Source organism: Rattus rattus, chromosome 3 (assembly GCF_011064425.1).
Source record: "Rattus rattus isolate New Zealand chromosome 3, Rrattus_CSIRO_v1, whole genome shotgun sequence".
Taxonomy (NCBI): domain Eukaryota; kingdom Metazoa; phylum Chordata; class Mammalia; order Rodentia; family Muridae; genus Rattus; species Rattus rattus.
In genome coordinates this window covers 15,995,551-16,067,207 of record NC_046156.1, presented here as the reverse complement: position 1 = coordinate 16,067,207, position 71,657 = coordinate 15,995,551, and the positions used below count along the sequence as shown (strand labels likewise).

Below are 71,657 nucleotides of genomic sequence, written 5' to 3'. Positions count from 1 at the left end.
GAATGAGAAAACAGATCCAAGAGCGCGTCTTCTGAACTTCTGTGGCCCCTTTTGGTCTCTGTGAAAGTTGATGAAGTCACCCAGGGGCTTACTGTAGAAATGCCCAGTAGCTAATTTTACTTCTCATTATTTTTAAAAGTCTCATATTAGTGTAATTAGTCTCATTTTAGCAAGAGCTATCTCATACGGCCTTTTCTCTATTTTCATAGATTTTAGAAGGAAGAATGTGATGCTTCACAGAAAGGATAAATCTTAAACGTAGATGAACTGATGGCCAAGCCTCAGTTAGCTTTGACAGTTGGTTTCTGCAGTAGCCTTTGTTCTCTCAGTTAATCCCGGAGATTGGAGGCGGCAGGCCTGGTGAAATGATAAAGTGTGGACTCAAGCGTTAGTCCCGTGAAGTGTCACAGTCAGTGTGTGACCTAGCAACCTTCCAGGCACCTCTTCCGCTCCTTTCCTCAGCCTGAGGTGTAGGGTTGCTCTCTGCGTTTTGAGCAGTTGTGGATTTCTGTGATGGTCTCCATCTCTGCAGAAGGAGCGTCTTTGATGAAGGGTAGAAGCTATACTTATTGGCTATGAAGATGGATATTTAGAATGAAGTTGGGAATAGGTTCCCCCCTAGGGCCCATGACCTTACAGCCATGGGCAGTTGACTATGTTTATAGTGATAGATGGGGACTCTCTCCCATTGAACGGGCCCCAAGGCTTTTTAGTTGTTGTTGTCACCAAGGTTTAAGTGCCACTGTTGCATCTTGGGTGGGGGTTGGTCATTCATCTTGCCACACTGGTTATTATTGTGATTTGTAAGCTTTATGGCAGGGGAGGACCACTGAATGCTTTTCTCTCTCCGTAACTTACACAATACCTTCAGGTACTACAAGAGTTAGTCCTCAGGAAGGCGGCTTCCAGGTCAGTTCCAGCTCAAGTCTTCCAAGTCCTGTGTCCCAAGAGAGTAGTGTCTTTAGTAATAGGTTCTTCAGGGTCCGAGAGGAAGGCAAGGAAACAATAGGCATTTACCCATCTGCCTCAGTCAAACCGACACCTAACTATATCCCTCAAACCATAATGTTCAACCCAGGCTCTGAGAATCCGTGGTCCGTCTCATAATGCAAACTGCATTCTGTCTGTCTCTAAGAATTCCCACAGTCTTAACAATGTCAGCATTATTCAAGGGTTCAAGTTAAAAAAAACTTTTCTGAGTCTAGAGGCAATCCTTTGTCTATAAGCCCCTTAGAATTAAGAACCACTTGCATACTTTCAGTAATATAGAGCAAATATGCCCACTCAAAAGGCAGCAATGAAGGAATAGAAATGAGGGTGGGGGCTAACATAAGACTGAAACCAGGCAGGGAGAACAGGAGACCCTAGAGCATTGTGTCTGCCATCCAAGACCTGTGTTGGGATGGGTGCTCCAAACACTTAGACAATTGCCTTGCTACCTACAACCCACCTGGCCTTATTTGATGGCAGATAATCTGTGATTCTGACGTCACCAATTTCCTAGGGTCTCTGTCATACCCTTGAACCCACAAAGCCAATTCACTTACCCTCTCAGGAGCTGTCTGTAGGAAATCTCATCCTGGTACATGTTGCCTGGCATTCTAGACTTTCCGGAAACATCTGTGGGCAAACCTCCATGGCCCTATCATTTTTTGGACTCAGCAAGCCTTCGAAGCCAGACAAGGTCTGTGGCTAATGGAAACAATAGCCCGCCTTCACTGGGCCATCTCTGCAATGACCACTGAGTGCCTGGATGGTTGAGTGAGGGAGGCAGTTTATTAGATGCCAAAAGGCTGTCCTAGCAGTGTTTTCTTCTCAAAGCAAAATCTTCAAATGAGTCTTATTGAATAAGTTTATTTCTTCATAATCTTGAGCTTGCCATAGTCTCTCTGTCTCTGTCTTTGTCTCTCTCTCTCTCTCTCTCTCTCTCTCTCTCTGTGTATATATGTGTGTGTGTGTGTGTGTGTGTGTGTGTGTGTGTGTGTGTGTATGCTCATGTGTGAGTATATATACACAGATAATTCCTAAGATGTCTTCAAGTTATTTTTCCTGTTGCCTTAACATACGTTTTGTGGTTCTTTTTGGTAGGACTTTTCTTTTCGGAAGCCATTGTCCTGGCTCTAGATAATCTTGTTACAGTGTGAGTGTCATGTGAGCCTCTTTGCATTCATTGTCATGAAATGTTTGAGCATTTGAGCATCTTGGATATACAGCTCCATTTTTTTTCCTAAGATTTGGAAGGGTTAGAAATTACATTTTCAAATACACCCTGTTCCTTTCTATTCTACTTCTGGGTCTTCCATAAGCATATGTTAGTGCACTTAATGATATTGCTGAAGTTGTTGGACATTTTTTTATTTATTAAAAGAAAATAGTTATTTTGAGACTGGGTCTCATATTACCAAGGATGTTCTTGAACTCACTTATATAGCTAAGAGTAACCTCAAACTCTTGGTCTTTCTGCTTCTATGTCTTGGCGTCTTGGTATTGTCTCACTATTTTTGGCTTTGTCTAGCCTTCTCCTCTCTCTCCCTTCCCCAACTCCACTAGCTCTGTTAACCTCTGATTTGTCAGGCGAATTAGAAAAAGGAAAGGATGGAGGTGGAGGTATTGGCTTGCTATTTCTTACAGCTGGAGGCAGGTAAGAATCGAACTGTAAATTAATCCAATGCTAAAACATTTGCTCTTGGATTCAAAAGAGAAGAAGAGGAGGACGAAGAGGAAGAAGAAGAGGAAGAGAAGGAGGAGGAGGAAGAGGAGGAGGAAGAGGAGGAAGAGGAAGAGGAGGGGGAGGGGGAGGGGAAAGAAGAAGAGGAAGTGTTTTCTTCTCAAAGCAAAATCTTCAAATGAGTCTTATTGAATAAGTTTATTTCTTCATAATCTTGAGCTTGTCATAGTCTCTCTGTCTCTGTCTTGTCTCTCTCTCTGTGTATATATGTGTGTGTGTGAAGAAGAAGAAGAAGAAGAGGAGGAGGAGGAGGAGGAGGAGGAGGAGGAGGAGGAGGAGGAGGAGGAGGAGGAGGAAGAAGAAGAAGAAGAAGCCAACACTATTCTTTAGATACTGTCAGGACAAGAGGCCAGACTGAAAAGCAGATGACAGGACAAGGGGATGCTTGTTTTAATTTGCCACAGAATGACAGTTTGTGCATGATACTGTAGAAGCAGGCAAGAAGAAATAAAATAGTGGTCTTGGCTCAAGGGTAGACATTTGACTTCTCCTCATGGGTCAACTCATGTCAAGTCCTATCTGCAGGTCTTGTCCTCTTCACTACATAAATGGACACACTGGGCCTGCAGATGGCTGAATGGAAGCTTTAAACAGGACTGTGACTGTCACCAGAGTTTCAGGACCAAGGCCTGGGCTCTGGCAGGCAGCTAGTGCTTACTGTTTGAGGAGATGGCCTGCTTCTTGGGAGCTGCCTGCCCTTGCTCCATTGTGAATAATCTAGCATTGTGATCATTAGCATCATCTATGGAGGGAGTCTGCCCTACTGGACAGGGCCCCAGTGAGGTATGCAGCAGTGAGTTTGGCCTACACTGCCTTGTGCTCCCATTGGATCACACCTGCACACCCACACAGAAGCTATCTTTGGGTCCTTGAATGAAAGACACACACACACACACACACACACACACACACACACACACACACACGTTTATATTTAAAATGCCTTGGCTACCTCAAAGTGGCCAGTGACCACTCACCCGAAATCTCACGTGGCTGGTTGGCTTTATCTCCTGCCACTCCTGCATCCCATCCTTCTTCCCCAAGTCACGGCAATTCTGCCCTGTTCCTCTCCGCATCCTAGCCCAAGCAACTCTTAAGTGTCCCACCACGTGTTCAAACATTGCCAACTGGCATCTTTATTGATTGATCCAAAACCAACTGAGGACAAGGACCTTTAGCGTTTGGACATGCAGAATCCCGATTGAATCAAAGCATTAGAACCAATTTCCAAAAGGTAAACGGGATCTGTAACCTCAAGTCTGACTGTGGAATGCTGGTCTCAGCTTTTATGTTTTGAGTCAGGAAGAACTGGGACAGGGGCAAGGGGCAAGGGGCAAGGGGCAAGGGGCAGGGGGTAGAAGGAAAGAGGTGTTCATGATGAAGCCATAATGGTTAAACCACGATCCTGGTCATTGTCTCACTTCTGATTCTGCAAGGAGGTATATAGTTATCCTTATTGCTTGAGGAGATGGTCTGCTTCTCAGGACCTGCCTATCCTCACTCCAGCAGGCAATTCTGCTGTCATGAATAATTAATATCATCTGAGGAGGGAGCCTGCCGTGCCTGGCAGTGCTCTTCCTGGAATCCTACCTGACTGTTCACGGGACGCTGGCTTATCTGTTTTAGACCTTCAGCCTTGAAGGAGGAAGGAGATAAGGTAAGGTAGATACTCCTCATGTGACTAGCATGCTGAGTCAGACAGCAGAGATACCACTGTAGAACTGAAGGAGACCCTCAAGATGGAGACAGACATCCCAGACTTGTATCTGGCGAGCCCAACTGAGGATTCAGTGCTCGTCAGCAGCAACAGTTTCTAAATGCCTACTACAATGTGTGGCCTGACAAAACTTCCGGCAGAAGGGGAGTATCTAATTCACCCCAGATAAAGAATTCACGACGGACCCAAGTACAGATACCAAAGTCCAGCATGATACATCAATGAGTTTTATTGGGGTTACTTAAAGGAATATGGGCAAGGGAGTTACTTACAGGAGCAGAAATGACTCAAAGACTGCAGCATCACCAAATCCTGCCCCAGCACGAGTGACAGTTTATAAAAGCTAGGAGACCCAGACACACTGCCCAGCCTGCAGGCAACTCAGCATGATAGACAGTGCTCTTTCCAGCTGACTCTGCACTAAACCTCTTCCAGGTAGCTGGTCTGCTCTCAGAATATCTGCAGCTTTCCTCCTCTGAGAGACTTCTTAGACTCTGTTCCACTAGTCTCAGAGGGACTTTTATGGCTTACTCTGGTAGGGAGGGGCTTAGTGAATTTGGTCAGTTTCAGGGACTTCCTTAAGCTATTTTGAGTTGTTTACCTTCCAGCTTAAGGAGTTTCCAAACAGGATGGGATGTTTCAATCTTGGAAGAAACAGTTACATAATACAATGCAAAAGAATCCCTACTTAATTCAGCCACAAAATTTCAGTCTGTCAAACAGATGGGCTGCCATACTATGATCACTCCCAGTACAAAATATTTGCATCCCACTTTGTAAGGGAAGATACTGGGCTGCAGTGAAGGTGAGTGACTTACGTAAGGTCAGCATACCCAGTGTCAAATCCTCTGTGCGTACTCTTGTAGCATTCAACGTGTGTGGCCCATGAACAGTCACACACAGAGCCAGAGCAAGAACAGACGTGCATTGCATCACTCTGAGAAGAATCCATTGAGATGCCTCCATTGCAGAGATGCTCCAGTCCTGAGAAGTATGTGCTTCACCGAGACACTAATGGCCTTTTAGGACCCCAGAGTTCTGGCACCTTCTTACCTTGCTAATGCCTATGATTAGTTAATTCACCATGGTCTGACCCTGAGAGAACCTGTCCCATGTTGTCCTGCCGCATAAAACAGTCACTCTGCTGCCAAAGAAAACGTCTGTTTTCCCTCCGAATTCATCACGGGGAGGTTGTTCTTCCTAATGGGTTTAGAGTCTGAACTTTCATAAAAGGCACCTTATCTCCCTGGCTCTCTCATATGTCTTCATCTGTTCTATTGACTCTCTCTGATGGAATATACCAGCCGGCGCTGCAAAGTGCTTTTTAATACTTTAGTAAACAGTTGAGAGAGAAACCTCATTACAGATAAAGTGAGAAGTGAGGTTGGACAGCCCATTCATCTTACTCAGGATGAAATAAGGGCTATTGTTCAATTAGGCTAAAGTACATTCTCTCATGTTTCCTTCCTAACGTCTTGTTTGGGAGCAGGGGTGGGGGGAGCGGGTGGCACGGTGAGTAAGCTTCTGAGCTACTGCCCAGGAACGTGCAGCAGAGCAGGACCTGGTGAGCAGGGGCACCGGGTTCAACAGCTGCTCCCCACAGAAGCAGCTGTGAATCAGTTTCTGCCACAGGAAGCCAGGCTGGGGGTCCCTGGGAGAGAGCTTGCCCAGTCTTTCCTCCATGGGGAAGGAAAATGGAAGGAGCCCATGGTTGGTGCTGGGAGACGAGGGTGGCTTTAAGGGAAGAGTAGTTGGAAAGTCAATCTGGTCTACACCTAAAATAGATAAATTACACATCTGCCTTTGCTCTTTAGCCACTAATCATAGCAACATTTTGGTATAATTTTAATGGGGGAGGGAGGGGAGAGGTGTTGGGTCAGGTACAGAGGCTAGGAAAGGAGGAGGAGGAGGAGGAGGAGGAGGAGGAGGAGGAGGAGGAGGAGGAGGAGGAGGAGGAGGAGGAGGAGGAGGAGAAGGAGGAGAAGGAGGAGAAGGAGGAGAGAAACGGGAGTTGGCACATGGCTCTTTCTCAGCCTGCTAGGCTGGTTAAGAAAATGTTTCAATGTTTCTCCTTGGATTCACATTTGTTTTCAAGGAATAGGCAAAGCCCCATTTCTATGGTTAGGCTGAATTTGGTGGAGGGCCAATACAGTTGCTAGGAAGCACTGAGGTGGGGGTGGGAGTGGGGGATGTTTTGTTTTGTTTTATTTTGAATCGGGTATGATTTACTTTGAGATGTCTATCAAAAGTTAAACAAAAATAACCATGAGAAAAGAACCTAAAGTCCTGAGTCATTGGAGGTCAGACCTTGTGGTACAGACATGTGATATTTGTGCTCGTAAAGGCTGGTGTGTTAATCTTTGCACTGACTTTACTACTTTTAAAAACATGTGTTTGCAGTCAGCCAGATGCTCTGCCCCTGAGCTCTAGCCCCTAAAATGTGCTTTGGATGGAAATAGGAAATGGTTTATTCATCCTCCGTCCCTCTATCCCTCCCTCCTTCTTCCTCTCTCTGTCTCTCTGTCTCTCTCTGTCTCTCTGTCTCTCTCTCTCTCTCTCTGTGTCTCTGTGTGTGTGTGTGTGTGTGTGTGTGTTTACATGTGGAGGGCAGAGTTCACTCATAAAAGCCATCTTTCATGTGTTTTGGAGATAGGATCTCTTACTCTCTTACTTGGACCTGCCCCTTATGGATTAGACTAGGCAACTTGGCCAATGAGCCACATGGATCCTCCTTGTTCCCATGTCTCCAGGGATAGAATTATAAGTCTGTACCACCCGTGTCAACCTTTCATGTGAGTTCTGGGGATCAACTTGGGTCTTCGTGCTGTTGAGCTGAGGGGAGCTGAGTTGCTGATCTCAAGGGAATAGCTTAAAACTGAACCGTGTACCAGAGAGCTGGTAAGCTCGATTGTTCCCACGCCCATCTACATGTGGAGGTAGACTTTGGGTTCCCATGGACTCCACATGGGGTGTTCAGGACAAACAGAATGCTGGCTTTTTGGAGGGAAACCAATGGCTTTCTATGAATCCCTTGGTTAATTTTAAGGGAACACATTTCTAGATTCTCAGTTCTGACTGTGTCCTTACCTAATTGATATGTCAAGCCTGTGGTTATTCGATTCTTCCCACTCTCTTTTAAATCCCCCTTGATACGAACCATCTCCCTTCCATCTTAAAAGTTTATTAATGTGGATTGCTCCAAGGCAGCAAACACAGAGGCAATCATAGGATACCTTGCTCCCAAGGCAGCACAGATGCCATCAGGAAGCACAGATGGTGGCTTCTCCTTTGTCATTTCAAAGGTAAACTCTTGGCAAGGCCAAGACATGGCTCTGCACCCACCCAGCCAGCCATCTTTGAATTAGGGTTGACAAGTGAGATCGTTGTCTTCAGGGCAGACATTCAAATGCTCATCTGAATTGAAAAAAAGAAGTCAGACTTTCCGACAGAAAATAATCTGGTTTTGATGATTGGTTTACAATGAGAAACGGATTTGCCAAATGTATAGTTGATATCCTGTATAAATTGAATATCTAAGTATATATGTCTAACATTTAAAAAAAATTCTGAGCCAATAGGACTATAAAATACATAGAAAATTAAACTTAGAAGGAACATTTTTAGATGTACATTAAAGATTCTGTATAGTGCACAAAGATTAGTTTTAGAAATAGATTAAAAGAATGTACAAAATGAAATTTGAAGAAAACTGTTACAGGGCTTTTGTAAGAGCATAGGCTAGGCTGAAACAACGTGAGGAAGATTCTTGACGTAGTAGGATTGAGGCTAGAGTCAAAGACTAGCAGGATTGATTAACCATTGGAAAACAAGAGATGGAAAGACTGCCCAGCCCAATGTCAACATCATGTGCAAGAACTTTAAGGGTGTCCCAGCGTTGCCCACTGAGACAATCCAACCCACGCTATGGCCGGCTACTCTCCAGCCCTGGTGGTCTCTCTGCCCCGATGACGAACCCCATGAGGCATCTGCCCAACTTCTCTGGGAGGAACCCGCTCACATTCCCAGTCATCCTGTGGCAAGCTGTCACAATTCCCCGTAACCCAGTAAAATCAAAACTCTAGAGGCTTGTAATCTATCGGTCAGATTTATATCAGTAAATTCTCAGAAAACCCTCACACGATGAACTCAGAGCCGATTGGTATGGATACAAGCTGCCCACCTAGATTGGACAAATTGTCCTGTATTATTCTATCCCTTCTATGATATACATAGCTACCTGTGGCTATTTCAAGCCACGTGGATCTGGTTCATCTTCTTCCTCCATCTTCTCTGTCCTTCTGTCTGTCTATCCCCTGCCCTCTCTCTCTGAAACGCTCAGCCTCATCTCCTTTTTTCATTGCCCATCCACAGACTCTGGTCTTATATTTCACCTGCCATCCCACGCATGGACAGCAGTCTACATGTGCCAGCGCTGCCCACTGCGGTGGCAAAGCCATTATCAGCTCCATCTTGGGACAAGAAGAAATAGCACATCGAGGGTGTTAACTTTGGCACCTATTGGCATGGCAACAGTTAATACATTGGCGCAGAAGGCGAGGGAGGGCAAACTGAGCAGCTGAACAGGAGGTGAGGAGGCTTAGAGACATCCCAGGAAGGGATCTCTTGGTGTTTTTAAGTAGAATATGTTGCTTTTCCTCTGAATTCTCATGAAAACATTTCCATTCTTTAATTACAGAATATCTCTCATGCCACAACAACTCCTTGTTTGTATGTCAGTCTCTTCTAATCTATAAACTCTTGAAGAACGCAGGCTCTGTTTTACCCATCTTTGTAATTTCAGCCTCTAGCGCATCTTGACTCGAGTGACAAGATCTTTATAAAGTTTTGATTAATGATGAAGGGATGAACGAAAGAAACCCAAGAGGAAAACCAACAGGGATGGCAGGAGAAAAAGGAACGTCTTCTTAAATATCAGGGATATGATCACCCCAGTGGAGGGATAGTAAATATGAGTGACCTATGTCTTCAGTTCATGTGCACATGTGTGTATACACATGTATAGGTATGTATACACATGTAAAGCTGTGTATTTGATTTATATTTGTTCTGAATGAAAAGTGGATTTCTAACAAACACAGTGAAATAAATTTTGGAAACACCAGAGTCCATTTTGTTGCCTGGTAGTAACAGAGATGGCGGTGTAGCAAGCAAGGTCAGTTGATGGCTGTGGGACAGTGGGAAGCAAGAGTAAGAGAGCCTCGACGTCTGATTGGCTACCGTCAAAAGATCTCCGTGTCTCTGCACAGAAGATATTGAAGCATGTCAGTACAGATCTTGCAAACCTGAAGTCGCTGTCTGTCAACTCACACATTTCCCTCCCTTTACTAGCAGTCACTGGTGGGCTCCTCTGCCTGATGGTCTGTGCAGGTGGCCTTGCACAAAGAGCTTGGGTCAATGAACCGGAGTAGAGTGGACTTTTGTCTCCTTTAGGCTGGGGCTTGTAATGTCTGGTGTGAAACCATTTAAAATTTTCATTCTTTCTGTGTGGAATCTGGAAAGGTTTAAGTTACCAGTTTTTCTGTGAGTCTGAGCTCTGAAGTGAGGGGACTGGGGATTTGGGGAAGGGCTCCTTGGCCAACCTCTGGCAAACAGGCAGGATGATCAAGAGGAAACTGTCTTAAGCATTTGGGAGTTGGGGATCACTGATTGTCACAGCAAAGCATATCCTAGCCTAACAGAGACGGTAGTAAAATCACCAAGCTAGAACAGGGATGCACCACTCTCCTTAGGGTTTGAAGATGCTCTTGGCTAGTGGGTAAGATCTGTGGGAAGAAATGATTATGAGTTGAGAACCCAGAAAAAAAGATTCCATTATTCAAGAACATTAGACCTAGAATTGTCACAAATCTAGAGATGACCTCTGCCTCCCTCTCTATGCTTGGTCTCTCAGCTGGGGCAGTGTGAGCCATCTGCTTTTTTTTTTTTTTTTTTTTTTTTTTTTGTGTTAGGCAGGTTTTTTTCCATAATTTTCCATTTTTTTTTTTTTGGAGAACAGGGTTTTTCTGTTTTTTTTTTTGTTTTTTTTTTTTTTTTTTTTTGTTTTTTTTTTTTTTTTTTTTTTTTTTTTTTGCCGACATTGAGATGGGAAAATCATGCCAGCTTGTCCCGGGTCCAGTCTAGCCACATGGGTCTTTTGAAATGGAACTGAGATGGCATCAAGAAAAGACTTCCAGCCTCTCTTGCTGCCTGTGACGAAGGAAGAGAGGATGCAGCGATGTCAGCACAAGCTCGTGAACAGAGGCCATTGTTTGTTTCCCTATTAGGGCTTTCAGCGATCGACACAGCCCTGCTAGTCACTGTTACACGTGACAGCACGATGCATGTCAGACTTCTGACCTACCGAACTATTGGGCAGTTTGTATTTCTTTTAAGCCACCAAGTTTATGTCCACAGAGCAGGAAGAAAACTAACACATTGCTCCGCTCCCATGTAACACCCTCACTCCGGCTCCCCCGTGACCTTGTTTCTATTCCCCCCTCTTTCTGAATGCTTCCCAATCTCGCTGATAAACCTGTTTTCAAAGCTCAGCCCCAATCTCAGTGGAGTCACTCGAATACCCCTGGAGCTGGAGGGACACCGGTTCAGCAGCCAGGCTCGGCTCCGCTCACAGCTTGTCATGTTTCCCCGGCTGTGGGATCTTCCGTGGTTTCCAGCATGTCTCACCCGTGTGACTCACACACACATGGCGTGCAGGAGTGAGGATGAAGCAGCGCTTTCTGGAAACAGCAAGTCGTGTGGCGTCTTTTTATTTTCTTTAAGCCATTTGGCCGTTGCAGCTGCCGGAGGATGTCTGAGGCATCGGTCCGACAATAGAAACGTTTAATGCAGTTGTCTTCTCTCTCAGTGCCCCTGCTAGCTGTGAAGTTCTTTGCCACGCACAGATCTTATGGGTCTAAGTTAATTAAGGTGACGCCATCCCCCCTTCTAGTGAATGGTTTAGAAATGACCAGAGAAAGATGATCTAAAAGGCTCTTTACAGAATGAGATGGCAGAAGGGAAGAGATCTTTTTTTTTTCTCTTAAGGTTAAATACAATTTTATGGGAAGGGAGGGGATCTTCTTTAGGGCAGTGGTCATGCATTAGGTAAAAGCTGGGGGGAGGGGGTTGCTTGTTTTCTTTTTCTTTTCTTACACATTAAGTCGGTGATGTCAGCGAGGATCTTAATTTACTTCTCATGCTTTGCTTAGACAAGATAATGCACTTAGGCCTGCTTGGCTGGGCTCACATGCTTGGCTGCCTCTCAGAGATCCTTTGGTTTGGGGCAGGGGTAGGACAGGGCGTTCCCAGGCAGCCTTATCAGTACCAGACAGCACCCAGACTGTGGCCTCAATCATGCATGTCCTCTTTCATGACCTGTAAAAGGCCAGATCTGCTGACAGGGCTGTTAGGTCCCACAAGCCACCTTCCAGGGACGACTGGACATCCACTAGGAGCAGGAGCTTTGGGCTCAACCATTACCATCCCTGAAGTGTTTGGGGGAGGGAAAAGCGTGGGTCGGGTCGTCCAAACAGGCTGTAGAGGAGGAAGACTCTTCAACTGTCCATTTGCCCGAGAACTCAGACTTTCCTTCTCTGAATCAAAGTGCACAGACATTACTTGGAGAGACTGTGTTCTCCGTCCCCCAAGGTGCGTAGTCAGTCGTCATTCTTGATGCATAGGAGAGAAGATACTTCATATGGTGGAGGACAGGGTGCTAGGGCTTAGTTCTTCCATGAAACTCTAGTGAATTCACTCAATAAACTTACTGAGTGCCCGCTGTAGGACAGGTGCTCTGATAGGTAGGTACTGGTTATACGGTGGTACACATGTGAAGTCATGTTTTAAGGGAATTTACATTCTAATGTAGATTCAGCATGCACACACACACACACACACACACACACACACACACTGTTCTATCCACAGATATTGGAGAAAAGATGGGACCAACCTACTAGAAGGGGAAACTAACGTTTGGAAGAGTGTGACCATATGGAAACATGCAAGGGGTTGGTCTGCCGCTACTTATATTCAGATGCTGAATTGTGTGCCCCAAGGTCTGGTTGCTTCGATGAGTGGATCCTCACGTATACCACCAGCCTTTGTTGCATAAACCTTGCTCCCCAATGAAAAACCACAGGTTAAACGAAACTGCTGACAGCCAATTACTGGGGGAATAGAGAGATTTTTGAGTTACTGAGATGGGGGTCACAAGTAGGGGAGAGGGAGAGAGAGAAGGAATGCAGAGAAGATGGAGAGAACGGGAGGTCTCCATTAGTTGTGACGTCTTCCCAGGACACCAGACTGCTGAGTCAGAAATGAACCCAGAGTTTCAAACAGCAAGTATTTGGGGAGCACAGATGAGGAGATTGTCAGACAAGTGATAAAGATTTAGACTGGGGGTGATCCCCCACTAACTGTGCAGAGCTTAATAAATAAAAAACTATAGTTCGAGTCTCATTCATTTGAAGCTAAACATGCATAGGCTTAATTGTAATATTTTACAGAAGTGGACCTGGGTCCTAGCTGTTTTCTGCTCTTTCCCATATAGCAAAGCCTGAAAAAACAATGCAGGCTGTTCTCAGTTCTAACACGGAACCTCGTGATCCCTGAGCACATCCCTGTCTCCCGGGGCCATGGTCAGGAAGTGCTTTAGGATGGTCTTGAAGTCACTACCCAGGAAGATCTAGGAGTCTGGTGACAAAGCCAGTGATCTTGACCTACTGGAAGGACAGAATCACCAGGCTGTGGTCTGGGTGCTGCAACTCTCTCCTAAGAACATTTGTCACTTCACATGCTACCCACACACACACCCTCTCCCGCAGCTTAGGCTCAAGGCTTAAGTCTCCAAACTTTCTGTTCACAGAACATTTACTCTGGTCCCCATGGCCGCTCTCAGCCAAAAGGAATTTCTAACAGTTGTGCTTATTAAGTAGGTAAATCCAGATAACTTAATAGTAGTAATTTGTGCACGGTCTGACAGATGCCTCTGTGTTTCCCTTGGAATTTTAAAAATGCTCCGAAGTACTCCTGTGGGTTCACTGTCGAGTGCGTAGCGTATGCTTGGTCTCCAGGGCTTGAGGCACAGACAGTGCTATTACGGTACAAATGGTCCTTATCAGGGATAACTTATCATCAACCCCGAATGCCAGATGCATCCATCTGGTTTGCAGGAGAGTGGGCGAAGCCTAAGGACACAGAGAGTAGAGAGATTTCGTTTTGGAGGGAATGGGGGTGAGGGCAGGTGTTAGGCCAGGAGTGATGGAGACGTGTTCCAGCACGCCCATGTTCTTGAAATTCTGATGGTGTTCACCCCGGTCCTACCTCTGTCTTTGCTCTAGCAGTGTTGCTCCCTCCTCGTGCCTGCATTACAGACTGCTTTTGCTTCCCACTCTAAGAGTAAACCTTGGTCAGGCACTCTCTCTCTCTCTCTCTCTCTCTCTCTCTCTCTCTCTCTCTCTCTCTCATGAGTCCCCGACAACAAACAAAAGCTCAAGTCTACCAATGCTTACTTTTTTGAATCAGTGCACTATTCCTCATTCCCAGCAAAGTTAAAGTAGGAAAGACAAGGCGTATCTTAGATCGGGTAAAATATCTGAATCGGCGTCTACGGTGGCTGGGCGTTCAGCTCGGCGTGATTTATATGTATCGTTGATAGCCTCCCTTCTATACCTACACCCGATGAGAATTTCTGCATGACTAGGATGTATTCGGGACTTTGCCACCTCACCAATTCGTTCATCTCTTAGCTTTAAGTTTCTCCATTCAGGACATTGGATTCAAGACAAGCATTCAAGACAAGGATGTGCAGAGGGATACCGTTGTTTGTAAGGTGACCGGAAGCGTGTGGGACGGAAAAGGGAGAAGGAAGAAGCTAATCAGTGCGAACGATGGGCCACCACTTTGGACTTCCCTGCTCTAGACTGTGGGTACCACTGAGTCCTTCATGATGGCGCCGGAGCTGTCCATCCACAGGGCATCTGTCCGTGGTTCCCATTTACTGTAGATTCAGAGTTATCCCTGGAGATTTTAGCCACTCCTTTGCCTGGATGACCCTGTGTATTGTAGACATTTTCAATCCCAATTGGGGGTTCTACCCCACCTTTGACCATTTAGTTCCTGGATAAAAGACACACACAGAGCTTGGTGGATCTCTACCCTCTATGCTACTAAAATCTACTTCCCTATCGATAACCCTGAATTATTCCTTACTATGTTTCATCTGGGCTGCTCTTAACTGCAGTTAGCCAGCCCTCAGGGCCTTGTTTTAATGGCTCACCCAACCCATGGTGACTTCTCCTTCCTCCCCTACCTTCTTATCCTTCATTCTTAACCCTGAGTCTGGGAAACCTAAACCCCACCTATAACTGTTCTGTCCAGATACTGGCCGTTGGCATCTTTATTTACCAATCAGAAATAATTTGGGGGCAGGGTCATTTGGTCTGTGTGCTGGCTGTAGGTCTTGCCGTGTCCCCCGCACCTCCCTCCCCACTTATCGTTACAACAGACGGCAAGGTCAATCCTCAACAGGACTGAAGGGTAGACTGCAGTTCTACAGAAGATCACCAGATAAAAGATGAAGGGAGTGCATGATGGAAATTCCTTAATGGCCGTAACTGTGGTTAGGAGGAGGGACCTGCTCTAGCACACAGGTGACGCTGAGGCTTCTCTTGTGATGAGGTGAGATACTGAGGTACGTCTCCATCACTTGCTATGCCTAAATTTCTGCAGCTTTGAGCCTCTTAGGTACAGACACACATCGGGCTGCTGTCCCAGCTTCTCCAGTCACCATCAGCCTCCAGCCTCATAACAGACATCGGAGCCAAAAAGACCCAGCCCAGCTCTTCCCAAGTTCTTTTTTTTTTTTTCTTTTATTTTTTTTGGAGCTGGGGACCGAACCCAGGGCCTTGCATTTGCTAGGCAAGCGCTCTACCACTGAGCTAAATCCCCAACCCTCTTCCCAAGTTCTTAATACACTACACATTTTGAGAGCAAATTGCTTTTTTAAGACACTAAATTTTGTCCTACTTGGCCTGTCTCTCAGGTCAGTCCTAACCATAGACACAGCCATTACATACGTCTGACTTTGAGCAGTGGACTGAAAGTCTACCACTGTGGATGCAAATCTCCTCATGTGAAGGGCTCCAGGCCATCAGCGCAGTAATCACAGACTCATACCCCAGGAGAGGGTTTATTATCATTCATTCCACACGTGTGTGCTAAACACCCACTACGCAGTAAGGGCTACGCTAGAATTAAGCAAAGCTTACGTTCTACTCATGGATCTCAGGGAATACTGCAGGATGGGAGAGACGAACATGAGATATACAGTCAAATTCTGATGAAAAAGAGCTGGGTGCATTTAGGAAAAAAATGAACAAAGGAGCAGCCATGCATCTGACAGGAGCAGAGTCAGGGCAGGGCCCTCTGAGACAGAGACGTGTAGGCTCTCACTTAAAGACTGGGAAGGCACAGGCACTGGGAAGACGGTGGCATTGGAAGCTGCTTCAGTAGGGCCTTGAAGCCAATAGAACTTTCTAGGTGGAATAATCTTGTTCAGCCTTGCTGTGAGCGGTGGGTGTGACCCAGGTCTGTTCTACCTGTTTTGCATCTCGTTTGAGCTGTGTTTCCAGGGCCAAGTCTTTCCTCAGAGCTGTCAAAAGCCTCAAAGGCTTAGCTTACGGGACCCACACACTACACGCCCTGCTTATCATTCTTATCATCTAACCATTGCTGTGGTTAGGTTTGGGCCATGTAGCTCTCAGCCCTAAATGGGATTTCTTTATGAAACACCTCCTGCTAAGGCTCAAGGATCTACTTGGAAGAGGAGATGGATTGTTAGAGCCAGGGGTGGTGAACAAAACCAAGGAAACAGAATTCTTCAGCGACAGCAGGACCGAGGCACACATGAACTCAGAGAGACTGTGGCAGCAGGCACAGGACGTGCACAGGCTCGCATCGGACCGAATCCCAGAGCGAGGAAGGAGAAGTGGACACAAGGTCCCACCCCTAACGAAGAAGCTATTTGCAGTTGATACCTGCTGTGGGGTGGTAAATTGATTTTCTCCAGTGGAATGACCCTGGGTATTCCAGCCACACTCCAGAGCAGGCCCCATGCTCAAGAGCAGTTGGCCAGCAAGCATCAAACGGACTCCATGTTTTATGTGTGCTTTTTGTTTCGGTATTTTCTGTCTTTTTTCTTTTCAGCTTTTAGTTTTGTTGGGAGAAAGAGAGAAAGAGCGTGGGGTTGGGGGGCACGAGGCCCTCGTTGTAAGGTCTGCTGTTAGAGCAGGACAAAAGAAACAAATGCACTTAACATCCCATGTACAAAGGTCACTGGACAAGCCTACACTCACCAGGCAGAGGAGAACACTCTTCCGACACAGCTAAGGGAAGGATGCACACGTTCCCCTCGGGAGAAATCTAGTACACCAAGCGACTTCAGGATATCTATCCTCAGCTATGGTAACTCTTTCCCGAGTGCCCATGTTTTATCTGTCGATTGTCCTCTACATTGAACCTGACCTGGTGTTCCCCCACACTGCCATCTGGGTTGGGTCCCTTCACCTACCCTTCAGCCACCTGCCAGTCCTTACCAGTACTCACCTTGCGTGGTCCTCCATTTTGTCTGACTAATTGCACCGCGCTTAGCTGTCTCAGCTGTGGCATGCCGATGTGATGGAAAGTTAGGGATCTGGCAAAAAGATATTCTATGGAGAGAAAGAAAATCATTTAGGCTAATTAAAGCACTAAAGAATAATTGGATTGGAACAGGATCATAAAACTCACTTACCTTATTGGGATAGCATGAAACCTAGCTACTTGGTATTCATGGTTTGAGCGACAAAAGAAAAATTGTTATTGATTTACATATAATCTGTTTGTTGTATCTTCTAAAAGCCTCTGTAAGTTTTATATATCAGGGGAGGATGAAATCGGATGTCTGTCCCTTTTGGATCTATTATAAAAAAAAAAAAGACAATCAAAGAAAAACATCAGTGGTGGTAAAGATAGCAGCGCTTCTCTTGGCCGTGTGTGGAAAAGAGAGATCTGGCTCTGAGCTAGACATCATGAAGAACTGCCGTTTAGTCAGTAAAGCACCATCGCGTCCACAGAGCGCGGCTCATTAGATTTTTGATGAGAGCTTTGAAAGGGCATCTGTTTCAGTTCCTCTCGTTTGTTGTGGTTCCGTCCTGGCCCCTCTCCCCACCCCCATGGCCTGCTCTTAGTTCTAGTCACTCGGGGCCCGCTTGGTTGGCGGCCTGTGTTTTCCTTGGACCGACTGCTTCCTTCTATTTCGCCTGAACTTCTGAGTTTACCAAAGCGGAAACAAGAGCAGGGGCTGAGTCCGTGTGTCCTGTCTCTCACTGGTGATGCCGGCGAAAGGGTTGTCGGGAAGGGGCCTGGAATCATGCTCTTCATTAGTGGACGTGAAGAACCAGCCAGCCTCCATTTTAGGCTTAAAAGCCACCCTATAGTAAAGACAAACTCAGTTCACTCCTGTTTATGATTAAACCTGTTTCTCCAGGAATGGCGATAATTTCTTTGTCTCATTATTTCTAACCACCTTGCAACCCTACCTTTGTTTCGAAGGTTCAAAGACTCCGCCCCTCTGTGACTAACTCGCTGTGACTACCCGTTGTGGTTTCCTTGTTTTGGTCAACTGTTATATTTTGCTCCTGTAACCTGGCTTATTATCTCTTTTGGAATCCCCCTACCCCTGAGCTTTAAAAACACTTTTTGCTCACATCCAAGGTTGGCCTTTCCAACCCCACCTCAGGGGGAGGCGGGCCATGTACACACATGAAGTTTGCCATGACGATTTGGGGAGGAGGCTTTTCTCCTCTCATCTTTGGGATTAACAGAGGCAAGGGGAAGTTCTATCTCAAAGTTCAGAAGCAAAATTCATTTCCCTCTAACTCACTACGGTCATGACAGCCATGCGTGTGCTGTGCGTGCGTCCGTGCGTGCGTGCGTGCGTGCATGCGTGCGTAAGGATATGGCACAATCTAGAGATGATAATCACAGGAGGACATGCACAGGGGGAAGGTACCAAAAGGACAAAGTACCTCAGGGATCTCGTTTCATTGCCACAAGTGGTCTGGAAGTGGGAATTTGTATAATCCTTGTTCATCCAGGAGTCCTGCCAGGGGAGCAGGAGAAGCCTCATGGAGGAAGCTTACTCCCTAGTGGAAGAAGCCCCATCATCCCTTGGGGAAATCCCATTGACCCTTACTGTGCACAGACAGCTTCCTCTTCTGAAGCTCACGTGAAAAGCATCACCCTCTTCGATATCTGAAGGGAACAGAGGAATGGATAGTAAAGCCAGACTATGTTAGCCAGCATAGCACTGATAGGCTTATCTGCAGTGGGCCAAGACGGCAGACGCTAGGCACCTTGGGAGTGCACCTTGGGAGTGCACCTATAGGTGAGTGCAAGATGACTGACCTCGTGTGTCTGGAGGACCCCAAAGCAAACAGTGATGTAATCTGTTATATACCCATTCCTGCTAAAGTGCTGCTTTTGTGTGATTCCGTGTGAATACGTCCTTGAGGTCAGAAGGCTGCACCTTCGCTTTCACTTTTTGCGTTTTCTGGTCTGTGTAGGGCTGTGTGTGCTCACCTATGCGCCAGCCAGCATGAATGCCTGTGCCCACTGTGTACAGCCCGTTTATGCAGGCGTGTGCCCAGGTGTCTGCCAGCATCCGGTTTAGCAGCTTGTGTGCTATGAACAAAGACTGTCTTACTTGCCTAACTCGTATTCCTCATGACCTCCTGGGGTCCCGTGACCCGCCTTCCTTCATGAGGTGGGCTCTTGGACCTCTATGGAGCTCCCATCCAGCCCTCTCAACACCTCTCCTCACAGGGATGCCCACCTGTGTGCTCTGAGAGTTGACTACACTGCAGAGTAAGTAAAGCACCCCCTCCCCCCAGCCCCACCCCATCTTTGGGAAAATGAGGTCAGCTGACTTCTGTATGTTTCCTTTTTACTTTTTACCCCTGTGTGTGCACATGTATGCGAGTGCTCATGGGGCAAGAGGACGACGTTGGATGTCATTCCGGAGGAACTGCCCACTTATTTGATTGAGGCTCCTTCAGTGATCTTCTAGGCTTGCTGGTGACTCAGGGACTCTCTTGCTTTTGCTTCCCCAGCCCTGGGGTTACAAGCGTGCATTACCACCACACCTGGTTTCCATTTTTTTGTCTGTTTTGTTTTTCTTGGCAGTAGGGAATTGGGTCTTCATGCTTTCGAGGCAAGCCCTTTACCAGTGCAGCTGCATCTCTAGTTCTCTCTGCTTGAGCGTCATAGTGTACTGGCTGCCTGCAGCTGCTGTGAAGTTTACATATGGCGGCGTGTGGAGTGCTGTCGAGAGTTTGTTAAGTGCCCATGACAAGAGCATCTACCCCATTCACCAGGCTCTAGTGGAGAGCTCCTCACCCATGTTCTCGCAGATGGCCTTGGTTAAGCCCATGGTGTCACAGAATGACTCCAAACAGATGTGAATGTGAGAAAGGGAGTTGCAGAGGGCGGGAGGTAGGGTGAAGGGGGAGATACACAATAGAAGGTGGGGGTGACAGAAATCAGAATGAGCCACGTACAGGGGTGAAACTGTCCAAAAACCAAGTTGAATAAAAATTTCCTACTAAAATGTCATTGCATAGATCTAAGTAGCGTGAATGGATTCAGAGGAATTGAAGGGTCTCCCAGAATGCCACACGGTTCTTGTTTGGCCGCACTATCAATTTCTAGGCACATTATATATAGATTTAAAAGATTTTGGTGCACGCACCTGGGAGCCTCACCAGCATTTGGAATTTATGAATGCGCTCTGTGTTTTAAGTAATCGACTCTCAGGAGACTCTGCTCAAGCCGCTGAGCAGGGCATAGTAGAGAGAGGAGTTTCCGGTTACTATATTGAAGGTTCAGCTAGAAGGGGTCCCCCTTAACTGATGCAGGTTCCAGAGGGAACAAACACAAGGTAAGGAACAAGAGGAAAGGGGAGCTGGCTTCCTGGAAAAGCACCCTGGACAGCAGACAGCGGGCTGCGGTGAGCTGTCTGTTCAGTTGCTATTCGAGGCTGCAGAAGGGATTAGTCACTGGTCCTGTCCATTCTAAACCTCATAGCCCCTCCCCGCCCCCGCACCCCCGGGGAGCCCTCAAGAGCAAGGGCTTGGGAATGAGATGACTGTGGCCAGAGCCCAGGCTCTCCCAGGCTGTGTGAGTTAGAGCCTTCATTTCTCCTTTTGTGGAGCACAGCGAAGAGGGATACCTCCCTCGCGGGGGGTAAAGGGGATGGCGTAAATCACCCCCAGCAGAGAAGCGCTCTCAGTTCATGCTAAGTCACTGTGGTTATTCCTATTTCCTTTCCCTGAAGCTGAGACGTTCCTGCTCATGAGACTTTTGGGGAAGGGGGTAGGGAAAAGAGACAAAGGAAGCCCTAGCCAGACACGCCAACCGGTCCCGTGGTTCCTGCAAGCAAAGAGCAAATGGCGACAAACAGAAGAGGCCTCCAGCCTGCTGGTTTTCTAATGTGGACACAGGTCTGTCATGAGTTTGGCAAGTGTCTGGGATAGTACTCTTTGTTCCCTACAACACTAAAGAGTTTTTAAAGAGCTTTTGGGGACTAGGGTTGCAAGTTAATAGTAGGGTGTCTTGCCCTAAAACGCAAAGCAAAACAAAACAAACCCCACAAAACTTTGAACCTCTCTGGGAGTTAGGGAGGTGACTCCTGCTGAGCAAGGAGGAGGACTCATGTTCAAATCCCCAGAGTGCGCATAAAGAGCTGGGTGTGGTGACTTGTGTTTGTAACTCTAGCACTGTGGGAGGTGGGGGTCAGGAGGATTCTGGGGCTCACTGGCCATTAGCTATCTCCAGGTTCAGTGAGAGGCACTGTCTCAGTGGAACAAGACAGAGTATGATAGACAGGACACTAGAGGCCATCTTCTTGTCTCTACACACTTATACACACAAGTTCCCATACACACACACACACACACACACACACACACACACACACACACACACAAACCCTTCAAATAAATCAATAAAATGAAAGCCTTGGAATACCCAAGAAACAATTCATAGACCCCCATGAAGCTCAAGAAGGACGACCAAAGTGTGGATGCTTCAGTCCTTCTTAAAAGGGGAAACAAAATACTCAAGGGAGGAAATAGGAAGACAAAGTTTGGAGCAGAGAATGAAGGAAAGGCCATCCAGAGACTGCCCCACCTGGGGATCCATCCCATTTACAGCTACCAAACCCAGACAATATTGCTGATGCCAAGAAGTGCATGCTGATAGGAGCCTGATATACTGTCTCCTGAGAGGCTCTGCCAGAGCCTGACAAATACAGAGGCGGATGCTAGCAGCCAACCATTGGACTGAGAATAGGGTCCCCAGTGGAGGAGTTAGAGAAAGAACTGAAGGAGCTTAAGGAGTTTTTAACCCCATAGTAAGAACAGCAGTATTAACGAACCAGACTCCCCAGAGCTCCAGGGACTAAACCACCAACCAGAGTACACATGGAGTGACCCATGGCTCCAGCCATAGAATCATTGTAGCAGAGGATGGCCTTGTTGGACATCAGTGGGAGGAGCAGCCCTTGGTCCTGTGAAGGCTCGATGCCCCAGTGTAGTGGAATGCCAGGACAGGGAGGAGGGAGGGAGTGGGTGGGTCAGAGGGCGAGTACCCTCATAGAAGCAGGAGGAGGGGGGATGGGAGAGGGGTTTCCAGAGGGGAAATCAGGAAAGGGGATAACATTTGAAATATAAATAAATAAAAATCCGATAACAAATAAAATGGAAGGTGTTTGCATTAGAATGTGGGAATCATTTGTAGGTAGATACTCTCTGATCCAGATATCATCAATGGTCCTTCCAGCCTGGAAGCAGTGAGCAGATGATTTCTCTAAGTTCAGCAAACTCTCTAGTACAGCATTGCTGGACTAGGAGGAAGTCCCTATTCCAACAAAACAAACCAACCGCAGGGCCAGTGTGATGGCTCAGCGGGCAAAAGCACTGGCTATGCAGGACTGAGTTCAATGACCTAGGAAGGATGAGTGAGACGCAACTCCTGAAGGTTGTCCTCTAACCTCTACAAGTGCAGTGTGGCACTCATGCACACATGCCACACACATGTCTACACACACACACACACACACACACACACACACACACACACACACACATAGACAGACAATAAAATGAGGATTAAACTTTAAAAAATGATTCAAATCCACAAGGTCTGTCCAGCTCAAATTTAATAATTGAATGAGTTCTATGCTAACTGTTGTGTAGGTCGGTGGAGCAGAAACCTTAAGCTATTTGCACATCTGATCACAGGTAGCTAAAATTTCCTCTTGCCTGATCGTACCTTCCACTGTCTTCTTTTCTAGGTGTTCTGGGCTATGGTCAGTACTGCTGTTGAGCCTTTCCCATGTCTTATTAATCTCTTTCTTTCCTTCTCAGGGACATTTTTGTCCCTTAGTCCCCATGCATCCTCAAGTTTCAGCAATCTCCCTAGTTAAAGGAACAGTGAGAATAGGCCATGACGGGAGTTCTAGAGCCATGACTAGCATCTGACAACCTATGGGAGAACAAGAAGTGTTAGCCTCCAGAGGAGAGGGAGGGATAGGAGAGACAGCCCAGGACACTGTAAGCATCAGGACACTCGAGCAGAGAGGCTCTTTATTAGCTTCAGGTTCTCATCTGAGTCAGAACAGTCTCCAGCCCACAGCGCTGTTACAGGATGTGGTTAGAAAACGTGTGTGGAGCAGTCCAGCAGTGGCTGGCACCCGGTTCACGCCATGGGGCTTGACTTCCTTCTTCCTTCCTTCCTTCCTTCCTTCCTTCCTTCCTTCCTTTCCTTTCTTTCTTTTTTTTTTAAGATTTTATTTATTTTATGTATGTGAATACACTGTCACTGTCTTCAGACACCAGAAGAGGGCATCAGATTCCATTACAGATGGTTGTGAGCCACCATGTGGTTGCTGGGAATTGAACTCAGGACCTCTGGAAGAGCAGTCAGTCCTCTTAACCACTGAGCCATCTCTCCAGCCCACAACTACTTTCTTTTAAATGACATACTCCTATTCCACTGTCTTAGTCAGGGTTGTCTAGAGTCACAGAACTTACGGGTAGTCTCTATATAGTAAGGGAATTTGTTGATGACTGACAGTCTGTAGTCCAACTCCCCTACAATAGTCAGCAGCAGCTGTGAATGGAAGTCCAAGGATCTAGCGGTGGCTCAGTCCCACAAGGCAGGCAGGTGAGGGACTCTTCCTTCTTCCAATGTCCTTATGTTGTTCTCCAGCAGAAGGTGTGTTCCAGATTAAAGGTGTGAACCACCATGCCTGGGTCTGGGACTTCCTTTGTCCCAGATAACCTTGAACTCAGAGATCTCTTTGCCTTAGGCTTGTCATAGCCCCTATGCCTCAAGATCTCCATGCCAAGATCCAAGTCAGAAACTTGTATCTCCTAGCCTCAGAATCAGGATTACAGATGAGTCTTCCAATTCTGGATTGTAGTTCATTCCAGATATAGTCAAGTTGACAACTAGGAATAGCCACTACGCCCACTAAATAGGGCAGAGCAGTGCTTTACTGAATACTGGCAATGAACAAACAGAATTCCCCCAACAAACAAAATCCCAGATTTCATGTTTTCATGAGAGGCAGAGAGAACACTTTTCTATTCGGGTTGACTGTTAGAATGAACTCTTTTTCTCTCTTCTGGGGAGATTGTATTGTGTGTAATCCTGCTTGCTGCTCAAGGTGCTCATTAGAGATTGGTCTAGAGAACTGATAGAGCTGGGACAATGGTGTAGCATTTCAGTTTATGGCTGGAAGCAGTTTTACAGGAGACACAGAAAGGCAGCTTTACTTCTGTGGCCTTATTTAACTAAAATGTTCAAGTACATAAGCACATTCCAGAATTAAACATACCCTTAACCACTCATTGGCCTGTGGACTAATGATATGAACTCTGAAGTCCAGCTACACGGTAATTTGTTCTTCATGCCTTGACAGCTATGCCGAGTCACAGCATCCTAACAATGAATACCAGACATGTGACACCGAAGTTATGCTGGGCATGGGATGGTTAGGCCAATGCCACCCAGATGTCTAATTTAAGGAGACTGTATGGGTGACAACACATTTAGTGGTCCTGAAGTGAGAACCAGATGTCCAATAAAGTTTCACATTAGCTGTCCCAAGTTTAATTGGCCAGGAGTGAGAAGGGGGCATGGGTAGGCCACTGGTTGGTTTCATGGAGAACAGTAGATGAATAGACCAATAAGGGAAGGGGATACTCATAGAGATTTGATTAAAATGGTGTCTGTAAGATTATGTCTGAGTACATTCATATGTTGGCTTGTAATAGTCCTGTTGTTTATAGTATTTTGTTGAATGTAGGGTTTAGTCTAGAATATTGAATTTGTAGACATGCTTATATACTAGGGGAAGATACTCATGATCCTTTCTTTGACTTAAACCGACATTGATTGCTCTTTCAGATGTGGCAGCTAATGAGGCCAACAGGTCCCCTGTTGACTCAGTGGACTGTAGGTATTTTTAGTTTAGTTCATAGTTAAGAGCAACACATTTTCTGCCTTATAAAAAGTTCTAAGCCATCTGTATAGAAAATAAAGAGATATTGGCCATGTTTTAGGAGCATAGATAAAAACATTGTAAAAACATGATGACGGCTGGGGCTCTTGAGCCAGCGAGATGGCTCAGTGGGAGAAGATGCTTGGTACCAGCCCAATGACCTGAGTGCCATCCCAAGGAACCACCTGGTAGGAGAGAATTGGCTCCTACAAATTGTCCTCTTACGTTCGCATGCATCACAGCATGCATCTTTCTTCACCTGTGCACACATGCAAATAAGTGTAAAAAAAGAAAAAAGAGAGAGACAGGACTGTTGAGTGGGAAACAGGACTTGGCTCTGCTGCCCTCTCACAGAATGGCTCACGATTCTCCTGTCTGCAAAGCAGGGGCAGACATGCCTTCTTGTTGGGTTTAAAGAAGAGAGTGTTCTTTAACAGTAGGTCAAATGTTAGGAATACTGTGTATTATCAGTATTTTCAAAGGGAATACAGAAAGTCCTGAATATATGATGATCACTGCCACTGTTCATAAAGGCTCATTAGAACCACTACAGAGTCAGCATGGCGTGTGTCCAGTTCCTCTGAGGTGAAGTCTGGTCAGTCCTGGTTGAGAGGGATTTCCAAATGTCTACTGGTTACTTACCAGTCCAGATATTCTGACTGAACAGCTTTGAAGTTTAACATATGAGGAAAATAACTCCACCCAACAGCCAGCACTGTGCATACTGTTCAGGTGAGTAAGTTTGGTTTAGTTTAGTTATTACCAAAACCTGAAAAACTTGGGCTTTTCTCAAGTGTGTTGGGATACAAGAGCTAGAAAGATGTTAGTGATCTGAATTTTAATGTTTTCCTTTTATTGGTGAGAAATCCTAGGGCCCATGAGGTTAAGTGAATAATTTGCCTTATTAACCAGATTTAATTTCTGCTGGCCTCACTGTCCAGTGCTCTCTAAAAGAATGGGTTGTGACAAGCTGTTCTGAAGTCACCATTTAGTCTCCTGCATGTAATTGGTTTATATCCAAATACCCTGTGTTGAAGTAAATTCATTTAGTTTTCCAGGCTACATTATGAAATGAATGTTAGGCAGGTTCATGGGATACAGTTAGTCCTGGTATGCACATATAATGAGATTTCTTTAGAACACACCGTGTAATAGTGTGTGTTGTGAGCAATTCCAAACATATTGAAGCTCAAACTCTCCCACTTATTCTTCCCCTGTGGTGGAGTCAATTCTGGACTGTTTTCTGAACAAAGTCTCAACCCTCCACTAATATTTCTCGTTTATGGAGGTAGGATTGTTTTATATATAGATCTCTGTGGTGTTTTGAATAGGACTGGCCCTCAGAGGCTCATATATTCGAATATTTGGTCAAGAGGGAGTGATACTACCTGACAGGGATTAGAATGGGTGTGGCCTTGGTGGAGGAAATGTGTTATTGGGGGGTAGTCTTTGGTGTTTCAAATGCTTGAGCTAGGCCCAGTCAGTCTCCCTCCTTCCCTCCCTCCCTCCCAACCCCCCACCTCCTGCCAATTGAGATGTAGAACTCTCAGCTAACTCTCCAGCATCATGCCTGCCTAGGTGCTGTTATACTTAGTACAATAATGGACTAAACTTCTGAAAGTAAGCTAGCCCCAATTAAATGTTTCCCTTCATAAGAGTTGCCGTGGTTATGGTGTCTCTTCACAGCAATGGAACACTGACTAAGACCATCTCAATTACTAAAAATTGCCATTCTACCTATGGTGAAAGTGTAAGGATGTGTATTCCATAGGCTCATCAGAAATCTTAATCTCAAACTTTTGGCTGTCAAATTGGCAGTTATGAAAGGGACATAAAGAAATTTCCTTGTGAATGGTCCATTTCATTACTTTAGCAATTTTAGTAGTGTTATTTAGAAATTAACTATGATGTGAGAGTTGCATGAATTCTTTTAATTTGCACAACTGTGGTTCACCAGGTTCTACATGCATCATGTTCCCTGAGGGTTTGTTAAAACACACGTTGCTGTACTCCACCCTGGAGTTTCTTATTCAGCAGGGATCAGAGAGTTTGCATTTCTTATAAATTCTCAAGTGGTGCACTGCTGGCCAGCGAGTTGTTTCAGAAGTACTGCATGCTTCACATCAGGGAGGCGGTACACGTCAACCTGTGTATTACTTGTGAAAAAACAAACAAACAGGAATTAAGGTCATATAATTTGCCTAAGACATAGGGTGGTAATAGTGCTAGGTTTGAAAAAATTGCTTGATTCTATAATCTATATTGTATTCCAAAGTCTATAGTCTTAATTTCTGTGCTAAGTAGTTTTAGCACCAACCTATTCTGTCTAGACAGAATAGCAGTATGGCTGTGTTGTAGCAATAGCAGTTTGGGTGGATCCTAGTAATAAGGCAGGTCTCTACGACTCTCAGTATTATGGTCCAAATATATTAAAACATGGATGTTGTGATACGGTCCTAATCAAAGCCAGTGGAGGGGACAGTAATATACTCCCAAGAGAAACTTCCTTATGTACACAGAAGTGAACAAGGGCAGCATCCTTCCAAAGGATATGGGACAAAAGGAACCCTGGCGACATGCCTGCAGTGTCCGCTTATGACATTTATCTTTTTGTTGTTGCTTACTTTTGAGATTGTTTTAATTATATTCTTCTCTTCCTTTCCTTCCTCCAAACCCCTCCCTGCTCTTCCTCACTCATATCCTTAATTGTTATTGATGCAGTGTATATGTACACTGGCACACACACACCTCCATATATTCCTAAGTATAACATGTTGACTCCATATAATGTTACTTGTATGTTTTCAGGGCTGACCATTTGGCAGGGAACCCCCACTAATGTGCTCCTTCCCGAGGCCCAGCTCTCCCTCTCCCAGCTTTAGTTAGTTGCCTTTAGTTCTTTGCACAGGGCTGAGGCCTAATGGGCTTTCTCCTCTGGCCTGTTTGCTGGTGTCCTCTGCTCATGCCTGGGCAGACACATTGGTGAGACTTTACAGATGCAGCTTCTGAGTTCCTAGGAGACGCAGTCTCACAGCACACTTCCCAATCCTCTGGCTGCTACAGTCTTCCTGCCATCATCGGCGACGTTCCCTGGGTCTCAGGTGTTCTCCTGGAGGACTAGGTTTGTGCAAGATTTAAGAGCTTCTGTGCTAGGACTTGTGAGTACAGCAGTCTAAGGCAGTAATGAACAGGCAGTGGGTGGTGGTGGTGGTGGTGTGCAGCGGTGGTGAAGGGATGGGTCAGGCCTCAGTAAGTAGTGTGTGGGCGAAGGCTCTGTCACTATGAGATTGCTAAGGCAGGGGGCTCTCGTTAGTGCGTGTTCTTGTACGGGAGAGAGTATGAAGGAGGTGTGTCACAACGACTGGGTGGAGCTCTGCGGACTTGACACTTCAGCTCAGGACAGGGCTCCTACTTTGGTCTTGGTTGCTGCACACGGCACGTTGGCAGGCGCACTAGGTTTTGGGGAAGTCTGTCTCCATCTTCCATGTCTCTGCAAAGACACTGGGATTCCAGATGATGGCTGCCATGGTTGGCTCTGAGTGATGCTGGGGATTCAAACTCAGGTCCTCAGGCTTGCAGACATTTCACCAGCTCCTCCATTGCTCTTTCATCAGCTAGACAGAGTGTTACTAGGTACCGAGGAAAGATTCTGAGTGACAATGACAAACATCTCGATTTTCGCCAACACCAGTCATTAAAGCCACCTTCCACACCCACTTCTGTAAAACACGGAGGCCAGTAGTGCTCGGCTTTGCCCGTTCCTCAGCTTCAGTGCCAGGGGCCATGGGGAAGGACTGAGACGGATGGAGCAGCATCCCCACGAGCAGGTCGAGGGAAGCGGAGGGGAGGGGAGGATTTACTTGTGAGCCTAAGCACATATAAGGCTTCTAGCACATAAGGAAATAGGAACACAAAGAGCTAGCTGCACAGTGTTCTTCAAAGCAGTTTATTAGTGAAAAACTGGAAACCTAAAAATTCAACAGTAGTTTAACAAAACGTGGCACATATGAAGAAATATCATGCATCCATTAAAAAAGATGTAGAAATACATATGACACAGCAAGATAGGCATGGCACTGTTGAGTGAAAAAGTTACAAAACAGCATGTATAATTTGATCCCCATTAAAAAAAATCTGTAAGTGTACAGAGAATCTGGAGGCCACACCTCAGACAGCACTTCTTAGACGATGGAACTGTCGCCATGTTTTTATTTTTACCTCTAAAATTTTTTTGTCAGTTTATTATGACTTGTATTAATAAAAAAAGCATTAATAATTCTTAAAAAGTCTACTGCCGTAGAAGTGAGCTTAGGGGCTGAGGTACAGAGGTGTACATACATTAGTCTAATACGGCCTCACTGGCTTCTCAGGGTGTCTTGAGGCTAAACCCCAATTCAAAGGCACTGTGTGGAAGTATGGTGGTTAGAGCTCATCTTTGTTTAAGCTGCGGTTCTTAGCCTTCCTGGTGCTGTGGCCTCTAATCCAGTTCCTCATGTTGTGGTGACCCCAACCATAAAATTACTTTCATTGCTACTTCATAACTTATTTCGCTACTGTTATGAATCATAATGTAAATATGTGTTTTCTGATGGTTTCAGGCAAGAAAGGGGTTGAGAACCACTCACTGCTTTAGACGATGGGGCCACATTCCCAGAGACCCGTGTCACCCAGGTCCTGCCGTTCTAAGCAATACTTTCCTTACTGACACTAAATGTATCCTTCTACCTTCATACCCACTTCTTAGACTGGTCTGAAAGGACCTCAGCCAGTTAGAGTGGTGGTAAGGCTTACAGAGGCAAGGGGAAATGTTCAAGTGTTGTCAAATTGTAGGCGCCTGAGGGTGAATGTCCAGCTCTGTCAGCTCTGCAGTGCCTCTCACAACTGACTACTGCAGGATCATGCAAATGGCTTACTGTACAACTGAGGGGCCCTGCTTCCAGAATTTGGCTCAGTAGGTTTTGTGGGGGAAGATACAGGTATTAGCATTTTTCCCTTTTACCCAACAAGTATTTATTTAGCATATATAAGAGCTGTGTGCTAAGAGTAATTTATGATTAACAGAATTATAGTCTCTATCTTAGAAAGGCTACATTCCAAAGTGACAGTTACATGCTAAATAAATAAATTATAAAAATAACATAATTACAATTAATAGTTAGGACATAGTAACGAAAGTAAAATTAAGTTTTTGTCTTAAAATATTAAAAAGGGGGGTTGGGGATTTAGCTCAGTGGTGGAACGCTTGCCTAGCAAGCGCAAGGCCCTAGGTTCGGTCCCCAGCTCCGAAAAATAGAAAAAAAAATATTTAAAAGGCTGCCACAGGGGAGATTAATACTACTAATCCACAGGCCCGTGTAGACAGAAGTATAAATAAGGTAGAATATTTGAAAGCATCAATTAGCATTTTCAACAAGTTCCCAGCAGTGCCGAGACTGCTGGTTTGAAGTCTCGTACTTTGCCGACATTCCAATTAGGACAAAGTGAGGAAGGCAGGTGTGGAACTTTTTTAACATCAGAGTTTTATGGAGCACACCTGCCTGTCAGCCATGCTCCCCTCCACAGCTCTGCACTCTGGCTTGTGCAGCTAGACAATTCATTTCAAAGTTTCAGGTGTTGGAATGGTGTGTGACAAAGCACAGCTGTCTTGAGACCTCTCTGCATAAGCAAGTCTGTCCCATCCTCTCACCTTGTCCCTGCTACTTCACCTCAGAACCATCCTTCCTAACTAATGCTGGCTTCCTTTTGCTCCTGTTTGGAAGGTACCCGATTGGGAGGATGGGCTGTAGCAATCTGGGGATGCTGGCCTTAGGCTTATTTTCCTTGTCTGTCAGTGTGAGGTACATTCTCATTTTAAGAACCTCATCTCTTGCAACATGAATTTTTTTGATTAGCACCATGAAAAAATGTTTAACTATAACCTTGTAAGTTAGATTACTTTAAGGACAAAGGTGGCTAAATTTTACTTCTTTTTTAGTTTGTAGAGGGCCTATAAATATCTCCTTGTTTATTATTTCACAAATATATGCAACTTCCACTCATTACTGTGCTATTGAATTATGCTCAGGGGCCGAGGGTGATTTAAACAACTGTGAATTGCACCATGAATTAATAGGCTTTCTAAGAGTTTTCTTCTATGCTTAACAATTTCCTTAGGTCTTTACCTGAGGGGAAACTAAACCCATAACTTTAAGTCAAAACCAAATAAACAAAACATCCAACCAAACAATAAAGCTCATTAAAACAAAAATATTAAACAAAAGAACAGGCCTAAACGATAGACAACGGTACAAGTAGCCTTTGCTCCTGTGAATACTACAGTGTGAATCCTCTTGCATCTAAGGGCATCCATCTTTAGTAGCAGCACTCCTGCTGGAAACAGAGCTTATACTGTGCAGGGTGAGGGAGCTGGATCTGGTCGGGTTTAAGGAAGGTGGAGAATAGACTTCAGGGAGCAAGCACAGCACAGATGTAAGACATGTTCCTCACAGTGTATGCTGCATGGTGTCAGGGAATGAAAAGGGGCATCTGTGCTTACAAAATGTTTACTATATGCCAGGTCTTTGCCTAAATGCACAAAACACAAAGTAACACCTGTGGACTAGTCTCCTGTCAGGTGACATACTTATCCCCATTTTACTGATAAAAAAATGGCAGCTCTAAATCTGAGTTGAATTCCAGGAAGTCCAATATGTGAGGATACAAACACAGAATCAATTCAGCCCATATTTATATTTTCCCCTGTACTGCTCTAATTCCCTAAAACTTAATTTGATGAACCAAGCTGCTGTTTTAAGTCACCCACACTTTTACAGTCCCTTAAAACCTAAATATGGACAAATATAACAGATGGCATTTAGGCTGTAAGACTTCCTTTCTGAGGGAGAAAAACACCACCACCAAAACTGCATTCACTTGATTCTCTAGAACACTAGCATCCCAAGCTGTTTTTGGAGTTCCTTAAGTATGTAACAAGTGTGAGTCAGAGCTTTACAGAACTAGGAAACTGCAGAGGAATTGATCTGACAGCAAAGAAATAAAGGGGTGTTAATGCTGGGACCAAGAACTAAATTTCTCCATGTTTACCAAGCTCTTAGGCACTCTTAACACAAATAGATGCTCTAAAGTGCTATTTAAATAGTACTTCAGAGCTCAAGAGTTTACAATTCCAGAGTCTCTGAGTAAACGCACTGCACTTTTGTACTTCATTGTTAAGCTACTCTGAACGAATTGATGCTCTCTTGGTTCTGGGCCCAACACAACTTTTTCCTTCTACCTGGGTCAACTTCTGACTTCTCAGATCCAAACTAGGTAATTCCTAACACAATGCTTCTATTTCCTCCATCACAACATCAGTCCTATTAGAGGTTAATGTTTGTCTTCTTTAAGAACATCTTGTTCACAGTAGTATACTTAGTTGATCAACAAAGTACCTGGTCCTCAATAAATGTCCTTTGAGTGGATGGATGGATGATGAATGAATGAGACCTGAAGACCTAACCAAAGAATTCCTCACCTGGCAATTTATAGCAACTTGTGCTATGGATAGCACAGCCCTTACAGCACTTCTCCAGTTCCAACTGTGTCATTAGTCATCTCCAGGGAGCGCTCCGTATAACCGGAGACCCTGATGAGGACGGACTTCACCCACTGCATGCCTACTTGGCCTGTAAGGAATGCTGATGCACTACCCTGTGTTTTACACACTTCTTGTTCAACAACAAACCATTACTGTAGTGTAGTATCTTCTCAATGTTCTGATTAAGCAGCCAATTTTATCAACTGAATAACCTTAAGATTATTCTTAGTGAATGAATTTGTCCCCGGTGTTCTACAACCTTAACAAAATTATGAAATAAGGTAATACTTTTCAAGACTCAGGTTTAGAAGAAACTATCCAGTAGTGTATTAAACATCAATAAACTGAACCCAACCCAACCCAAACTCCAAAGCCAGGAGACCCTATTAAAGCCTAGCACTTAAGCCATCTGATTTCTACTGGGCAGCAAGGTGAAAAGGGGTTTTTATTCTTTGGCTATTGTACCTAATAAATGAGTCACTGGCATCATGCACAATAAATTTATTTTGCATAAAAGAAAAAGCTCGCTGTTAATGAAAAATTCAGTAGAAAAGAATCCTTTTGTTTTTAAGTTGGGGCTCAAAAGTAGAACTTGTTTGTTAGTGAAACCTCAGTAAAAAGAGAACTGTTTAAGAAAACATTCTTGTCATGAAATCGCTAACATAAATTCTGTAATGAAGGATTAACCATGCAGGTTTATTGGCAAACAGCCAGTTTCTGATGGCTTGTAATTTTTCTTTTTCAGTCTCTTGTGACTTTAACATTGAAAGTATTTAAACCTGCTTTAGAGTTATTTATATAAATATGGTGTCATGATGGGCAACCTCTCATGGTCTCCCTAAATTAATTGAGAAGCTCTAAGTAGGTAATTGGCACCTTGCCCTTCTGATTTCCTCTCTCCCCCATTAGCCAGTCGGAGTCCATTCCAACGACACTGAACACAGTGATTACCTACAAAATAGAATATTTCCAATTATTAACTATATTAAAAAATAGGCATATAGCAAATATCAGATTTGTATTAAACATTTATTCACTATTTAAAGACTTAAAATATCCATTTAGCTGAAAAATTATGGAATTTATCAGTGGCAATTCTATATATAAATAAAAGTTTTATGTATAAACATTTAAAACATTATTTCTATTAATCTATTATATAAAATAATAAGTTTGAGGTGTCAATATAACAACTGAAATTCATAAAGCCTTCATCATAAACTATTCCCATTAGCAGCGAGGGCTTTACACTTTGCTCTAATGGCAGACACGGTGTGCCTGGGGGTAACTTCCTTCCTACACAGCTCTCGCTCACCTCGTCTGCCAGGAGTGACAGCTCTGTACTGTTGGCAGCGTCATAATCGTACAGCACCCTGGCCTTCCTGGTGCTGCTGGAGTCTTTAAGGTCACTGAGGTTAGGAGGACAGGTGATTACCAGGCTACCTGTTGAAGCCACAGCAGAAGGACCAATGGTATTTGACAAAGTATACGGCACAGGTGTCCCAGAAGTCTGATTGTTGTTAGAAACATAATTGGATGGAAAACTGTTGGGAAAAAAAAGAAGAAGAAAAAAAAAAAAAAGAAAAAAAAAAAGAAACCTCACTTATCTATTTTTTTTTTTATTAATTTGAGTATTTCTTATATACATTTCGAGTGTTATTCCCTTTCCCAGTTTCCGGGCAAACATCCCCCCCCTCCCCCTCCCCTTCTTTATGGGTGTTCCCCTCCCCATCCTCCCCCCTTGCCCCCCCCCCAACAATCTAGTTCACTGGGGGCTCAGTCTTAGCTGGACCCAGGGCTTCCCCTTCCACTGGTGCTCTTACTAGGATATTCATTGCTACCTATGAGGTCAGAGTCCAGGGTCAGTCCATGTATAGTCTTTAGGTAGTAGCTTAGTCCCTGGAAGCTCTGGTTGCTTGGCATTGTTGTACATATGAGGTCTCGAGCCCCTTCAAGCTCTTCTAGTTCTTTCTCTGATTCCTTCAACGGGGGTCCTATTCTCAGTTCAGTGGTTTGCTGCTGGCATTCGCCTCTGTGTTTGCTGTATTCTGGCTGTGTCTCTCAGGAGCGATCTACATCCGGCTCCTGTCGGCCTGCACTTCTTTGCTTCATCCATCTTGTCTAATTGGATGGCTGTATATGTATGGGCCACATGTGGGGCAGGCTCTGAATGGGTGTTCCTTCTGTGTCTGTTTTACTCTTTGCCTCTCTATTCCCTGCCAAGGGTATTCTTGTTCCCCTTTTAAAGAAGGAGTGAAGCATTCACATTTTGATCATCCGTCTTGAGTTTCATTTGTTTTAGGCATCTAGGGTAATTCAAGCATTTGGGCTAATAGCCAGTGATTAGGTTCCTCACTATCACCACTTGGTGGCACCATTTACCAACCTTCCCATGGGAAAGATGCAGCTCAGTGAGGAAGGCCTGTCTTTCTCTTCCCTCTGAGGCAGCACTCACATATGAAATCCTTGAAGGTTTACTTCAAAGCTGTCTCTCTCTGTTGACTTAAATTTAAAGAACACTTTGGCCAACATTCCTCCCTGGGGTATATATGTGTGGATGTTTATTCTTAACTACTGCCAAGAATATATATGCCATTTATATTTTTGTACATACATGCACGCATGCACGCACACACGTATGTATATAAAATCAATGTCTTTTCCTCTGTGAATTGTTAAAACCAAGAAAAGCTAAACAGTAGGCAGTATTGTAAAAGTGTAGCCTCCTTATTATCATCATTATTATTACTATTGTTATCATTTAGAAATATTTGGTTGCCTAAGCTTTGTCAGGAAGCCAATACATCCCATCCCCCTACAGCTGAGTAACGAGTACGTGCTGTCTAACACCTCAGCACTGCTACCTTAAGAAGAACCAATGTCATGACTACTTTAAGGGACATACAGACTGACAGAGAAAACATTCAACTTAATTTATTATGATTGATAATTATGACGAAATATAAAACTCAATAGGAGAATATAGCATATTTTACAAGGTAATTTTTCTATTAATTTTAAAGGAAAAATACAAGTCCTACTATAAAGAAGTGACATAGTGTAGAGTTTCCAATGTCTTTAGAACTGCCTGTGCTGTACACTGAAACACGAAGCCCATGCATACTAGGCAGCATGAACTCCATGCCTCGGGAAATGACAGCGTCCTCACAGCTTTCCTATTTATCTTACGTTATGCGTGCATGCGTGTATGTGCACTACACACGCCTGTTGGATGCCCTGGACCCGAGGTTAGATGGTTCTGAGCTACCTACCATGTGCGTGTTGGGAATCAAACCCAGGTCTGATGCTCAAGAGCAAGTTCTTGTAACTACTGAGCCGTCCACAGCCTGAAGAAATTCTCCTATGACCACCATGCTGCCTAGAACCAGTCAGCCACCAGCACCAGGCCTATTACTCTTACTTCCTGCGTCTGACTGCAGAGGCCAACAGTGCTCCCCAACAGTGCTCCCCTCCTCACCCTTCCCTAACCAGCTCTCCAGACCTGTACATTAGCCATACACTGTCCACCATCTTTTGTTGCAAATATCTGATGGTAGATGACTATGTGGAATGATATAATATAATTCTTATTGATTTTAATAGCCATACAGACAATTTTCCTTAACCTTTAGCCTCTTACATGCATGGACTTCTTCTGTGTTGATTTTTGACTGGGTCCCCGCAGCTGTCTGTCCTCAGCCTCCCTCCCTCTAGACCTCACTAATCTCAGTAGACGTAAGGTGAGGAAGCAGAGCCCCTGTCTTCTTTGATCACATTTCCTCTGGTAATCCCACCGAAGCAGCCTGCCGGTTCACACTGGTGTCCCTCATGTCCACTCAGTCACCCTGGAGCAGCCTGCCGGTCCACACTCGTGTCCCTCATGTCCACTCAGTCACCCTGAAGCAGCCTGCCAGTCCACACTTGTATCCCTCATGTCCTCTCAGTCACCCTGAAGCAGCCTGCCGGTCCACACTCGTGTCCTTCCTGTCCAGTCAGTCACAGTGCCCACACTGTGCCCGCAGCCTGCACTCTTTCACATGGCACAATCTCCCCAACACTCCAACTCAGTACTAATGTAGCCACTGTGTGGGAAGAAAAAGGAAAACTCTGTGGCTTTGTCTTACATTTGTGAGCAGAGCCCCCTAAACTGGTCCACAGTGCTGCCTGGCACTGTTAATTAGATCTAGGCGATTCACTTGTTTTCCTGGTGACCATTTTGTAGCCTCTCATTTACCTTAAAAATGGTAGCCATTCTCTCCAAATCCTTGCAGCCGGCTGATGCTGACAGACTTACTCCTTTTTAATGAGGAGGAAGCCAAGGGAAGTGTGCCTAGTCTCCTACTGCCGAGGGCTGCCTGCACTTGGCGGCTGATCCTGCTCTAGGTACCCAGGACCGCGTCTTGAGGGAGAGGACTCTAGTGACCCCTCCCCTCTGTCCAATACAACTGCATGCTCTCAATCTGTTTTGTCCTTCTCCTGGGAGGCCACTGTGATTTCTGAACTTAAGGAACATACCTGTAGACGCTCTTCCCTTTGGCTGTGCTTTACGGAGAACTACCTGGAACCTTTGCTCAGTCTGCTGTCCCAATTCCTCTTCCAGCCTCTCACACAACAACGCTGACGCCATGGCTAGCCAGCTGCTCTCGTTCACTCAACTGTCTTCAATGACTGAGACTCTAGAATTCTCTCTGGCTTGCCATCACACCACAGAGCCCAGACTTACATATCTTTTATTTGTAAAAAAGTGCTGAATGGTTAAAGCCTTTTAATTACCAAAAAATTAATAAAAAACCCACTAGCTTTGTGCCTGGTGTTTGTTTCCTTATGTATGGTTTCCTAACAGTGTCCATCCTGTGTGGACCTGTAACATTTACCCTTGCCTTGTTCATCTAGATGACTCTCACTAAAATAACTCCATCTGGGAAGCTCAGCTAGAATCAGCGAGGCCATAATTAGATGTCCTCATTGCACCCCGCTCCTTCTACCATTTTACCGAGTATCCACGGCTGATACTCTTACACTCATGCACGCATTGCTAAAACGTTACCTTACACATGAGCGCCATCAAGCACCAAACACCTAGCTTATTTGCTTTTAAGTCCAGAATATATTTGGGACCCAAGGCAGGGACTCTGAATATTTGATAGATAAATGATTCAGTTATGTGCTTTATGTACCATTTTGCTTTAAGTATATTACCATACTCAAAATAATTATATAAGGGGCTTGAGGTCTTCCAAAGTTACAAACATGAATTAGCTTACCTTTAAGAATAAAGTGTTAATGTGGCCTATCTTCCTCAACAAACAGCAGGAAGTATTCAGTAGTAAAATAAAAGTTAAGCCTCAATATCTTTCTTTATATGGCATTAGAAAACTATTCTCCTAATTATCTTGTCATCTCAGGTAACATCCTTTTGTGCTAGAAGAGCTAAAAATGTTCCTCAGAAGTCTGATAATGACAGTAAGGCAACTGTAGGCAGCCTAAGAGTCCTTATCTCTTCTAAGTCTCATTCCTGCTGTTGGGTTATACATAAAATCTTAAAGTTTTTTTTTTTTTTTTGGTTCTTTTTTTCTGAGCTGGAGACCGAACCCAGGGCCTTGCGCTTCCTAGGCAAGCGCTCTACCACTGAGATAAATCCCCAACCCCTAATCTTAAAGTTTTAAGATTAAATTTCATTTATTTTCTGTGGTATGTGTGCATGTGCCATGGTGGGCATGTGGAGGTCATGTGCAGGTCAGAGGAGACCTTTCAGGCATTCTCTCCTTTCACCATGTGGGTCCTGGGAATTGAACTCAGGACATTAGGCTTGGGGCACGAGACTTTACCCAATGACAGTCACAGCTCCCATATATAAGCAATCTGAACGCCTTTCATCAGGACTGAAACAAATGGTGTCTTCTGCTGTTGTCAGTGAGCAGAGCAGATGTAGGCACAGGGCGTGTCATGCTTTGTCTCAATCATTTCTCTCCCTACTGCCCTCCCTCATGACTGGCTGGCTGGCCTGCAGAGTGGACTCTCTTGCTTTGCCTCCCCTCTTGCTGCTGCAGTGCTGGGGTAATAGACCCATGCTGTGGTGTCTGATACCCTCAGGTCACCATGCTTCTGTGCCCAGTGCTCACACACTAAGCCTGTGCTCCACCTTAATCATGACTTTCATAAGTAAAAGGGAGATGCTACCTTCCCAGTTGTTTTTGTAGGTCTAACATGTACTGGTAACATTGTGCATAGTAAGTCATCTGGGCTTCTACAAAGTCATTCAGACAGCGGAGATGATGAGCCTGCAATGGAAAAGGTACAGTCAGTTCTCGGTAGGTCAAGAGGCAGGAGCCAAGGGGAACAACGGGAGAATAAGCTGTAGTAACCTACTGTAAAGTTTAGTAATCGGAATATTCCTATCAGGCCTATTAAGACGAACTACTGGTGAACAGTATGTTGACAAACTTCATTCAGCCAATGGGAACCAGCAGGAGGATTTATGAAGTGTGCAAATGCGTGGTTGAGAGGTAAGAGAAAATGAACACAATTCCTCAGATCCTTGTAAACTGTCTTTACCTTGCCTCGAGAGGTAACTGCTACAGGAAGCCCTCCATAAACGCAGTACCTCAGGGCGCCTTCATCACATGAACTCCTCCTGAGCTGCCTGGTGCTATCTTAGCGTCTTTTGTTGGAAATGATTTAACACTCACGTGTGTACTGCTGATTCCTTCCAGCAGAAGACGGGTAATCTCTGCCTGACGATCAAATTCACTTTGAGTTATTCTTAATTCCTGTTCAGACTGAAATTAGAACATACTGTTAGGCTCTCATTAGAAGACTCAGTCCACTTTACTTATACCAAAATGAAAAAAAGAAAAGAAAGAAATTCCCCAATATACTCCAAATTAGAATCTGATGATACAAACTCTTTTGTGTGTCTTAAGTGGTTTTGAGTTTCTAGACCTACCTGTGCCACCAAACACAACTGACACAACTGATTCCTTACCAACACTCGACTCATGCCAAAGCATTACATTAAAAACCTCCAAATTATTACTGTGTGCTTTCCCTTTGTACCTAAAGTTAACAACAGTCTTCAAGTTGGAGTAGACAATTACAGAGTAGAGCCCCAGGCTTCCCACCCCGTGTCAGTTACCCAACACTGATGAGCGCAGGCTCTCAGTTCCCTTTAGGATTCTTAGCCCTAACTTTCCTTTGCAGTGTCTCCAAGCTGTGCATGATAGGCTTTACTCACTAGCATCATAAGGTCAGAGTTAAAGTCTTTCTCCAGTTATATCAAGTCTTCAGTGTTGTGCTAGTACACCAAATTTCAAAGGGAAACGGAAGTGCTCTAACATCCTGATTTGCATGATATAAATACCCTCACTGGGGCTTGTTTCAAGTTACCAAGATGAAGTCACTGACTTTGGAAATGAGAAGCAGGTACCATTATTGACTTCTGTTTAGTGCTGGAACAAAATCATTCACAGAAAAATCAACAAAATCTAAATATACTAAATACTGACATTAAACATCCCCAAACTGGTTAGAAGTAGTTCTTTAGAGTTCATCCGAATAATGACCTTAATCCCACAATCGGAAGTGATGGCAGGTGACAGACTCTCTACCATAAATAACCAGTCATATGCGGACACTCAACATCATTCCCAAGATGTCATAAAGCAAGGTCAAACACTCTCCTTCCACAGCCTTCTTTATCTCGGTGATCCTTGTGGCTCCATGAACCAGTTAACAATGAAGCACAGGATCAGTTGCTCTAGAATCCTACCTAAGAGTCCCCCTCTGTTCTCTCTCTCCGCTTCCTATGACCGATGAACATGTGACTAGCCAGCTTCCTGCCCGTTGCCCTATCATGTCCTCCCTGCTATGACCACCAACTCTCCCTCCAGAATGATAAGCCAAAGTTAACTTTCTACCTCAAGTTGCTTTTTTGCTATGGTGTTTTTATCTCTCCATCTTGATTCTATGTTCAGCTTATATTCTCTACACACTGTTCTGCTTTTTTTTCACGTTAGAGGTTCAAAGAAATGAGAAGTCAGGGTGGACCACAGCAAGTTAAGAGAGTCCACACAGGAGGATGAGTCAAGTATTTCACACATTGTGCTGACAAACCACACAGTCAATAGTTCAAGAAGCGACGACTGAAACACACGTGTAGTCAGCAGCTTTGTACATGATAGAAGTTAAGGCCCATAAAGCTATCTAAACACCTGGGGCCAAGCTCACACCTGTCCTCACTGCTAACACCTTCGTTTGGAATGCAGACTTTGTAGGCCTGAGAGTAAATGATGAGTCCACGACAAATTTCTGAAGACCTCAAATAACATTTGAAATGAATCACTAAAATTATAATTTTCTTCTTTAAATTATTGAGTTATAACTTGATTTCCCAGCTAGAGAAAGTAAAAGATAGTAACAGAGGCAGAGGGACATCCGACTACAGGTAGAGACAGCTGACCACAGGCAGAGGGACATCTGACCACAGGCAGAAGGACATCTGACCACAGGCAGAAGGACAGTTGAACACAGGCGGAGGGACAGAAAATCAAAAGATCTAATTGTCACACAGTATAATGATGGGTATCTGTAGTTATGATATTAACTATAAAGAAAACATATGCTATGCTGTGTAGTATGCAGCTTTAAATTATACATTTTGTGGCTCTTCCTACAAAATGACAGAAAAATTCATTTTGGTGCTCAAGAGAACCACCTTTAGTTTCCCCAGTTCTCTGAAGACATGGGGTCACAATATTTAGTATTCTTTACATTTAAAATCATTGAAACATAACCGTCAATAGATCAGTCAGGTATTTCTCCTGTCTTCTGGCAAGGCACTACATGAATACCACTCGCTTGACTCCTATCTAGGGCTGCTCGTGGTGCAGGACGCGTCGAGTGCCGTATGAACTGCTACTGTAACAGACTCGCTCATTTCCATACTCTTCAGAGTCTTAAAAGCTTTGTACCACAGGTCATAATGAGGAGTGGCTCCAGGCTGGGGCTCACCTAGTATTTATTAAGTGAATGACAAATTACATTTTTGTTTCCTGACCCAAGAGTTTAAGGTTTTACTTACTTTTGTCACTTCCTCTGCCCAAATCTAGCCAGCATTAAAAATTAGAGAGAAATATACAACATGAAATAAAGTTGGAATTTAACATTTTCTATGACTTAGTATAGAGAAATGTGCTTTAATTTAAATGGCATATTCTCTCCCTTACAAACTTAACACAGTAGCAATCTAAATCGGTGTAGCGGATATATTATAAAGTCTGCCGTTTACGTATATCAACACTACCAGTGTAAACATCATATAACTCTACAAAGGAGAATGGCCGCCTCCTCAGATTGAGGAGTCCGCCCTATCATAGAGAACCAGTCTCTCATGTGAAATGAAAGGTCTGAACTATATGATTTCTGACTTCTCTTTGAGGTATAAATTCTAAAATTTTAGAAAATAAAAAATACATCAAAGATATATGGACCCTGAATGCTACTGATACAACTATTTTTTTGGGAGAAACAATCCCTTTGAAATATAATCATCTAAGATTTCCATTAAATATCATTGTAGATAGATGATAAACAGCTATAAAACGAATGCTTTTAATAAATCAAGCACAGTCTTCCTAATTGTTTAGGTTATTTTTACCACGGACAAAAGGAAACTATGATTTTCATAAATTAAAAAGGACTGAAATAGTCTCAGCCTTCTCAGTTACCTACAGACAAGACAATGGGAATAAATAAGTGCATTCTCTTGCTATCCAAGGAAAGGTACAATTTTGTTAGGGCTTCAAAAAATCAATAGGCTCAAACAATAGTTAATACCAAAACATCAGGTTTTTTCCCTGCTTTCAGCTCAATGCTAAAAGAATAAAAGTAATCAATCAACGATCCATTAATTATTAAGTATACTGTTGATTTCTTGCCACTTTTAATGGAAGTGATTTAGAATATAATTTCAAAAATGTTTTTGTGTGTATTATATGCACTCATTTGTGCGTGTGTGCCTGTGTGTGTGTGTGTGTGTGGTGTTGGTACAGAGATGTAGCAGGCAGAGGTTGACTACATGTGCCTTCCTTGATGCTTTTTGCCTGATTCTCTGGTCTGTCACTGAAGCTGGAGCATCAGCCCCAGGGATCTCCACCCCTGCCTTCAGGGTTGGGGTTACTGACGGGCACTGCAATAGCTGGCTTTTACGTGGGTGCTGGGGAATCCAACCTCAGCTCCTCATGCTTGCAGGCCAGCACTGAACTGACTGAGACCTGTATCCAGCCCAAGGACTATCAATTGCTATAAGCTAACATGAATGAACTGTGTCTATATTCACACAATTTTACTTCATTAAAGCAAACAAAATCTCAAAATCTCAAAAATCTCAAAAGTGTCAATTTGAGCTCAATTTGTATGAACATTAACTATTGTAAACAATTTCATTATCTCACTCCAGGCTATCACCATGCTGAAATTTTAAGTGAGTTAGCACTGGGTATGGAACAGGCCTGGCCACTGGGATCTGTGTCACCCAGGAATGGCAGAAATAACAATTCTATGTTGAATTTCAACAGTAATACAGTAAATAATGAAGTTACTAAGCAAAACTGAAAACCCAAAAGACTTAAAAAAAAAACAACCCAATTTGTCTATTTTCGCGTTTTTCTAAGTAAGGTAAATCTTACTAATTTTCATCACTAAAAGTAACTATGAAATTTCAGTCTAAACTAACACTAAATGAACATCTTTTACTAGATGAAAAGGTGCATTACCCATGGTAACGCCTGTGTTTGGCACGGCCCACACATCTGGCTGTTGTAATGTGCTAGCTGTTCTTCCAACTGGCATTTTTGCTTGGACATAATCAGTGCTAACACCAGCTACTTAGATACGCAGCTAATAGCAAGAGAAGGCATTTTATGTAAGATGTAGAAAACACAGTAGGCCAACAAACCTTCAGCCATTTTACATGCAGGAAGTTGAGCATGTAAGAGAAATTTACCATAATGTTATCTCCTTCAGGGCGGGCGGAGTTTAGTTGCTTAAGTGCATAGGTGAGAAACAAAGAACACATTATACCCAGGAACACACTGAAAGAGTTACTTCTGCACAATAAAACACAGGCTGAACAGGCAGTAAAGCTCTTTACTTAAAAAGAAACAAACCATATTGTTTCCTGCACAGGTCATGTAATAGTGCCTACCCAGATACACACAATTTTCAAGGCAAAAACCATTGATTTCAAATCACTCATTTATGGGAAACATACTCTTTAAAAATTACAAATTAACACCATTACATTTTCATCTATGAAAGCCTATTTCATACCACCACATTTCCTTTTTAAAGCTCATTTCTATTCTGTGAACTTTTGGCATTTGCAACCATGTTCTCAGCCAGATCTTGCTTATTTATACATAATAAGCAATCCCTGTATTTCTAGACGCTGTAGCTGCAAACGTGCGCAGGTGAGGTTAAGGTTATGACGGGCATGACCTCCTGCGGTTATGGGCAAAGGTTAAGACTGCTGAGGGAATACTTAGGTCACAGACACAATCCATGCTATGGAATTATCTGAAGGGACACTTCCTCATAGAGTCCTTTACATGCTAAAAAACACTAAAGCCAAATTCTCTCCCAATTAAATAAAAGACTTTTTAAAAAGCTAGTATTATGATTAAGTCACCAAATATGGGTGTCTTATAATTTAAATGCACTAATTCAATTTTCTCCTCGATTCTCTGACATGAACGTTTACTGATGTTTTTGTTTTGTTTTGAAAGTTTCTCACTCACTCCACACTGGCCTCAACATCAGAAGGCAGCTGAGGGCTCTCACGGGCTGGGACTGCAGGCCTACCTATGTCTGCTTTTCTTTCTTTCTTTAGTGGTGATGGGAACGGAATCCGTGGCTGAGCACGGTCTCCGTGGGAAGTCTTACTGTAGCAACCCTTTCCACATCCACTGGGAGACGCTTTTAGTCTGCTGTGCTGGCACATTCTTTGAGAGATGCTTCTGATACCCTTTTCCCACTTTTCAACCCACAAACTAGTAGAGAGAAGTTACTCATGCTGGAAAGCTGGAGACAGGTGGGTTTCATTTGGCTTTTTGTTTTGTTTTTTACTGATATGGCTAAGTCTAATCTACTAATTTGTGAATTGAATGTTGCAGGAATTTTGCAGTATTAATGAAAGTAGAATACATTTAACAAAATTAGCATTCAATACAAACAGAATTTAAAGAACAAGAACAGGAGAACAGTAAATGAAATATTTTAGGAAGCAGTGCTGAGCCTCCCTACCCGCCCTCCCTCGTCCAACAGTGGGTAGTCACAAAGTAACCCATGTTACAAAAAACCAAACAAACCAAAATCCAAAAAAGCAGTGAAATTAAACAATATCTAAGCTAAAAAGACCCTCTTTACTTGCCAGCTAAAAACCAAGAAATATAGCGGGGCGGAGAGGTGCGGGGCGGTGGGGGAGGGGGAATCTAAAGTCCCAGTGGTTCCTCATTCTCATTTACCTGAAGGGCAGGGGACAGAACACAGTTTACTAGACTCCGCATGCCTCACGACGACAAGCAGTAATCAAGTAAGAGGACTTTCCCTACCTAATGGGATTCAAATTTATGGCAATGTCTGAAGAAGAATGAGTCAAGTACGGAAGAAAAATAAAAACGGAATTTTTGTTTGAACTAATATTTTCATTATTTGGCTACAGATAAATTTTGTTTATGTAATGCAGTAATTCTAGAAACCTTAAATCAAATTGCTGGGCTACTACCACCTGTATCATCTTTTAATTTTGAACATGAATTTTCATGGCTGTGATAACTGCCAACGACTCTCCAGAACTATGTTTTATTTTTCAGAAGGTGTCAATTACACTTAGTTCCTCTCCTAAGAGCAGTGCTACAGGACCTTAGCATCTGACCATCACGTCTGTGCTGCCTGGCACTTTCCTAGGTTACAAGCAGACCATCCTCATGCTTGGTAAATAAACGTTTCAGTTGGAACCTGGTGACTATTTACTCTTATCCCACAATCGTCACGCTTTCTTTTCTACTCCAGGTATTTATTTTCCCCTTATTGAGGGAATAATGATCCTTGTTAAGATTATCCTAATTATAAAGTTAGAATCTTAAAAGTCAACCCACACTAACTTACATAACAGCCAGAAACTAATAAATTTATGTAGGGTCTCTTGGCATCTACTGCATTCATTTATAAAATTTTAATTTGTTAAAATTGGTTTGTTAATGGAAATTACACTGTGGTGATGACACTGTGATAAACTGAGAAGTGAAAATGAAAGTGAATTACTGTCTTCTCAGAGCTAGCCTTTCCTAGCACTCACTAATACAAAGTATAAATTTCACTATATAGTAAATTACAACCTTCCTTTCTCCAAAGGAAACTACACAGACATCACTGGTACCGTGGCTTGGGCTTACTAAGCACCGACTGGCTGTGGTGGCGAGTCCTGACAGCATGCCTCTTAACAACACGCATCCATCCCTATGCTCAAACTAAAATATTTGTTTATATTATACTATTTTTCAAATTGTTACATTCTGGTTTAAATACTGTATGTAATGAAATAAAATTATAGACAGCTTATCAATAAAAGTTATACTTAAAAGCACTGGACTATCATATTTAATATACAGACTATTAAAAAAACTATTTTAAAGGCTGGTTTTCTGAAAAATATACCCAAGCTTATTTCTCCATATGGGTTTCTTCCTTTTCAGAAGAGCCTCCTGGGAGGCCACGCTTACACTACTGAATCTTTTGGGAACTATTCTTCTTGACCATTCCTTTGAGTTTGACATGGAAAGAAGACTCATTTACTTTTTAAGTCATAGGCAAATATTTTCAAATTTGATTCATTTTACCTTAATTAAAATCCTTTTCCGTTCCCACTGTATCTATCTCCTTTTTAAAGCATATTGGCCATGCACACTAAGACTAAGGATGCAGCACCTCCACGTTGGTGATTAAGGCCTCTTGGTAATGATTATTTTGAATTGGCTGGGATGTATTTAGTTGTGACCAATCTGCTTTATAATAGAAATATGGCCTGCTTGCAGACTCTGTAATCTGTATTTTACATGGTGCATTAGTAAAATACTTCACAGTCTTTGATGTTACTAAGCTGAAATAATAGTCTATTAGATACAAATAAATGGACACTACTTACTGAACTTTTAGTTTCTGCAGCTTTTGCCTTTTTTAGTCTTGTTTTTGCAGCATCCAAATCCAGTCTCTTATTCTGTAATAGCTTCCTTTCTTTCTATAAATAATCAAAAAGAATAAAGTAAAGCCAAGGACGCTAAAATCTGTAAGACCACCCATACACTGGGCCAGCTGTTCTTAATAGGTCACAGCAGCAAACCGAAGTCTACTACAACAGAACGATTTCCCATTACAGTCTGAATACGACAGACAGTGCACTGGTCTTAGTAGTACTTCACGTTTCTACACAATGCTTTATATAAGTGTAATGGAGTCTACTTTCTTTATTTTTATATTTCATATATCAGATTGCATCCTACTGACACATTATTAGTAACTTTTTAATGGAGGGGACTGAACCCACTTCTATCATGCTAGGCAAACACTCCATTACTGAACCATATTTTTGGCTTCTGCTAGTATCTTTTTTAGTAAAGCCCATAAGGTATGGCGAGCATACTGAAAGGTCCTTGGACACTCTGCAGTATGGGAGATGCAGTATGCACGCAATTCAGAGTTGTATGTACAATGAGGAGCTCTGAGCAAGTCTTATCGAGAAACAGTCACCTCTATTCTCTGTCGGCAATAAGACAAGCCTTCTGGACTAACAGTTTTTAAGATTAAGTTTATAAAGAAAGTGACAACATGAATGTTTATGCTTCTGCAATTAAAAATACACTTCTTGGAATATAGCTAAAGCACAGAACAAAAATACAATTTTCGATAACTAGGTTTCTAGTTAGTTTAAATTAACATGCAAGTATACTACAGTGAATATTTTTACTTTCGTAATTATTCCAGGAATTTCTCCATAGATTTATGTGTTAGTAATGCATGAAAATCAATGTGCAGGCATATCAACATCAATGTAGGCCTAAAAAATGGGGATTATATTCCTAAAAGCCCTTTCTTGAAGTTTAGTTTATGTTCTGGTGAATATGCACCTGTTTAGAATATTTAAGCATTTAAATCTGCAACATTTACCATAACTAAGAGGGTAGATTATTCATTAAAGACAAAGCAGAAATCTAAATCACACAAAAGGAAAGAGATCGAACTCACATAACAAACTGACTGCTCTCCTACTTACTGCGATTGTCTTGTAATCCCCTTCTATAAAGTTTCTTAAAGGAGTGAGGAAATTTAAGGCTGATGTTTGAATCAGCTCTCTGTCAGCTGTTCCAATTCGCTTCTGCGTTTCTCCACATTTAATAAGGGCATTACCTTCAAAGGAACAAAAAATTGTGTCTTTTTAGTGGTCTAGTAATATCAGGAAATTAAGGTAATTTTCCTGCTTGATCTGCTTAAAAGTTCACTGTCAGCCTGTTTACATCAGCAAAATCAAACATAATTTGAAAGGTGCACTTATTTAAATTTAAGGCAGTATCTAACAGAACGGACAAGAATGAACTCGGTGCCCATCATGTCCTGACTGTGCTCTCTGACAGGCACATGGGGACATAAAGCCAGCCTGGGGTGTAGCCCAGGCTAAGCACAGCTGTTTACTGGGTGGACCAAGTCAGTCGCCTTGTTTCTTCATCTACACACCTCAAACTCCCTAAGGCTTTACACCTTAAGAAAAGCTCATATTGAGGCCCCAGGGGTAGTCTGGAGCTGTTGGAAAACTGAGACCAAATGGAACTCTGTGTTGGCCCATTCCCTAGGCTAGTGTCCATGGGCAATCAATACCCATGGACCTGTGTGTTTTTGTTTTTGCTTGGTCTGAAACAGGGGTTTCTTTCTACCTTTTTGAACTTACTAGACTGTCTCATGGCTCAAAGGAAACCCTATACATCAAACCTGAAAATCATGAAGACATTTCAAAAGCTTTGTGTGAAATTCATGATAGTGTTAATTGTCAACAGGACAAAATTTAGAACTGCCTGGGAAAGGACCTCTGGGCATGCCTGGGGCTGGAGTGTTAACTTAGGTAGGACATACACCTTTTTTGTGCCTGGGACTGCAAACTTGAAAAGGAACCCTTTGAAAGCAGGTTCATCTCTGCTTCTAGTGCAGGTGCAATGATGAGCTCTCTTAGCTTCCTGCTGCTGTGACTTCCCAGCCATGACCACACTGTAATCTGGGTGCTAAAGGAACCTTTTCTCCTTGCAAAGAGAGGGGACACACAGACACACACAGACCCACACATACACACAAGGGGGGGGGTGTTATCACTCACTCACTCACTCACTCACTCACTCACTCACTCACTCACATACATCTCACCAGAGGCAAGCCCTGATATTTAAACAATAAAGTAGCTAAGCAGAGGTAGAGCGTAGGGCCACAGGAGGGGAGCCCCACAATCAGGATTCTATTTCCAGTTCTATCCCCAATAAGCTTGGGCTCTGTGGATCTTACTCCTTTTATGTTAAAATGGGATTAGACCCAGCCTGGCCAACAGTCAGAACTCTCATTTGTGGATGCAGACTTCTGCATCTGAAAGTCACCAATGTGTTCACAGACTATTTAGCCTCTTCAAACCTAAATCTGCTTTTTAAATGGAAACAATAGAACTTCTACCATTGACAGTATTACAGAGCAAGACTCTCTCAAAACTCCAAGACATTAAAAAAATGAGGATTTATAAAAATTCCAAATTAGATTATTAGAATTAGATTCTTAATGTCTAGTTCTAATTACCATATACGTTCACCAGAATTACTAGAAGTGAAAAATTGGTTAAGAAAAAGAGAAAATCTAAAATATTTTAATATTCATATTCTCCTAGAATCCCCTACCTATCTCTGATAAAGAGCCCAGCCCAGAACAAGCAAGCAGTACGTCATGAATAAAGCATGAAGTTTCTCTAAAATTTGCAGTTATTATTAGCAGTAAATTTAATTTCAAATTTAATCATTTCAGATTTCTCAAAAAAATCAAACATACTGCAAATATTTCAATGTTACATATATAAAAAACTAATTTGTTATTGGCATTATATAACATTTAAGAGTATTAGTCAGAAGTCTGAAATAGTCCTGTGTCCTAAGAGAATTAGGTCTGATAATAGAAACATGTTGAGGTCCGTATAGACAGGTAAGGGCGTTTGCTACCAAGCCTGACAGCCTGAGTTTGATCCCTGAGACTCACGGATGAAAGAGAACTAATTCCTGCCAGTTGTGCTTCGACCTGTGCATAAACACTGCAGCATGCACACATTCATACAGGCACACATATCACACGTATGCACATAGAGCAAAAAAAATAAATAAATAAAACAAAGCTGGCACAGCAACCCACAAAGCTGTGGGCTGTAAACTCACGACAGGAAACACGAGCTAGAGATGCACTGCATTCTTCCAATGACGACGATCTACTAAACACTCTGGGTGCTCACACCCAAAGGTAAACACAAGCAGGATGGTTGGGCCTTATGTATCATGTGTGAAGCACTTTTGATGTAAAATAAATAAGCCCTGGAAGTTTTAATCTAAGTCATCACTTTATAACAATTAGTCCTACAACAGAGGTCATGTCAGACCAGTAAGAACATGAAGTCACTTAAGTTTCTAAGAAAGATGTGAAGGCTGTATTTTTTCATCAAAATTTTATCATAGTAAAGTTGCTGTTACAACCGATTCAGTACTCATGTGTTGACAAGTTTAAACAGTCAGATCTAAATACAGAAGTACCTCCATTCAGAGCCTTCACTTGGGCTTACCATAAGCTGTCCCTGGGCCAAACTCAGTGCCTGCATCAATCATATACTGTCCCAAAAGTTCTGGGTTGTTTATACGACTTGGCGCTTTTCTGTCCAGTTTCTCATAAACAAATTCTTCTATCCTGGCATCTAGGAGAGAGGTTAGGAATGTCAGTGTTTCAGAAGAGCACAGGAGCCAGGCGTGCACGCTGGCACAGGGCCTACGGCTTCAGCAATGGGAGGGAGGACGGGGATGCTGCCACCCAAGGCTAGAGTTCCCTGCACAGCCAAGACCTTTACTCCCCAAACAAGAACAAGTGCAAAGAATTTAAAATAAAATAGCAAAATTATTTTAAAAGTTTGTTCCCCTTCCAGCCTCTTACTATTTTTGTAAAAATACAAAATTAGCATTTATTCGAGTCTATGTCTTTAAGTCTAATTAGATGTTGGCTATTGTATAATCTCTAAAACTTTATAGTTCAGAAACCTGGCAATATAGATCTCTGCACAAAAGCAATTATTCTAAAGTTAAACTTGTTATTTGGGTATTTTTTTTAGATTTTATCTTTAGAAGAGAAATTTATAAATTTAATATATAGTGAAGTTGCCTTTAACCTACTCTGAAATTACATTTATGACTTTAAAATCAGGGATATGTAGCTAGGGAAATATGGATACAGAGTATTTAAGGTCTAAGAGTGATACTTGACAACCTTTGGCATGAACATGTAATTCTCTCTTACAGAGTCTAAACATAGACACAGAGCTTAAGGCCTTGGAACAGTCTGCAGACTGACTGGCAGTGTTGTCCACAGCAGCTAACATCTTTTCCTTCCAGTGGGCTGGGGTACACACATGTGCAGATGCATGCAGTAACCAGAGCTCATGTTTGGGTTCTTCCTAATTACAGTGGACAGGTTTGGGTTTTTGTTTTCTTTTTTTTTCGGTTTTTGTTTGTTTCTTTGTTTTGTTTTTTGAAAGATCCAAAGGTGGTAATGGAAATACTTCAGAAGTTGGCTAAAATGTTAACTGTAATACATAACAGGGTTGGTTTGTAATATAAAATATATAAGTTAGAGATTGTCAAAATAATACTGCTTTTTTGGCAGTCTCCTGCAAACCCCCAAGAACTGCAAAGCAGAACTTAAAACCTTTTAGTTGGCCAAGAGCATGCCTTTATCTCAGAACTTGGGAGGCAGAGGCAGAAAAGTATCTGTGAGTGTGAGGCAAGCCTGATCTACTTAGTCAGTTCCAAGTAGCCAGAGCTAGACAGAGCCTACCTCAAAACAAAACCAAAACTAAAACCTTTACTAAAAGCTAATTGAGTCATTTTGAATTATCTGTCCATGAAACACTGACCAGGTTCCTAATTGTGATTTTCAGCTCTAATTTCTTTTTACCTAATATGTCAAGAGTTCAAAGGTGATAATCCTGCGTTGTTTTAATTCAGTAAATAAATACGTAGTATATTAGCAAACATTGCTTTATTTCATTAAGTTATTCATGAGCTCTGAAATTATGCAGGCATTTCTGCTATGATATTATATATTTATGCAAAGTTTTTTTAAAAATATCTAAATTGTAGGACTTTGAGGAAAGATTAAAGGTTACTTTATCCATGCAATTTTATAACTAGAGCACAAAACAACCACCCTGACTTACTTCCTGGAAAACAATGGAGAAAAGGCTCGAGCGGATACTGTGCCATACGCCTCCACTCGCCCGCCCACCACTCACTGAGCTCACTTGTCATTCAGAAAAACAACTGCAGACCGACTCTTCTACACGTGTGTGGCCGGGGTAGAAAAAGATTCAGTAGTAGTGTTAAAGTATAGTTGTGCATAATTTAAATGTTAGTGAATAATCAAGAAATGCTGCCCTGCGTGTGTGGTGTCCAAAGACAAGAAGCCTTCCTCAAGGCTTGCATACTTAATTTTTAAAGGTTATAACAATTTAACTACAATGGCACACACAGGATTATTAGTATTTTTATAATACTTGAAGTTTAAGACAATGAAAGTTTACAGTGTGCTCACAATAGCACTGGGGAAAGGAAAACACACACTGTTGCCTTTGCCTTTTGGTTTTGATATTTATAGAGCTCCTTAACCCAACTACGAGAAGGGAACAGTCAACTAATGGACTGGGGGCTCCCAGAGACTGAGCCACCAACCAAAGAGCACACGTGGGCTGGACATAGGCCCCACCCTATATGTAGCAGCTGTGCAGCTTGGTCTTTGCGTGGGTCCCCCAACAACTAAGGGGGTGGGGTGTGGCACTGTCCCTGAGTCTGCTGCCTGCCTGTGGATCCTGTTTCCCTAACTGAGCTGCCTTGTCTAGCCTCACTGGAAGAGGATACACTTGGCCCTGCAGTGACTTGATGTGCCAGGGTAGGTTGCTGGGGGTGGCGTGTGTGGGGTGTCCCCTTATCAGAGGAGAAAGGGAGGGGAGGAGGGATGGGGAGGGGCTAAATGAGGTGGAGACTGGGAGGAGGGGCTACAGTCAGGATGTAAAGGGAATAAATAAATGGTGGGGAAAAGGACTAGATGCAATCCATTTGGTTGTAGTTCAAACTCCACTTCAGACAGTCTGCTATGCTGCACAAGAGGCTCACTTAGCAATTCCACTCTGCAAACTAGTGCACAGCTCATCTGCAAGGCTGATCCTCAACACTGTGGTTATCTAAAAATCAAGTTCAAACTTAGGGGAAAATAGCAAACTGAAAACAGCCTCTTCTCTAGAAAGGCCTACATAATGTTAACTGTGGATCTGTTAGGGGGTATGTAGAAGTGTATATCAGCTCTTCTAAATCACATACATAAAAGCCACAGACCCTGAAGACACAGAAGACACCATTGTCAACCTGAGAGCCATGGGCTGCAGCACTCAGGGCGGGAAGTGGGGGCCTTACTTGGATTTGGCTGCAACAGCACCTCAGTCTGCTTCATTATCTTTTCTGTCCACACTTTGGTGCACTCCGCCTTGCTGAGGAGATTTTCCAGGTGAGCATCCAGTTCTGTCTTCTCTGCTTGGCCAAGCTTTTCCTCTGTGAACTGTCAGCATTTAAAATACGAGTGTAGTATATCAACACACCTCACATACACAGGACACAGCCAAAGAGTAAAAGTCGAATCCAAACAACTCTAGACGTGCAAACAGGTCCACTCCAGGCTTGTTTATAAGTCACTGCTTTCAGCGCTGTTTGTGCCCATGGTCACTTATCCACCCTCCTACATCCTACCAGGATTTACCATGACTATCTCATTCCTCTGATAAACTGCATGGTCTGACTCGGACTTCAGACCCTGTATGCTAATCGACACAGGCAAACTTTTCAGAATTTTCCCCTTTTGTATCATCTATCATAAAGGTGACACAATGAACATGTACTTTTAAGATGAGGTTTTACTGTGCCGCTCAGAATGGTTTGCACTTTTTATTGCCTCAGCTTCCCAAACAATAATTGTTTTAAGGATTAAGTATGACTGTCTATAGAAATAAATCTCTCTGCTTAGAGCCTTGTAATTATTATTCAATTTTAAAATATTTTAATTCTTTTATGACTTATGTATTATTTTTAAGTTTAACTACACCCAAGTTAGACTTTCATGGGATCCTCTGAGCAGGCATCCTTTGGGCTTTCCTTCAGGGTTTGCTCCAACAATGTGTTTACAGGCTACTTTCTGCTACGATATTCACACAGCAGAAGGATTCTTTTTTTATAAGATTTATTTTTAAAAAAGAATTTATATGTGTGTGAGAACATGAGAGTGTAGGTGCCCACAGAGTCCAGAAGAGGGCACTGAAGTCCTCAAGTTGGATTAGTGGGAGTTGCCGGTCACCAGACATAGGTGTTAAGTATTGAAATCAGGTTCTGTCTGCAAGAGCGTAAGCAGCATCTTAATTCACTGAGGTCTCTCTCCAGCCCCAAAGCGTAGGCGTTCTCTTTAAAAACCAGGAAATGTGGTTGAATACATTCAACATACCCACTTTGATCATACAGGCAGTGTTAGCTAAAGAAAGGCAGCCATATCTATATAATAAGAGATTAAAGGTCTGCTCATAAGGAGCCTTCTGGATACTTTCAGTTAAACACCAGACATGTTATCCCAGGCACTATGTCATGTGTAATTTTCTCTAGAATATATGGCATTTTTTCTTTAATGTAGGAAAATCAAGACTCAATGGTTGGCTAACTGAAGAATGTTTTCCTCACCCCTTCCCCTCCTCTCCTCTCCTTTGCTTTATTTCTGAGTTTTCCATCCATCTCTTTGGACCTCCTTCTTCCTGGCTTAATACATCGGAAGGACTATCAGCACTTAGCTGATTGGCTCTCATAGTCTTTCCCAAAAATCCTACACAGGCCAGAGGTGAACTCAGTGAGTAAACTGCGAGGAGCAGTTCCAAAGCTATTGCTGTAAGACTCCCAAGCTTGCCAACTGCTGTGCACAGGTGGTGGGTGACACAGCCACTGTAACTAAGGACTCGGCGGCAAGAATGGCAAACCCTGATGCCAAGGTCAGCGAGTAATCTGTGTTCTCCTTAGGACAGAGCTGGAGTCTTGTTCTTCAGGATTCTAAGCAGCAGACCTTCTGGAGAGGCATGTATTCGAATTGTACCGTTAAACTTTACCCCCCAACGGTCAGGTAAGACTCAGAGCACAGAGGGAAAGGAAACACACTTAGGTGATCAATATCTTTAAAGGATGATCAAGAAAAATTTCTCTTAGCTTTTAAAATATATGCCATTTTCCCCTTTATCTATTCACTCCTCTAACAATACTTTTTCTTTTAAGATGTAAAGTTACATTTTATTTAGTGTGTATGTGTGCATGTGCATATGCATACAAGTGGCAGGAAGTTAGAACACAGTCTGCAAGAATTGTTCTCTCCTATATCACGTAGGTGGTGGTGACAGAACTCAAACCTCAGGCTTGTGACAAGGGCTATACTGGCTGAGCCCTTTCCCTGGCCTCCACAGCTATGTACGTGCTAGTACCAGGCTAAGCACTCAGATTTCTAATGCAACAGGCAAAGCCTTTGTTCTTAAGAGTCTAACATTTTTATAGGGAAGAAATAAAACGTAAACGATTTGGGACAAAGGATGCAAGGGTTTAAAGATGCCCAATAGAAGGTCAGTGTAGGTGACTTCTTTTCTTTCTGTGTGACATAACAAGTCTAAGTCCAAAAGAATAGTTATCTGGAAGAGGAGGAACCAGGAGAACTGAGGATGCCTGCACTGGAGAAGAAATGAGCCTGAAGAAGCAAGGGTGCCTGGGACGGGGATGGCGCAGAGTTTTAAGTGTGGACGGTGTGGGGGATACTGTGCTCCTTCTGATGACTGCAGTTGCTCTCTGTGCATATTAAACATTAATTCCTGTAAAGAAATCTCTATTATATCTAAAAACAGACTTTCAAAGAATAGATTAATAACAGAAATATCACTAATTTTTGTGTGAGGTACTCTTATAAGATTTGGTCTCTGTTAAAAGGTAGAATTAACTGAAATGTACTATCTAAGAATTATGAAAATACAGGCCCTCTTTTTAGTATGTAAAATGTCAATTTTGTCTAACATATTTAGTGATACTAGATGTATAGGTACAGATTAGGAACTACTAAGACATGTTTGTGACAGTAACTCAAGATAGAGTCACCGAGTGTACTGAGGTAAGTCAGGATTCAGGAAGGCTTTGTGACAGTATTTCTATGATTAGAAACTTAGTGGCTATCAACTGTGAGCTGTAAGATTAGTAAACCCTTCCTTTCCCAAGTTGGTTTGATTGTGGTGTTTATCACAACAACAGAAAGCAACCAGAACTGACTTGTACAGCAGGAATCTACAAACATAAGTAGGTTTTTTTTTTTAGTTCAGAAGACAATGAACAAAACAAACAAACCCTCAAAGACTGTAACAGCAAACTCCACATAGACAAAAGGAAGCGTTCCCTGAGAGTCTGAACGTAGTAGATGTTTAGTTCTGGAGGAGGGCTCTCAGGAGCAAGGTGTTCAAGAAGCAGGAAAAGCTCGACCTGTGTTCACACTCATTTCCTGTTCTCACTATACTCACCTATCCATGCTTTGCAGTTCAGCAAACATGGCCTCGTTAGTTTTCAGAGTTGTTAAACAATTTACTACTGTTGCTGCTGCTGCTGCTGCTGCTGCTGTTGTTGTTAATACTGAGGCAGACGCCTGCGGTATGTACACCCAGGAGAGCTTTCAACTCAGTTTTCTCATCTTCCTTTCCTGAGTTCAGGTACCGTGGCATTTGCACCACACCCAGCTTATTTCTAAAATGGTCCCCCACCACCAGAAGAGAATGCATCTTTGTTACGCTTCTGAAATCTCTAGTGTCAGGGCTTAGTTTGTGTTGAAAGTTCCATATATTAAGGTATACATTTTCTTTTATCAGACATGTTCAAAACCTTACAGGTAAGAACAGTGCTTCTGTGACAACTTGAGGATTGGAATGACTAACACTATGTCTAAGGTGTCCAGTGTTGGGATTGAATAATTACTTGTTTGACTTATGCTGAGCTTAAGAAGTTAGCAGTTTTTATTTTACTACCGTAATCCAAACATGCCACACGCCGTGCTTCCTCGTGCTGTGCATTTGTTCACAGGGCTGTAGACCTAGCTTAGCTTCTTCCGTACTCAGCTAATTACCGAGGTGAGGGTGGCTTAACTGCTATCTTGGATTTAAAAAAAAAGTGAAAGCCAGGGCTGGGGCAGATACACAGTCATACTGCTAATTTTGTATTTCTAAACTCAAGTAATTAAACTTCTTTACTAAAATGTAAACTTATAAAAAATAGGATTATTTCCCAGGATCTTATATTTGGGGGCCCAACTTCTCAAAAAGCATAATCTGAAGTTTTTCATATTATTTCACTGTAGCACAGTAAAATGGCGCGAGGCCTGAACATTTTACTCCTTTATAAATCTCCACACCCTGCTTTAAGAAAGGGATTGCCTGAGTTTAGAGCATTATACTAGGCATTGTTCAAGGTACCAAGACTTATCTGCCTATTTATATAGTTGACTAGTCTTGAACTCATGTTTCCGTCTAAAACCAAAGAATAATTTCCAATAGAATGTCTGAGTATATGTGCGTACCCATAGAAGTTGACCAGAGAATGGTCCGCTTTTAGAGTACAGTTTTATTTGGAGGGAAGTTATTTAGAAATGAGGAAGCTTACTTCCCTCTACTACTCTTGCTTATAGAGTCACTGACACAGCTCTTAAAGTACTCTTGGCATGAAACGTGGCACTGTACAGACATCACCATAGCTCACAGTAGTGACTCAGTTATTGATGACATGCTAGAATAAGATAACAGTGCCTTATTGTAAACTAATATTCCAGCATTCTGGATTAAATGTCGTATTTTAGAAACACCCATTTTTCCTTGTAAAGTTAGTTGAAAAATACTGTGGGATGTGTCAAACAAACAAAAACCTAACAGTATAGTGAAAAACAGCGTAATGAGACTTCATAAACCCTTACCCACAACTCAGCTTCGACACTATCCACATTCTGCTAATCTGCTTTCAGCTACCCAGTCTTTTCCTCTGAGAACCTGTAGAGCAAGCCTCACACTCTTAGGTTTGACCATAACTTTTCAGTATGTAATGTTGACAGACAACATAGAAAGACACACTTAAAATCTCAGTTCTAATTCCCTCCTTAATAAGTGGTTGAAGCCACAATCCAGAGTCATCTTTCACAGTCCTTTTCTCCTACTCCAGGGCTAATCTGACAGCAGACACTGTCAACTAAGTCACAAACACCCTTAGCTGGTCCTGTGGACACAGCTCATTTCCTTCTGGTCTCTCCGTACTCTGAACTTGTTCCTTTTGTCTGGAATAGCTTTCTTCCAAAATAAAAACCAAACAAACAATGAAGAACCACAAGTACTTGTGTCTCCATTACTTTTCGAAGGTCTCTTGGTGCCTCATCCTATTAGAATGGAAAGCTCGATGCTCCTGGCACTGCAACGCCTCCAAATCCCCTACTAGTACCACCTGTATGTCGTAGTTTCTATGCTGCTGGACTGCAGGGCTCATGAGGAAAACCTTTTCTGATTTTATATGCTGCCAATCAATGAAGCACATGGAACATGTAACTGAGTAACACTGAAGAGAAAATGATTTGCTAGTTCACATGTTAGGATACAACTTAAAAAACCTTTTTGAAAAAAGCACTGGAAACAATTAGCAATTAAAACTCATTTGTGGAGTGCAATTTTTATTAATTTTCCTAGATTTACTTTTTAAAATTGAGTCTTTCAATAATTTAGATGGAATCACTATGTATTATGTTTCTGAGACATAGTTAATCTTATTAAACTGTGGATTATGTAGTGTTACATCCTCAGTAAATACCCGGAGTAACAGGTAAGCAACACTAAACAGAAGTAGTCACTGCCTCTGGTCCTCTACTGAAGTCAATGTTAAGTCTAACACAGTTTCATCTCAGCACCCATGACTGAATCACACCTTTCTGGGGAGGAAGGAGGACAAAGGGGAATATGGCTGCCAGCTTGTCACTCAGTACACCGGTCCAGGGAGTCAAACACCAGATGGAATTTCCCATCCCTAAGAGTTACTCCCTGTTGATAATAAAGTGTTCAGATTTACCAAGTGATCATTAAGTTCTTCTGGGGTCTCATCATAGTGCTACTCTACATACCTTAACCCTGCAACGCTCCTTCTGAGAGAAAAATCAGCTTTGAGTATAGTAGTGGGTCAGAGGGCAACTTCAGTTGTATACTAGCCAAGCCAGTCAAGCGAGTTATTTACCCTCTCTGAGGCTGCTTCCTTTTTAAGGGAGGGTTAACAATGCCTCTCTGGCAAAGTGACAGAAAGGGGCTGCAGCTAACATGTTCAATGCACAGCAAAATGACTGTCATACTATTTTTTGTAAGATAGGCAGTCGTTACCTTGGGGAGCTGTCAGACTCTTTTGCTAAGGACAATGCAATATGAAGTGCCTATAAAATCAAAGGAAACAAGAAATAAAGCAACACGTGAGATTTCCAGTTGGGTGTGATTATGGCACATGGGATATTACTTTTGTTTTCTCCTTACAGAACAGAGAGGGCTGTTGGCTACCCTATGTCACTACCTTCAATACCAGATTGTTTACAAGCTGAGTTGTGAAATTTACATCTGCTCTGAGATTTAACTGAGTTTGCATTATGGGTGTTGTGGGTGTTGACTGTAAAAATCTGCCCAAGTTCCCTATTGCTGACACTTCCTTGATCACAAAATAAGGAGATGCAGTGAACTTTTCCCCTCCAAGTGTAAGCGTGCCTGAAGCATACCAATGTGACCAGGGACACAACAACGTGAATCGCGTCCTTCTCTCACCCCTGCCCTATAGCCCATTTGGGGACGGGTCAGAGCACCCCTAATCCCTGTTGTCCCAAGTCCTTGGTGAAGTTGGGGCACCGAGAGGGACAGGCAATCTTCACTTGCCCCTAAGCTCTGGGACGACCCTTCCAGGGCCAGAGAGGGCTGGTGGGAACAGAGCTGGCAGCTCCTCTGCGTTGAGGGGCAGGAAAAGGAAACTCCCTTCTCGGTTGGACACGGCCCGGAGGGCGAGAGCGAGCGCAGGGAAGGGTGGGGGTGGCGCAAAGGTGCTCGGCTTGCCCTGTCTCGCCAGCTGGGACACCGAGGCCTCCGCCCCGGGGTGAACCCAAGGTGTCCCGGACCGAGGACGCCCTGGGCCGCGTCCTGACTCGCCTCGCCCGGCGCCGGTCGCGGTGGGGGCGAGAGCGGCGGAAACGGCCGGCGGGGCAGGGGCACCAGGCCGCGCCCATCGGCAGGCCTGGGTACCCGAGCGACGCGGTCCCCGACCAGCCCTCCCCTCGCCGTCCCCGGCGCCACCACCCCCGGCCTCAACCGCCGCAGCCGCCGTACCTGCACGGCCCGGCTGAGGAAAGTGCCCGCGTCGGCCGCCAGCTTCTTCACGTTGAAATCCATGATGTTCATGCTGAGCGGCAGCCGGGCAGAGCCGCCGGCTGGGCTAGCGGAGAGGCGGGGAGCGCCGCGGCCGGGCTGGGGCGCCGGGCGACGGCCGGGCGGACGTGGTAGGTGGCGGGAGGCGGCGCCAGCCCCGCGCAGCTGTCGTTTCCTGAGGGGGAGGCGGAGGAGGTGGCGAGGGGGAGGGAAGGCGGCCGGCGTCGGCGCGCGCCTCGCCGCTCACGCGCCGGGCCTGTCGCGTCGCAGAGCAGCTGCGAGCCACCGGGACGGAGGTCGCATCCGAAGGAACCCACCCCGCCGCCCCGCGACAGCGCGACCGCGGTGGAAAACAGCCGGCCGAAGGGGCGTGGCCTCGGCGCGGGCCCGGGGTGGGGGCGGGGCGTCCTCTCGGGAACAGCGACCCCTGCAGGATGGCTGGGGATTCACCACTGGGTGGAGTCGCTGCTGGGGCTCTACTGGGAACAGCGACCCCTGCAGGGTGACTGAGGATTCACCATTGGGTGGAGTCGCTCCTGAGGCTCTCCCAACAGCGAGCGATCCTGGAGGCTCACTAAGCGACAAGCCAGAGTCAGAGCATCAGTGGTGGTGGTTAATTCTTACAAGAGCTGCGGCTCTCACCTCACCGTGATTCTCTCCCAGGGCTTGTAGGTGAGTATCTGTGACAGAAACGAATGGACAAAAGTTCCTGAGAAAAACATGAACAAAAAAAGTTCTTTAGAAGGAAACAGAACCGACACTATAGAATCATTGGCTCGGATTTCCTGTATGGGGTCTGGTGTCAAGGTCTGGCTATTGCTTGGGTAGACTCCTAGCCAACCATTGCTGAACGGGATTGTCTTTACTGTCCCCTACACTATTATACTTTGACTCATTGTTGAGGACATACTGTGTGTCAGGCATTGAGTAGGTGCTGAAGCCACCAGTCCCTGTGGTGGCTTGTGGTCATCTGAGACATATTTAGAAATATCTCATGTCCCCTGGGAAGGTATGTGAGAGCATTTCAGAGAGACAATGGAGAAGAAAGACAAGGTTCCTGCCCAGTTACACTCATTCACTCCTGAGTACCTACTGTGTGGCAGGGCCTCAACCTTCCAATTCCTGGCCGTGGGATAACCCCCGGCACTCAGCTAATTTAGTTTTTGAGAAATGGCCTCATGTGACCTAGTCTGGCTTCAGGTACCCGAGGATGGCTTCAAACCCATCCTCCTCCTGTCTTTGTTTTTTCTTTCTTGTTCCTTCCTCCTTTTCCGTCTTCCCCCTTCCCTTATCCTGGGGACCAAACCACTGTATGCCAGGTTCTGTTTTGCAGTTCTTGTCATGTAAATTTCATTTTGATGTTTCAAGATGCCTCCAGAACCATTAGGTATCACACATATATTCTCGACTTAAAAAGGAAATGAAGGGTAAAGGCAAAAGCACACACTACCTTTAGTGTGTCCTTTCTCCTTTTGAAATTAAGCATTTCCCATAATCCCCAGCTAGTAAACTTTCATTTTCACTACATTATCGAGACCTGGGCCATTTAGGTCCTCACAATGGCAGTTGGATCTAATAAATGCAGTGTGCCCTGTTAAAAAACTAAGAGCATCTGTGAGAGAATAGTAGCTCTTATCTTTAACAGTCCACATTGTTATCTTGAACAAAACAGAGCATGTGCTGGCAAAGAAGGAGAGAATAGTTCTAGGACGGGCAACTATTAATGCCTGCTCTGCTGTTGTGTAAGAACGAAAGGAGCTTATGCTCCCCGGAACCTCTCTTCAGGTTTCTGGTCAGTATATAACTGGAAAAAATCAGGAGGAAATTCTGAGGATGGAGCTCAGTGGGTAGAATTTTTCCAAGCGTACGTGTTAGGTCATGGGTTGTGTTCCCAACTTAAAGAAAACAAAACTTACAGGAAAACTTACAGGGGAGTGGAGTGGGTGGCTGCTCCACAGGGTGTCACCCCTGTTAAAAGTCGATAAAAGAAACCATCATTTCTTCTGATGTCTATCTTTTGGCCTGCGACAATATTTTTTTGCTATTTAATGCCATTTTAGACAAAAAACTAAAAAGTTGAATTATTTGTGTGAATTTTAATATATATATTATATGGAACAATTATATATATATATATATCATACAAGAGTATCTGTATCTTACATGCTATAGAAAGATTTTTGCGTTTGTATCTTTCTCTCCTGCTTGTGTTTTCACTTTCTGCCGGTGTCTAGGTTTGTCTGACATGGATATGTCTTAGGTGAACACGTATGTGCACATGCCAACACACCCATAACATTTCTGGCTTATATTTACTTTTGGATTTTAAGACAAATACTTTACCGACCTAACGGATATAAAATGCAAGGCCATTAAAATATTCTAACAAGGCGAGAGCAACCAATACCTCAAATCCTCAGAATTAGCCAATGGAGAAATTTGTTATGTCTTTCTCTGTAAATATAGAGGAAGCATGAGCGACCCGGGTCCAAGTGTGAGAATGAGAACAGCAGAGTAAGAGAATGAGGCGGGGACAGACAGACAGAGGTATGGGTGGGGAGAGGGGAGGAGAGGGGGAAGGGAGGAAAGGGGGCAGAGAGGAGAGGGGAAGGAGAGGGAGAAGAGAGGGGAGGGGAGGAGAGGGGAAGGGGAGGGGGCATACAGTTGTTTTGTATGAGGTTTTTCTTTTTTCCCTTTTTATTTATTTGTTTGTCTGTTTTGGAGACGGTGCCTCTCTAGCTTAGGCTGGCCCTGAAAATGTACTCTTCCTGCCTAGTCTCCTGAGTGCTGTGATCCCGTATGTATTTCTCAGATTCCACTTCTGTTTCTTTTCCAAACTACTTGTTTTAACCTTACACATCACTGTCTTCTCAGCCCACACAACCGTTCTGTTTATTCCGGGGCAGGGAGCATGTGACGTCCTTTCTGTCCTGTGTATACTTGTCACTCCCACTTCTCCTCTCTTGCCATTATAAAAACTTCCTCTGTCGTGAGCGATCAGTCCTTTCCCCCAGTGCCCTGAATTCTGCCTTTACTACTTACTGTAGAACGTACTTATTTCTGTCATTTTTCCTCTTGCCCACGGAATCCTTACCAGCATCGGAATATGTCCTCCAGGACCTCATCTCCTTCACTGTCACAATCACAGACACTGCCACTGGTCACCCTCATGACCCTGGCCCTTCCCACAGAGGTGAAAGCCTTGAACACAAGGTTAGCGATTGCTGCCTCACTGCCCATGACTCTCCATTTGCCTGGATCACTCGAACCTTCCACCACCGTGTCCTAGAACTATTTTTTCTGTTTTTTAGCAGTTGTTTTTCTACACTATTTTCATCTCAGTCTTCACCATAAGACAATGTGTTGAGAATTTACCCACAGACCGGGTGCTGCTTTGATGTGTTAACTTTGCATGCAGTTATTTCCTTTAGAACCCTCTCCTGCTTTGCCTGCGTGATGTAACTCCTTCTGACAGTCCTACCTCTGGAGTAGCACTTCTGATGTGGTTTCCCCCCACTATATCCCCATTTTTCTGGACTGACTCTAATGGAAATTTCTCAAGGTCTCACTTGTCATTTCTTTATTCTTTTCTGTAACACTATTGCCTCCATCCAGGGTCTGCTTATGCACAGATGTCATAAAATTTCCTTTCACCTAATCCATTAAATCTTTAAAAGGTATGAACTTGGGGTTGGGGATTTAGCTCAGTGGTAGAGCGCTTGCCTAGCAAGAGCAAGGCCCTGGGTTCGGTCCCCAGCTCCGAAAAAAAAAAAAAAAAAAAAGGTATGAACTTTTTTTTGTTAAATGTTACTATAATACCATTAATATGTCTGAAGAAAAATTAACAATATTTCCTCAGGGTTAGCAAATAGCCCATCAAAAGACAACTTTCCAATTACCATAATTATAAAATCCTTCCAAATTTAAACAATGTCTTCACCAAGTTACTCCTTTGCTTTCAACCATTAATGTCTTTTCACTAATCTTAGAATAAAGAACAAAGTCTTCCAGCCTACATGAAAGCCATGCATATTTTATTTAATGGCTTACCCAGTCACCCAGATCAATGGAAGAAGTATAGAAATCTTAAGTGATATTTCATGTTATCTTGAGCTGATAAACAACCTAAAATAATAAAAAAATCTCAAAGGGCCAGGTGGTGGTGTACGCCTCTAATTCCAGCACTTGAGAGTCGAGGAAGGTAGATCTCTGTTTAAGGCTAGCCTAGTCTACATAGAAAGTTCTAGGCTAGCCAGGGTACTAGTAAGACTATATTTCAGACAGCAATGCCAGCAGCACCAGCAACAACAAAACAATTAGCCAAGAAAACAAAACATTATTAGTGATTAAGTCATTAGTCCTTCACTTAGAAGGCTATTAGTTTTTAAAAAAAATACATGGGCGTATTTTACATATTTTGAATGTCTATGATGATTCTACTAGATAGACGTCAGAGTGGCCTGAACAGTTAATTGTTTTACAATTAAAGTGTTAAGTCAAGTTGCTGTTAAGCTATTGTAAGCTTCTACGTTCGTCTAAGGAAGAGAGAGAATGCTTTCGTCAATCTGTTTGAAACAGGTCCTAGGTGTTTTGTGGTTGTATATTGGGTTTGAAAGCTAGAATTCTCGAGTGCTATAGAAGTTTGGGTTTCTCGTTAAGCTTTAAACTCTATGAACTGTAAAAGTCTATGAGACATAAGAGCTAGTAGCATTTTACTGAGTACCAAATACAAGACAGATACTTTCCTAATAATTTATTGTTGCATACTGTTTATCCTCAAGTGATTGCAGTGAATAAAGGCATAGCAAAGGCTGGCAAGATGGCGCAGGCAGTTAAGGAGACTTGCTCTCACGCCTGATGGCCGATTCCTCAGGCCCACAGGGAGGAAGTAAACCTGTTTCTATAAGATGCCCTTTAACCTTTATATTTGCTCGCACACATGCTTGCGCACACACACACACACACACACACACACACACACACACACACACAGAGAGAGAGAGAGAGAGAGAGAGAGAGAGAGAGAGAGAGAGAAAAGAGAGAGAGAGAGAGAGAATATCTCAATACAATATTCCAAGTGAGATAATTAAGGACATTAAATAACTACAAACTTAAAACTTTAACCTATTATTTGTTCTTATTTATAAAAACACATTACTTCTAAAAGCTAGAGGTATTTTGATAATGAGAGAGTTGTTAACACTCAGGATTTTGTTTAGGTCAGATGCTGACGTGAGGAATGGATCAAAAGGTCATGGAATGAACACAATGTTTGTAATTATACAGTTCGTGGTTGTCAGCCACACCCTTTGAAGTCTTCTTTTAAAATATTTTTATTAGATATATTTCTTTACTTACATTTCAAATGTTATTCCCTTTCCCAGTTTCCTGTCCATAAGCCCCCATTTCCTCCCCCTCCCCCACATGGATATTCCCCCCATCCATGCCCCTTACTGCCCCCCATATTCCCCTGCACTGGGGGTTCCACCTTGGCAGGATCAAGGGCTTCCCCTTCCACTGGTGCCCAACAGGGCTATTCTCTGCTACATATGCAGTTGGAGCCCTGGGTCAGTCCATGTATAGTCTTTTGGTAATGGTTTAGTCCCTGGAAGCTCTGGTTGGTTGGCATTGTTGTTCTTATGGGGTTGCAATCTCCTTCAGCTCTTTCAATCCTTCCAATAATTCCCCCAAAGGGTGTCCTGTTCTCAGTTCAGTGGTTTGCTGCTGGCACTGACCTCTGTATCAGACATGATCTGCATGTGTCTCTCAGGAGAGATCTATATGGCCCTTTCAGCATGCATTTTTAAGCTTCATCAATCTTAACTAGTTTTGGTGGCTGTATATATATGGGCCACATGTGGGGCAGTCTCTGAATGGCTGACTTCTCTAGACTTTGCTTCCATATCCCTCCTAGATTTTTTTTCCCCTTTTAAGAAAGATTCCTTTATTGTTGAGTATAGTTTTCTCTATCCTGGGTTTTTTGTTATTCCAAATGAATTTGCAAATTGCTCTTTCTATCTCTATAAAGAATTGAGTAGGAAGTTTTACGGGGATAACATTGAATCTGTAGATTGCTTTTGGCAAAATGGCCGTCTTTACTATATTAGTCCTTCCAAACCATGAGCATGGGAGATCTTTCCATCTTCTGAGATCTTCCTCAATTTCTTTCTTTAGAGACTTGAACTTCTTGTCATACAGATTTTTCATTTGCTTGGTTAAAGTCACACCAATTTATTTTATATTATTTGGGACTATTGTGAAGGGTGTCATTCTCTTTCTCAGCCTGTTTATCCTTTGAGTAGATTAAGGCTACTGATTTGTTTGAGTTAATTTTATACCCTGAAACTTAGCTGAAGTTGTTTATCAGGATATGTAGTTCTCTGGTGGAACTTTTGGGGTCACTTAAGTACACTATCATATCATCTGCAAATAGTGATATTTTGATTTCTTCCCTTCCAATTTGTATCCCTTTCATCTCCTTTTGTTGTCTGATTGCTCTGACTAGGACTTTGAGAACTATATTGAATAAGTAGGGAGAGAGTGGGCAGCCTTGTCTAGTCCCTGATTTTAGTGGGATTGCTTCAAGTTTCTCTCCATTTAGTTTGATGTTAGCTACTGGTTTGCTGAAAGTGGCTTTTACTATGTTTAGGTATGGGCCTTGGATTCCTGATCGTTCCAAGACTTTTATCATGAAGGGGTGTTGAATTTTGTCAAATGCTTTCTCAGCAGCTAATGAAATGATCATGTGGTTCTTATCTTTGAGTTTGTTTATATAGTGGATTACATTGACGGATTTTCATATTTAAACCATCCCTGCATCACTGGGATGAAACCTACTTGATATGATGGATGATCGTTTTGATGTGTTCTTAGATTCAATTTGCAAGAATTTTATTGAGTATTTTTGCGTCAATATTCATAAGGGAAATTGGTCTGAAGTTCTCTTTCTTTGTTGGGTCTTTGTGTGGTTTCGGTAGTATAAGAGTAATTGTGGCTTCATAGAAGGAATTTTGTAGTGCTCCATCTGTTTCTATTTTTTGAAATAGTTTGGACAGTGTTGGTATGAACTCTTCAATGAAGGTCTGGTAGAATTCTTTACTAAACCTATCTGGTCCTGGGCTCTTTTTGGTTGGGAGACTTTTAATAACTGCTTCTATTTCTTTAGGAGTTATGGGGTTGTTTAGATGGTTTATTTGTTCCTGATTTAACTTTGATACCTGGTATCTGTCTAGAAAATTGTCCATTTCCTCCAGATTTTCCAGTTTTGTTGAATATAGGCTTTTGTAGTAGGATCTGATCATTTTTTAAAATTTCTTCAGATTCTGTTGTTATGTCTCCCTTTTCATTTCTGATTTTGTTAATTTGGATACACTCTCTGTGACCTCTGGTTAGTCTGGCTAAGGGTTTATCTATCTTATTGATTTCCTCAGAGAACCAGCTCCTAGTTTTGTTGATTCTGTGTATAGTCCTTTTCATTTCTACTTGTTTGATTTCAGCCCTGAGTTTGATTATTTCCTGCCTTCTACTTCTCTTGGGTTTATTTATTTCTTTTTGTTCTAGAGCTTTTAGGTGTGCTGTCAAGCTGCTGACATATGCTCTCTCCTGTTTCTTTTTGCAGGCACTCAGAGCTATGAGTTTTCCTTTCAGCACTGCTTTCATTGTGTCCCATACGTTTAGAAATGTTGTATCTTCATTTTCATTAAATTCTAAGAAATCTTTAATTTCTTTCTTTATTTCTTCCTTGACCAAGTTGTCATTGAGTAGAGCATTGTTCAACTTCCATTTATATATGGGCTTTCTGTCATTGTTGTTGTTATTGAAGACCAGTCTTAGTCCGTGGTGATCTGATAGGATGCATGGGATTATTTCTATCTTCCTGCATCTGTTGAGGCCTGTTTTGTGACTGATTATATGGTCAATTTTGGAGAAGGTACCATGAGGTGCTGAGCAGAAGGTATATCCTTTTGTTTTAGGATGGAATGTTCTATAAATATCTGTTAAATCCATTTGGTTCATAACTTGTTAGTTTCTCTATGTCTCTGTTTAATTTTTGTTTCCATGATCTGTCCATTGATGAGAGTGGGGTGTTGAAATCTCCTACTATTATTGTGTGAGGTGCAATGTGTGCTTTGAGCTTTAGTAAGGTTTCTTTTATGAATGTAGGTGCCCTTGCATTTGGAGCATAGATATTTAGGATTGAGAGTTCATCTTGGTGGATTTTTCCTTTTATGAATATGAAATGTCCTTCCTTGTCTTTTTTAATGACTTTTGGTTGAAAGTAAATTTTATTTGTTATTTGAATGGCAACTCCAGCTTGTTTCTTCAGGCCATTTGCTTGGAAAGTTGTTTTCCAGCCATTTACTCTGAGGTAGTGTCTGTCTTTGTTTCTGAGGTGTATTTTCTGCATGCCACAAAATGCTGAATCCTCTTTATGTATCCAGTCTGTTAGTCTATGTCTTTTTATTGGGGAATTGAGTCTGTTGATGTTGAGAGATATTAAGTAATAGTGATAGTTCTTCCTGTTATTTTCATTGTTAGGGGTGGAATTATGTTTGTGTCTCTCTCTTTTGGTTCCATTGCAAGGAAATTATATTCTTGCTTTCTGTATGGTGTAGTTTCTTTCCTTGTGTTTGAGTTTTCCACCTATTATCCTTTGTAGGGCTGGATTTGTGGAAAGTTATTGTGTAAATTTGGTTTTGTCATGGAATATCTTGGTTTCTCCATCTATGTTAATTGAGAGTTTTGCTGGATACAGTAACTTGGGCTGGCACTTGTGTTCTCTTAGGGTCTGTATGATATCTGTTCAGGATCTTCTGGCTTTCATAGTCTCTGGTGAGAAGTCTGGTGTAATTCTTATAGGTCTGCCTTTATATGTCACTTGATCTTTTCCCCTTACTGCTTTACATATTCTTTCTTTGTTTTGTGCATTTGGTGTTTAACTATTATGTGATGGGAGGAATTTCTCTTCTGGTCCAATCTATTGAAGCTCTGTAGGCTTCTTGTATGTTTATGGGCATCTCTTTCTTTAGGTTAGGGAAATTTTCTTCTATAATTTTGTTGAAGATATTTACTGGCCCTTCAAGTTGTGAGTCTTCACTTTCTTCTATACCTATTATCCTTAGGTTTGATCTTCTCATTGTGTCCTGTATTTACTGGATGTTTTGGGTTAGGAGCTTTTTGCATTTAACATTATGTTTGACAATTGTGTCAATGTTTTCAATGGTATCTTTTGCCCCTGAGATTCTCTCTTCTGTCTCTTGTATTCTGTTGGTGATGCTTGTATCTACGGCTCCTTGTTTCTTCCTTTGGTTTTCTATACCCAGGTTTGTCTCCCCTTGTGCTTTCTTTATTGTTTATATTTCCATTTTTAATTCCTTCACCTGTTTGGTTGTGCTTTCCTGTAATTCTTTCAGGGATTTTTGTGTTTCTTCTCTAAGGGCTTCTACTTATTTACTTGTGTCTTCCTGCATTTCTTTAAGGGAGTTTTTTTTTTTTTAAATGTCTTTCTTAAAGTCCTCCATTGTTATAAAAAATGTGATTTTAAATCTAAATCTTGCTTTTCTGGTGTGTTTGGATATCGAGTGTTTTCTTTGGTGGGAGAACTGGACTCTGATTATGCCAAGTCGTCTTGGTTTCTGTTGCTTAGGTTCCTGCGCTTGCCTCTAGCCATTGGGTTGTCTCTGGTGTTTGCTTGTCTTGCTGTTTCTGAGAGTGACTTGACCCTGCTGTAGGCCTCTGTGTCAGCTCCTGTAGAACTGTTTTCCTGTTTCTTTCAGCCTTTCCTGAGAACAGGTGGTCTGCTCTCAGGTGTGTCAGTGCTCCTGGAGACTGTCTTCCAGCTCTAGGCAGGGCAGGAATCAAAGGTCCCGCCCCTGATTGCTCCTAGGTCCTTGCACCGAGGGGGCACATTTGGCACTAGGTGATTCCCTCTTGGGTCTGGACTGTGGGCAGAGCGTAGACTCCTCTGACTTCTCAGGAATGTCCACACTTCTGAGGGTCCAGCTCTCTCCCCCGTGGGATTTGGGTGCAGGGTAATTTTTCCTCTCTTATCGGAATTTTTAACTTCCTAGTTTGGAGGTGAGTTAATGGTTCAGTCCGTAAAGCACCTCCCTGCCTTGCTGCGGTTCTTCCTTCTGTCTCCCAGCTTCAGTCTCTGGTGTCCACCCTCTGCAGTCTTAGTTTGATGTTGGGGAAGTCATTTCGTGTCTCTGATCTTTAGTTCTCTCAGCAATGAAGTGGAAATATAGCCTGAGATCTGCCTGTGATGAGGAATAAGAAAATACATGCTATCTGCTGTAGTGGCCATTTATAGTTCAATAAACCTGTGTGTTAATTTTGTGAATCCGAGAGCGGAGCAAAGTTAATATGGATAAAACCTGTAATATTTGGATCATGGTGGATGACCCAGTGTCAGTTCCTGTATATGTCTGCATGTACCAATAGACGGTTTACATATAAAGACCCAAATTTAATTTTAAAAATGAACAACTATGCTTTCTTGAAAACCTAACAATTAACAATAACTTATTTTGCACTTAACCAACATGTAGAGTTAAAACATTACTTGTTAAGTCAAGGAAACAAAACCAATATCATTATGGGTTGGAGAGAGCATTTGCTGCTCTTACAGAGGACCAGAGTTCAGATCTGAGTTCCCCTGTCATGTGACGTCCAACCTCCTGTGACTCCAGCTTCAAAGCATCAGATATTCTCTTCTGGCCTTTGTCGACAGCTGAGCTCTAGTGCTTATAACCCCTTCCCAACACACATAATTTCAAAATAAAATCAATCTTAAAAAAGTCCAGTGCCACTAGCTTAAATTGCCCTCTTGTCTCTGTCTACAGCATCTCCATGAGGAGTTTAGCGTGCTTCTTGCCTACTTATAGTCACAAACAAATGTGGAACTGTTTATATTTTAATTTGTGCACATTACACAACACCTTATCTGTTCTTTCCTTATCTGTAATTTTCCTTACTTGGTATTACATATTTGAAATATGTTTAATGTATTTCCTTCAGTTATGTATCTGCTGGCAAGATTTATTTATTTATTTTTTGTCAACTTGATGCAAACAAGTGTCCCCTGGGAAGAGGAGCCTCAACTGAAGAATTCCCTCTATCAGATTGACCTTTAAGCTTATCTTTGATAGCTTTGAGGACATTTTCTTGACAGATGACAGATGTGGGAGG

General features: G+C 43.1%; 1 protein-coding gene across 6 annotated transcripts; it reads right to left on the bottom strand.

The window, feature by feature from the left end:
• Positions 1-26,963: 26,963 nt before the first annotated feature.
• Sh3glb1 (SH3 domain containing GRB2 like, endophilin B1) lies at positions 26,964-60,844 on the bottom strand. Of its 6 annotated transcripts, XM_032897228.1 has the most exons (12): positions 60,429-60,843; positions 53,419-53,560; positions 50,529-50,657; positions 47,955-48,088; positions 46,830-46,922; positions 43,584-43,670; positions 41,709-41,732; positions 39,319-39,408; positions 38,810-38,910; positions 33,945-34,173; positions 33,506-33,580; positions 26,964-27,209 (listed from the first exon to the last, which is right to left on the bottom strand). In XM_032897228.1, the coding sequence occupies exons 1-12, from the start codon at positions 60,498-60,500 to the stop codon at positions 27,207-27,209; spliced, it is 1,179 nt and encodes a 392-aa protein (XP_032753119.1). In that variant the 5' UTR covers positions 60,501-60,843; the 3' UTR covers positions 26,964-27,206. The 6 variants fall into 6 exon arrangements, with proteins under 6 accessions (XP_032753119.1, XP_032753121.1, XP_032753123.1 ...); XM_032897230.1 differs by lacking the exon at positions 33,506-33,580 and having other exon boundaries at positions 60,429-60,844; XM_032897227.1 differs by lacking the exon at positions 26,964-27,209 and having other exon boundaries at positions 33,116-33,580.
• Positions 60,845-71,657: the final 10,813 nt, after the last annotated feature.

What these genes read in the sequence shown, in the direction of transcription:
- Sh3glb1 (XM_032897227.1), bottom strand. Translation starts at nt 60,500, where the DNA reads ATGAACATCATGGATTTCAACGTGAAGAAGCTGGCGGCCGACGCGGGC. An exon ending in GGGATTACAAGACAATCGCA is followed by an intron (nt 46,923 to 47,954) that starts GTAAGTAGGAGA and finishes GATTATTTATAG; the next exon opens with AAAGAAAGGAAGCTATTACA. An exon ending in TGTCACTCCTGGCAGACGAG is followed by an intron (nt 33,581 to 33,944) that starts GTGAGCGAGAGC and finishes TCTATTTTGTAG; the next exon opens with GTAATCACTGTGTTCAGTGT.